Source organism: Phaenicophaeus curvirostris, chromosome 31 (assembly GCF_032191515.1).
Source record: "Phaenicophaeus curvirostris isolate KB17595 chromosome 31, BPBGC_Pcur_1.0, whole genome shotgun sequence".
Taxonomy (NCBI): Eukaryota; Metazoa; Chordata; class Aves; order Cuculiformes; family Cuculidae; genus Phaenicophaeus; species Phaenicophaeus curvirostris.
In genome coordinates this window covers 3655875-3727300 of record NC_091422.1, presented here as the reverse complement: position 1 = coordinate 3727300, position 71426 = coordinate 3655875, and the positions used below count along the sequence as shown (strand labels likewise).

The 71426-nt window shown below is 42.7% G+C and overlaps 1 protein-coding gene across 3 annotated transcripts; it reads left to right on the top strand.

Annotated features, from left to right (window-relative positions):
- Positions 1-18897: 18897 nt before the first annotated feature.
- LOC138732418 (3'-5' RNA helicase YTHDC2-like) lies at positions 18898-53441 on the top strand. Of its 3 annotated transcripts, XM_069879028.1 has the most exons (30): positions 18898-19071; positions 19623-19713; positions 20334-20530; positions 22202-22401; positions 22983-23149; positions 25009-25111; positions 26356-26512; positions 28781-28888; positions 32372-32520; positions 32922-33057; positions 33410-33536; positions 36116-36181; positions 37777-37955; positions 38130-38226; positions 38313-38400; positions 38497-38577; positions 39501-39583; positions 40602-40707; positions 40827-40946; positions 41300-41572; positions 42067-42193; positions 42634-42839; positions 44030-44225; positions 44655-44764; positions 47533-47819; positions 48239-48410; positions 49317-49520; positions 51479-51661; positions 52953-53056; positions 53211-53441. In XM_069879028.1, the coding sequence occupies exons 1-29, from the start codon at positions 18921-18923 to the stop codon at positions 53022-53024; spliced, it is 4236 nt and encodes a 1411-aa protein (XP_069735129.1). In that variant the 5' UTR covers positions 18898-18920; the 3' UTR covers positions 53025-53056; positions 53211-53441. The 3 variants fall into 3 exon arrangements, with proteins under 3 accessions (XP_069735129.1, XP_069735130.1, XP_069735131.1); XM_069879029.1 differs by lacking the exon at positions 40827-40946; XM_069879030.1 differs by lacking the exons at positions 52953-53056; positions 53211-53441 and having other exon boundaries at positions 49317-49413; positions 51479-51599.
- The last annotated feature ends 17985 nt before the right edge of the window (positions 53442-71426 follow it).

Here is a 71426-nt window from a genome sequence, read left to right as displayed (position 1 = left end):
GGGATGAACCCGCAACAATGTCTCTTACTTTCGTGCTTGTGGATGAAGTTGAACAGACAAGAAAGTGCTTCCAAAGCTGGATTTTCTTTCTTTTTCACAGAACCGGGGGAAACAAAGAGATGACCAAGTAGCTGGCCCAGGATGGGGATCTGCAGCCCTTCAAAGCAGACAGGGCTGTCTGTGGATCTTCACTCTTCATTTGGGACCTGCATGAAGGAGGCAGAAGAGCAGGAGGGTTGAGGGCTGCACCCCTGGAGAATCAAGGCTTTGCCGGGCGATGCTCTGGCTCTCAGAGCAGCCAACAGGGCAGGAGCTCTATGCAGGGAGACCTTTAGCCACTCTAGTGGAAAGGGAGGGGACATGGCCTGGCTGGAGGATTCCTCGCTCCTCACCTGCAGCGTGGGGTTGGTCAGCAGACGAATCAGCTTCCCAATCCTGCCCAGGACGCTCTTGCGCACAGTTGATCCCTCAGAGCTGGTGAAGTTCAGAAGGGTCTGGGAAGAGAGAAGGTCCTGGTGAGCCCTGGAAGCAGAGTCCTCCTCCACCAGAAGCAACACTGCTTAGCTCTTGCGCTGGACTCACCCAGGCCACGAAGGCTTCTTCTGCTCTCCAACAAAGGCTCCAGTGGGGGCCCTGTCCTAGGGAGACCTTGCAAACTTGGGCTGATGGTTGGATGGGATGAGTGTAGAGGTCTTCTCCAACCTTAACGATTGTATGCTGCTATGAGGGTCTGGTGGCCCTGGGTGGTGAGACAGACCCTGTGGGCGAAACTTGTGGCCAGGCACTAAGGCAGGTGCCACCTTCCTGTGCTCCTGAAGAGCCTGGTGGGCAGCCCCTGGTTCCCTGAGGAGCTGGGCACCCTCCTGGCAGCGCTCTCTCCACCCGGAACTGAGGTGGGGACCATCGACTTCAGAGTGGACACCCCCTTCTCCCAGGGCGAGGAGCAGCCCCTCAGAACCCAGCTTGTTGCGGACCTGGAAAATGTTTGTCAGCTCCTGATTGAGTCTAGTGACCGGAATGATGCCCACCAACTTCTCCATCATCACATCCAGGGCTTCCAGGGTCTGCAAAGAAGATAAAGAGTTGTGATAGGATTTCCTGCTGTCCCCCTCAGCACCAGGATCCCATCTCCCAGTGCCGGGGCAGGACTGCCACACATCCCAAAGTGCAGAGCATCCTGTGGAGGTGACCAGAACATGAGAAGAGGATGAAGGCACGAGAGTGGGCAAGCAAAGATGAGTCCCTGCCTTGGCCCTCTGGTGGTATCACAGCCAGGGAGCAGCTCAGAGGGCATGGGGGCTCCTGTAGCTCATTCAGCACTTACCGAGAGGTAGTGGTCATGGATGGATTCCATCTCTAAGAAGTTCTTGACTTTCAGAGAGATGGACAAGACTGTTGTCAGGCAGGTTTGGAGCAGGAGTGTCTCCATGCCCTAAAGCACTCTCTGCCAGGAGCTGCGGAGAGAGACAGGGGAACCAGTCAGGCACTGGTGCTGGGAGCGGTGCCTGGAGGCCTTGTACGTATAGACGTCGACCCCAGATGTGACCATGAGGGATGTTGAGGTAATTCAGTTCAGTGATGGCACACATGGCTTTCTGCCACAGCTCCATCTGGAGATGTTCGTCAGCACGTTTCTCTTTCATCAGCTCCTGCAAAGCCCAATTGATATGAGACCTGGCAACAAGCAGCATCCAGGGCTACTAGACCCTTGCCACCCAGGGACACAAGATACTCACCACTCAGGGACACCAGATCCTCACCACCCAGAGCCTCCAGACCCTCATAGCATCATACAATCATTAGGGGTGGAAAAGACCTCTAAGCTCATCCAGCCCAAATATCAGTCCAACCCCACCGTGCCTATGAAATTACCTCTTGAAGCGTTGTATCTCCACATGTTTTGAACCCCTCCATGGACGGAGACTCCATCACTTCCCTGGGAAACCTCTTCCAATGCTTCTCCACTCCTTGCATAACAACATCATTCCAATATCCAAACTAAACCTCCCCTGCTGCACCTTGAGGTCATTTTCCTTCGCCCTGCCCAAGTGTTGCCGTCTTCCTCTGAGCTCCTGGTTGACCTCTCACTTTGACCTTCTCCACCACATTGTAGCTGCAGCAGAACAGGTCCAGGCCTCTTGACAAGCAGTACTTCTTGGCGGCCTGGCACAGGGAACCAATGTAGTCAAGGAACTTCAGCTTCTCACTGTTTTCCTGGAGCGAAGACCAAATAGGGAGCGTGAGAGTGGGACACCCATAGCCAGCAGGACCGGAGCAGTGAGATGGAGACCTGGGAGAAGCAACTCTGCCCAGGCAGTGAGGGGCAGGGTTGCCTCCTCTGTGCATTTGATGAAGGCACAGATGAAGTCCCCTGTTTCCTTCACCTTTGCATAGATGGGCAACCAGCCGACTTCTAAGAGAGGAGGAGAGCAGGGAGGGCTGTGAGAGGGTGTGGTGGAAGGAGAAGGAGACTCTGCTGGGGACAAAACTGGCTGCCTGGTCGGGTCCTGCTCCCCAGTCAGCATAAGCTCCACGTGCAGTTGAGCTGCTGTGCTGGAGAGGACACATCTGGAAAAGCCCTTGTGACACCGGGTTGAGGGCAGAGGAGAACCCAGAGCAGGAGCCGGGTCCCCTCTGCTTGCTCCATCCTTGGGAGGAGTTGGAAGAGACCCACAAGGATTGTGGAGTCCTGTCCCTGCATAGGACAACCCCAAAATCATGGAATGATGGAACAGTTTGGGTTCCAATCCCCCACCATGGGAAGGGACACCTCCCAGTGGATCAGGTTGCACCATGTCCCATCCAACCTGGCCTTGAACACCCTCAGGGATGGGGCAGCAACAACATCTCCAGGCAGCCTGGGCCAGGTCCTCACCAACCTCACACGAGAACATTTATCCACAAGATCTCATCTCAGTCTCTCCTCTTTCAACTCCAAACCATTCCACCTCCTCCTGTCCCTGAACCCCCACATCAATAGTCCCTCCCCAGCTTTCCTGGAGCCCCTTTCCATATTGGAAGCTTCTCTTCTTCAGGATGGACAAGGCCAATTCTCATAGCCTGTCCTCACACAGGAGGTTCTCCAGCCCCCAGATTATCCTCATGGCCTCCTTTGGACTTGGTCTCACAGATCTGTGTCCTTCCTATGCTGAGACCTCCAGAGCTGGACATAGGACTCCAGATGAGATCTCACCAGAACAGAGGAACAGAACCACCTCCCTGACCCTGGTGTCCAGCCCTGCCCAGCCCACCAGGACTCTTCACTCACTGATCTCCAGCGGCAAGACCTCAGTCTCCTCATTGGGCTGTGGGGCAGATTTCCTCCTCTGGGGAGAGTCATTCTCATGCCAGGACAGCTTAGGTCTGAAAGGAGTTCTCTCTGTCATCGTTGTGGATGGAGGTAAAAGCATAAGCAACGAGAATGAAGAAGCTTCGGCAAACACCTCGGCACCACGGGGTAAGACGTGAGGTCTGCCGGGAGCTGTGAGCTATGATGTCTCTCCCATGACTGTCCTGAAGGACACTGAGAGCTTGGGGGCTGCGCCTTCCTCACCTCTCGAGGGTAATGGGGGATCCCACTGTGATAGTCCCACAACCTGGGCAGGGGCTGGGGGGAGCCTCAAAGGACAGGGGTGTGGCCAGCGCTCCTCCACCCCCCCACCTCCGCTTTTCCAGGGTTATCGATGGGGGTAGTGGCATTTATTCACAGAATCACTAGGTTGGAAAAGACCCACAGGATCATCGAGTCCAAACATTCCCATCAATCACTAAACCATGTCCCTCAGCACCTCATCCACCCATGCTTTAAACCCCTTCAAGGATGGTGACTCAGCCACCTCCCTGTTCCAGTGCCCAATGACCCGTTTTGTGAAATATTTTTTCCTGATGTCGAGCCTGAACTTCCCCTGGTAGAGCTTGAGGTCGTTCCTTCTTGTCCTGTCCCCTCTCACTTGGGAGAAGAGGCCAGCACCCTCCTCTCCACAACCTCCTTTCAGGTAGTTGTAGAGAGCAATGAGGTCTCCCCTCAGCCTCCTCTTCGCCAGGCTAAACAACTCCAGCTCTCTCAGCTGCTCCTCTTGTTCTCCAGCCCCTTCACCAGCTTCATTGCTCTTCTCTGGTCTCGCTCCAGAGCATCAACATCCTTCTTGTGGTGAGGGGCCCAGAACTAAACACAGAATGTGAGAAGCGCATCCAGAGTCCATGGGAGAATAACCTCCCTGGACCTGCTGGTCATGCCATTTCTGATCCAAGCCAAGATGCCACTGGCCTTCTTGGCCACCTGGGCCACTGCTGGCTCATGTTCAACCAACACCCCCAGGTTCTTCTCCTCCAGGCAGCTTTCTAGCCAGACTTCTCCTAGTCTGGAGCTGCTCAGGATTGTTGGTCCCCAAATGCATGACCCGGCATTTGTCCTTGATGAACCTCATGCCATTGGTCTCAGCCCAGCGGTCCAGCCTGTTCAGATCCCTTTGGAGCCTCCCTACCCTCCAGCAGATCCACGCTTCCACCCAACTTAGTGTCATCTGCAAACTTGCCACGGGTCCCTTCAATGTCTTCATCCAGGTCATCGATAAAGACATTGAACTGGGCTGGAGCCACCACTGAGCCCTGTGGACACCACTGGTGACCGACCTCCAGCTGGAGTTAGCTCCATTGCCCATGACTCTTGGATCTGAGGGGCTCATTTATTGATCCAATGGGGGAATTCACTGATTGTGGGCACAATGTATTGATCCAAATGGGCATTTATTGATCCCAGAGGGCATTTATTGATCAAAAGGCAGCATTTATAGGTCTCAGATGGCATTTATTGATCTGGGCGGGGAGCATTTATTGGCCCACAAACCACAACCCGAGGCAGAAAGGAACCAGCTTTATTGCCTGGGGGGTGGAGGGACACAGAGCCTGGGGGGGGCCAGACATCTCAGAACCTCCCTCTCCCAAGCAAGAAGCCCCCCCAAACCTCCCAATGAGGTGGGGACAGAGCGAGCTCCCTGTGCCGGGGTGCAGTGAACGGAGGCTCCGTGTGGCCCCAGCGTAGGGGTTTTGGGAAGAGGGGAGTGGTTTGCGCCCCCCCCCCCCCAATCCTATTTTCCCACGATGAGTGGGTTGTGGAGGACGACAATGACAGAGTCTCCACACAAGAACATCTTGGAGATGTAACGTTCCTCGTTCACAGGCTTTGATTTCTTCTTCCCCTTCCCACTCTTGGGCACCTACGTCCACATCTCCTTGACGTTCTCCAGGACCATGTTGCAGTGCCTGGGGGGGAAGGACGAGGGGTCGGGGAGGACACACAGCTTGGGGGACCCCCAATGTTTCCCCGTGGTCCCCAACATCCCTTTGGGTCACCTCAGGGCTCCCCACAGACCCCAGTGTCCCCCATGGCCACTCCTTGGGTACCCCTCTGTAGACCCCAATGTCCTCCTGATTTATTCTGGGTGACTCCCAATGTCCCCCCATGGTCCCTAATGTCCCCTTGGGCCACCCTGGAGTCCCCCCAAGGCTCCCATCCCCTTGTATCACCTCAGGGTTCCCCATGGCTCCTGGTGTCCTCCCAGTGGTCACAGGGGGCACCCTAGTGTCCCCTCAAGATCCCAAATGTCCCCCAGCATCCCCTTGGGTCACCCTGGGGTCCCCCCAGTGTCCCCTTGAGTCACTTCAGGGTTCCAGTATTACGTGTGTGCTGGGGCGAGTGGCTGATGCCTTGGTGTACCTGTGATATTAGCAGGAGGCACAGAACAAACGACTGATGTTCTCTTGCTTGTAGCTTGTTGAGACCTTGGAATCTTTTTTAAGAACCATGGGTTAATAGGAAAGGAATGCACTAGGCAGAAAACATGAAGATAAGGGGCACATCTGTGGAAAACAGGGGGTTGCACACTGTTGCTGACCTGTGGGATTCTCTTGCAGGTCTTATGAGGAACGGCTGAGAGAGCTGGGGTTGTTTAGCCTGGAGAAGAGGAGGCTGAGGGGAGACCTCATTGCTCTCTCCAACTACCTGAAAGGACGTTGTAGAGAGGAGGGTGCTGGCCTCTTCTCCCAAGTGACAGGGGACAGGACAAGAGGGAATGGCCTCAAGCTCTGCCAGGGGAGGTTTAGGCTGGACGTTAGGAAAAAATTTTTCACAGAAAGGGTCATTGGGTACTGGAACAGGCTGCCCAGGGAGGTGGTTGAGTCCCCTTCCCTGGAGGTGTTTAAGGCACGGGTGGACGAGGTGCTAAGGGACATGGTTTAGTGTTTGATAGGAACGGTTGGAGTCGATGATCCGGTGGGTCTCTTCCAACCTGGTTATTCTATGATTCTATGATTCTAGGTAGAAATATACTGGCATAGCTGTTACTGGATACAGAGGCACTATATAAAGTTTACATTCTCTAAATAAAGTTGATCTCGATTGTCGTCCCCATTGATGGGATCCATGCCTTAACTGCTACAAATGGCGCCCAACTTGAGAGGGACCCACACCTCTCAGGTTAAACCCTGACATTCAGGGTCAGAACTGCTGGAGAGAAGCGTCTGTAGCGACACCCAGTTGGAAAAAATTTGGCCAGTGTGGAGCACTGAAGCAGTCTGGACAAGTAAAATCCTCGAAAATGGTGAGCACCTGGGAGCTTGGGAATAATGGAGCCTTCAATGTCTGCAGAAGAGCAGACTACACTAGATATCTTAAAATCAAGAGTAAAGAAACAGGACGTTAACTATGCTGAGCGACAACTCAGGACTTTATTAAAATGGATACAGGGTTGGGATCCAGGTTTAGGTTTGACTCCTGCATATTATATAAACATCTGGGATGCCACGGGATTTAAATTATGGGATGCGGCTACCAGGGACAACCCTGGGGCGGTAAGCCTGTTATCTAACTGGAGATTAATGATCGAATTGCCAAAATACTCAAGACTGCGCAAAGATTTAGCGGAACCATGAAAAAAGCAAGAGGACAGTAATATTCAGTATTCGGAGGCTGGTGCAGGGCCATCTGCAACAGCTGATAATCCCTTTGATCCATGGCTAGGTAAACATTTTGCCAGTTGGTGTAGATCAAAATGGAATAAGAACAGGACAGTATTGTTGGAAAACCAGGAGCAAAACATGGTTCGGAGGCACATACCGACACAGATGCCTCCACGGCAAGCAGCAGCTCTCACCTCAGAGCAAGAGCCAGAGGCAGCACCGAGACAGACATGACTATCACCATTGCAGTAGTGCTGCAATCGTCCACACTTCACACAATACCACGGAATGTAAAAGGACCACTGGGGGGTGGCTTTACTTGTAATTAGAGTGATTATCAATAATTCAGTTGGGAATCTTTGTTTTACCTGAGGTCATAGATCCAGGCTTTACTGGAATAATTCAAGCAAGGGTATGGATGCCATCTCCACTAGTGTTATGGACAACATCTCCACTAGCATTAATACCAAAGGATAGCCGGATAGAAAAATTAATTTTGTTCAAAGCAGCTGTGTTCCAAGTTGACTCTCTAGAGCATGGCTCATGAGGTTTTGTGTCCACAAGAATCCCTGAAATACATTTGGTTTAGTCCCTACAAACTCCACATCTTATGTTGAAGTGCATATTAAGTTTTATTTTTTAAAAAAGAAGGCGAGGGGGGAAAGCCAGAACATATTAAAATGGCTGTAGTACCACCCTTTGTTGTGCACGTTCCACTAATCTTAGGGAGAGAGATGTGTTAAGTGCAATGGGAATAGGCATTGGAACCATGAACGAGTGAAAACTTGGGTGCATTGCAAAATTTAGTGGAGGAGCAAATAGATCAAGGGCACATAGTTCCAATTAATAGTCCTTGGAACACACCTGTATTTGTGATAAAAAGGAAATCTGGAAAATGGCATTTATTACATGACTTTTCTAGACAAACTACAAGAGGCCTTAAATAAGCAAGCAGGCAATATCACCATTAGAGAAGTTTTGCTTAAACAATTAGCCTTAGAGAATGCAGAAAACTGACTTAGTACACTGTTAATTGCATGATAACATGCTACAAAGATTGCTTGTTTTACCAGAATTGACTGATGCCAACTTTACGACAGCAATGCAAGTAATAGCTTGGATGTCTATGCCTCCTGGCTTTCTATCAAAGGGCACTAGAATTACTCAGCTGATTTGTTTTCCAGCAATTGTATCCCATGCAGGAAATTGACCAGTCCATGATTCTATGAACGCAGAAACTACAAAAATCGTAAACCTGCAAAGTACGACACTCACAAAGCAACAAAGAGCAGTGTTTTACTGGAACTGAAATACTTGTTCTGTTATTATCGACTAGTCATAATCAACATTATATGGATGCCTTGAGCTAGCTCTGAAATGAGTGGTTGTGTGTGTGTGTTTGAAGCACTTCAAACATTTGTAAGACTTACAAATTGGTTTTGACTAATCTTAGAAATACATCTCTGGGACCTTTCAATCTCAAATCTCCACTAAGCCGGCAAACAGGTAGATTTACCTGGGGATCTTTGGAATGAAAGGCTTCAGAGCGAAAATATTTAGAATATCCAGCAGGAAAAAAAAAAAAGAAAGAAAAAAAAAGAAAAAAAAAAACCAAAACAGATAAAGCCCAGCCTTGCAGCTCTGTGTGTGTGTGTGTGTGAGTGCCCCCACTTCTCCTAACACTTTCCCTGAATGTGTTCTTTTTCGCATTGCCGAAGTCCAGAGGAGTTAACGGTGTTTTTGTGAGAACACTCTGCATTCCAGGGTCCCTTATCAGATCAGCAACTGCTGGGCCCTAGTGCAGACAACCATTAGGGATATTAAGACAATGAATAGCAGAAAATTCAAGAGATTCATTACGAATTATTGAGTGGATATTTTACCACATCAACCTTAAAAACAAACAAACAAACAAACATAGTCACTAGATTTGAAATTATTACAATGATAATCACCAAGGGAAGAAAAAGAAGCATTCAGTTATTAGGCCAAGACTCGACAATCATTTATATCCCAATAACAAAAGAATATGCTAAGTGTTGCACGGCAAATATTTTGAATTAACAAGTAGCTCTAGCAGATTATCCAGGAATTACTGATATCCATTTACCAAGTCATAAATTGTTTTTCTCTTTACAAACATTACAAATAGAACAGAAGCCTTCATGTAGAGAGCAACTGATTGACGGCCCTACAATATTTACTGATGGCTCAGGAAAAACAGTTATTATGGGCAACGAGAATTCAAAACTAGAAACCAAAAATTTTGGTGCGAATGGTCTTGCGAGATCTGATAACCATGACTGAAAAAGGAGATGGGAAAGAAATAGAGATGTTGGTTGACACTGGAGTTGGTGTCACGGTGATAACAAAATCACATTAGCCTTCTGATTGGCCTCTATCGGCATCAGATGGAACACTGATAGGAGTTGGAGGCTTTACAGGTGAAACAAGGATGAGCCAAAAGACTGTGACTTTTGTGTTGCCTGATGGTGGGTGTTGTTTCACCAGACCTTATGTGGTAGCAACCCCCATGAACCTCATGGGGAGGGATCTGTTATCACAATTGAAATGTGTCATCAGTACGCCAGCAAAGGCTCCTTTTCAATAATGACCACTGGTCAGCAACCAACACTCAAGCTGAAGTGGAAAACGGATAAACCAGTTTGGGTAGATCAGTGGACACTATCAGAAGAAAAGGTCGCAATTTTACAACAGTTAATTTTAGAGCAATTGGAACTTGGACATGTTAAAGAATCTGTCAGTCCGTGGAATACACCAGTGTTTGTGATACTGAAGAAATAAAGGAAGTGAAGACTATTACACGACTTATGAAAGATCAATGAAGTAATGAAAGATATGGGAGCACTACAGCCAGGATTACCATCACCGACAATGATTCTGAGACATTGGAACATTTTGATCATAGATCTCATAAGATTCGTTTTTTACTACATCTATTTTTCCAGAGGACACTGACAAGTTTGCCTTTTCAGTGCCAGAAGTAAATAAGCAAGCACCTATGAAAAGATATCTATGGGTACTATTGCCACAAGGCATGAAGAACTCACCAAGAATTTGTCAACAATATGTGGCCAAGGCACTGGAACCTTTTCAACAACAACATCCACATTTGATAGTCTTTCATTATATGGATGACGTTTTGATAGTGGGACAGGATCAGCTTGAACAATGTCAAATAGAGCTTGTAAATGATTTACAACAATTAGGGTTATTCATAGCCCCAGAGAAGGTGCAGGTCCAACCACCATGTAAGTATTTGGGTTGGAAAATATTTGACTAAACTGTTGTTCCACAAAAGCTGACAGCATGGGTTGACAACAAAACACTAAACAATGTGCAAAAGATGTTGGGAAATATCAACAGGGTGCAATCATTACTGCAAATAGACAATTGGACGTTAAAACCTTTATTTAATTTATAGAAGGGCGATACAGATGTGAACACCCCATGAAAATTGACAAAAAGGGCAGAACGGGCATTAGAGCAAATTGAGAAGGCCGTTGACCAATGACAAGCACATCGAGTGGTGTTTGAACAGCCTGTGCATTTACTGTTAATTAACAATGAAGTTCAGCCTGTAGGAATTATAATGCAATGGCTGGAGGATAGAGCGGAAAATGATAAATTGGGAATTATAAAATGGTTGTTTCTTAAACATCAAATGAACAAAACAATAGTGACCAGACCTGAAGCTTTTGCCATGCTGATAATTAGAGGTAGAGAAAGAATTTCTGGAGTTGAGAGGGTATGAGCCAGACAGCATTTTATAATTCCCATGAAGGAAGAATCCTTACAGTGGTGTTCACAAAATAGTTTAGCATTGCAAGTGGCATTGAAAATTATACAGGACAATTAAAGACACATTATCCCAGCAGTAAGTTCATAACTTTTTTAGAGAATCAAGTTATTGAAGAGAAAACAAAATTAAGCCCAGACTGTTTTTACAGACGAAAGTGGAAGAAGGGGAAAAGCAGTAATTTTATGGATGGTGGGGAAAGACTGGAGAAATGTAACTTTTTTAATACAGGCATCTCCACAAATTGTAGAGTCAAAGGCGGTGGTCAAGGCTTTTAATAAATGGCCTGGCCAACCTTTGAACGTTATCACTGATTCAATCAATGTTGCAGGAATTGTGCAAAGAATGGGAAGATCAGTTCTGAAAGAGGTTTCAAATCAGCAGTTATTTGAGTTATTAAAACAACTGCTACAGTTGTTGAACCAGGGAAGGGCAATGTATTATGTACATCATCATAGGAGTCACACCAGTTTGCCAGGGATTTGAGCAGAAGGAAATGCTAGAGCGGACAAGTTAATGCAACCTGGTTTTTTTAGCATAGCAATCAAAGCCTGATTTGTGGCAGCAGGCACGAATTTCTCATGATTTTTTTCATCAGTCAGCAAATGTATTAAGGAGACAGTTCAATTTACCTATCGCAGAGACAAAAGCAATTGTGCAAGCCTGTTCGGATTGTCAACAAGTTACCAAAGGTCCGTTGTTTGTGGTGGTCCCACAAGGATTAAAGTCATTGCAGTTGTGAAAAACTGATATGACTCACATTGCAGAGTTTGGAAGATTGGAATATGTACATGTTTCTATGGACGCATACTCAATGGCAGTTGTATTGATGGCGCTATCAGGGGAAACATCACACCATGTACAGACACTCTTTAGGCAAGCTTTTGCCACTTTAGGAATTCTGCAGTTAATCAAGATGGATAATGGACCAGCATATGTTTCACAAAGTACGCAGGCCTTTTTAAGAAAGTGGGGTGTATCACATAAAACGGGAATCCTGCATTCCCCCGCTGGCCAAGCCATTATTGAACGTACCCATCAAGTGGTAAAAGCGTTGTTAGCAAAACAAAAAAAAAAGGAGGGAATCAGGAGAGACACCGCCAAACAGGCTGATGAAGGTGCAATGTGATGAATTTTTTGTAATTAGCAGGAGATGATCAAATTGTGCCGATATTGAAGCATATGCAAACCATGCCATCAAAAATAGAGCAAGTACAAGAAAATGTGAAAGCGCTGTTGAAAAACAGAGAAGGGCAACAGACAGGTCCGTAGAAGCTATTAGCATGGAGGCGAGGTTATACATTTGTTTCGACAGATATGGGACCGGTTTGGGCACCAGCGAGGTGGGTTAAGCCCGTGTTGCTGTGTGACGACTGTTAAGCCCCAACCACAAAAACAGCCAACAAGAACGAGGAGGATGTTAACATTATGGGTGCTCTTAATCCAATGGTGACAGTTGATGAAGGTCCCTGGGCAATCAATACTCGAAAGAATGTGTGGATAACATTTGCAAATGTGACAGGTCAAGACTCATTTTGTCTCTCTTTAGCCACTCCAGGAGATCCATTTAGAATGTGTTTGATAAGATTACCATTAACACAAAGAGATTATGTGAGTTTTAAGCCTTTCATAAACAATAATTCTACCCTCACAGTACGTAATGCCACAGATGTCAAAAACTTGATACTAAGTTTAAAGTACACTGGTTTGGAGCCTCAAAAGTTAGGACTGTCAGGATCACTGAAAAATGGGAGCTGCGTATTTTGGTATGGACAGGAAGACCCAGGAAGCTGGGTAGGATCTTCTAGCTACCGATTTGTTTATCCCGAAAGTAGGTGGTATAATGTATCATGGTGGTGTGAAGGAGGAAAAGAAACCATAGAAATTAATACAGCTTATAGTCGGAAGAAATTACCACCTGGTATTTTCCTGATATGTGGCGATCAAGCTTGGTGAGGAATCCCCTCAAGATCTAGAGGGGAACCCTGTATTCTAGGGCGGGTAACCATGTTTATGCCGTCTATGAAACAACTACTGCAGCAGCACAAAAGAAACAAAAATTGACCTAGACATAGTGTCACTTATAATGTAGATTGTAATAGTCAGGTGCAGAATTTGGATCGTACTTCCCGAATTTTAGCTGCTCTTTTTGCACCACGAGTAGGAATAGCCAAAGCATTGAGTACATTAGATAGATTGAGTTGTTGGTTTGCATAACAGGCGAATTTAACTTCAAAAGCATTGACAGCACTTACAGTAGATGTAGATTCTGTAAGAATCTACAAGCTACGCTTCAAAATTGAGCAGCAATAGATTTTTTATTATTAGCACAAGGCCACGGATGTGGAGAGTTAGAAGGAATGTGTTGTATGAATTTGTCAGACCATTCTCAGTCAATACATAAAGCCATAAAGAAATTACAAGGTATGACAAAACAATTGACACATGGACAAGGATTTTTAGCTAGCTAGCTAGCAGGATTTGGGATAACAGAATGGGTATGAGAAATATTGGTCAAAGGAGGAATGTCATTTTTAATGGTGTTAATTGTTTTAACAATTATCCCCCGAGTGTTACAGTGTGTACAATGTCAAGTCGATCGCATGTTCCGCCTAAATGCTTTAGTTGAAATACCAAAAGGGGGAATTGTGGAGACATTTTATAGGGAAGAAGGACTTGATGCTGTGGGCCTTGTTGACATCGAGCAACTCTGACAAGACCTTGAAACAGAGAGCTAGCTCAGTGGGAAAAAGAAGCAACGGAGAGAAAACCAAGACCTAGCTAGATGGGAAGAAGAAGCAACTGAGAGAAAAGCAAAAGAAGAAAAACATCAACATGGTTAATTTTAGTGTAACTTGTTTATTAGCATGCACAGTTGTTTAGCCAATAATATGTTAGTAATAGGCGCATGGACAAGCACCTTTAACCAATAATAAACTGTAGATAGGCGCCTGGACAGCTTATGCGCAGCTTGTTGTGTAACCCAAAAGGGTATATCAAGAAACAGCTAACACAATAAAGGGTCTTTGAGCCATCAGACTGAAGTCCATGTCTCAATCCCCTTGACACCTTTCTACAACTAACCTCTGCTTCAGACCTGCTACGCTGGTCGGCGACAGAAGCTGAAGCATTTATCAAGGTAAGCCTACAGCTCTGGCATGCTTCCACTGCAGATCCAGATGTGGAAGGGAATGGCTTTTATGTCGACATTTGTATTTGCAGCAAGATGACTTTTGGTGGAAGCCGCAGTGTATTAGAGATTGGCTTAAATGCTTGTCTTACTGAGCTCACTTTTCTAGTAACTTAGATACAGGCTGGTGTGTTCCCTTCACGTGCATTTCAAGTCAGAATCCTGCCTTTGTGTGTTTGTTACTTTCTTTGACTCATGGGAGCTTTCTGGTTTTGTTTGGACTGGAGGAAATCTGTTGCTCTGCAGGGCTGGCATTAGTGTCTTCCTCTGTCCAAATCCTTGCTACCTTTTTTTCCAGAGGAAAATGGGATTCAGACTGTCTGATGATTGACGGCATAGTTTCACACTTAGCAGATCAAGTTGCGAAGCTGTGGCAGAGAGAGGAAGGAGAAACTGGGAAATATCCCCCTCCCAGTTTACATGTGAGTGCCGTGTTCACTGGAAACACCACCCTCCCCCTTCCCAATCCAAAAGCCTATGATTTATGAATGACGGGAGTGTTTAAAGAACATTTAATTTTTCCTTTCAGGCACTGCTGGATCTCTATTTACTAGAAAACATTGAGGAAACCTACAAACATGCGATTGTATCCTTCCTGGTTACTTTTATTACACCCTCAGGATATGCACACATACATTCTTAAACATTTGTCACCTATTTGCTTAAGAACTGATTTTATTTTACTCCTCAAACACAAAGCTAGTGAAAACATTTAATTTAGAATTCAATCATAGACAGAAGGATCGTTTTAATTTTTTTTGTACTGTGGAATTTGTATGATTGTTTTTTCAGTGCTCTGTTGCAAGATCCTTTCTCCTATGAGAGAATGGATTTATTAAGAAATGTTAAAGGTACAAAGCCCCGCTAGTTTTTTTCATCAAAATTTAAACACACTTTTTAATTTTTAGGGCACCCGTACCTGTAACAAATGGCTTCTTACCAGAATAAGGCACTGAACCCTGCTGCTTCAGAGCAAAAGGATTTCTAACAGTGGCTTAGAGTAGACAATTTTTTCTGAAATCATCGCTTTTCCAGCACAGCCAACATTACTTGCTTTTGTTCTGTTGGAAGTGCGGGCACAGGGAATAATAAAAAGAGAGAAGAGGGAAGTCATGGGGCAGACACTTAATTTTTAAGCTGCTGAAATATCCAGAATTGCTCTTCTAAAAACCAGGGGTCAGAAAGTGGCACTAGCAGTGGTGGATCTGCTTGCTGGTTTAGATCCACATTTAATCATTTACGCTGTCTTTCTAAATGTAATGGGATAAGTTGCTGGTCTTACAAATTTGCTAGCCTTAATTATATATTTGATATCAGACAATTTACTTGCTGAGAGACGTGTTCAGTTGTTGGCCATATAAAACAGAAAAAATTGTCAAGTCTTTTGCCAACACATTTGCCTTGTGAAACTCATGGAAGGATTTGGCTGCTGGACCACAAGGATTACGAAGTAAGTATGTTCCCGTTCAGTTGGACATGCATTACTGCGCAAGGCAAGACTGTTATTTGTAAAACGAATTTTAAGAAATTGCTGCTTAGCTGATAACAGGGACTAAAATACAGTAGGCTTCTTTTGTAGTCCTGCTGCGACACCTTCAGCAATTAGTTATGATTTAAGATTCTGCTTCAATTACCTGGACAGGTAGTTGATAAAACTTACTCCCTTTGTTCTGTATGCCTAACGGAGTAGCTTTTCTGCAAATACCTAAGAAATCTCATTTACATGTCTGGTATCAACTATGTCATTAGTAACTCATGTAAGTTTGTTTAACAGAGTTCACCCTTACTTTAAGAAACTTTTGAGTATTTGTGTTGCAAGAATGTATGTATGTATCTTAGTAAGCCTGGTCTTCAACTTTTACAGAAATCACTTGCCCTGCTGTGTCACCCAGATACAATGGAAATAGCACCCCGGGTTAAAACTAGAATTGTTAAGTCATTCATCTGCAGAGGAGAGTGTAAAAAAAGCCCTGAAATACATCCAGGTAATGAAGCCATCAAAGTCTTGAACACAACTTTCTTTTCTAGATGAGAGCACTCGGGATGCCAGTCCCCAGGTAAAATGGTGGGTGGTCTGGGTGTTTTTATCTCCTCCTCTAGTTATAGCGTGCTCTGCAATTCCACAGCTTTCATTTTACCACTTTCATAAATAAAAAGAAATACATATCTAACTCCTGATAAGAACCAGATTAAATTTGGTGTTCTGTGAACTTTTGTTATGGATCTGTGAAGCAGTTGATGTTTTCTGGAACCACAGTTTTCTAGTGAATCAAACTTATAAGGTAATTTTGGAAGTTTTAGGTCCTGCCTTTGGAAACTCTCATCCAGCCAGTTGTGTGTAGGTAGCTTTTTTTTTTTTTCTTGTTTTAATAACCACAGCATTTTGTCTAACGCCATTTGCAGTTCTCTGTATAGTCAGTCATCTCAGACTTTGGTGTTTCAGGAAAAAACAAGGGAAAGCCTGTTATTTTGCAAGCCATTTGAAATCTGCAGGTGTATCAGAATGAGGTCCTGCAGAGTTATTTTAATTTAGTGAGTGAGCAGTTGCCAGAAATTCTGTATTTGATCCCCATGACAAAATCCTTCCTAAAGTTCAAAGGCACCTGGCAGTGGAGAGGGCCAAGCCATACCATTTACAGTCTTAATCAAAGGTAATATTTAGGGAGTGGGGTATAATGGATAGCTAAACATCTCTCTGATGACACAAGGCTGATATTTTTTCCCTTCTTGCTTTACAGTCTCAACACCAAAGGCAAAGTTTGAAATGTCGATGAAAATGTTCAATTTAGGGTAGAGTTATAGAATCAATAAAATGTTGTTGTTTCTCCTAGATGTGTGTCTGTGCTTTCTGTGCCTTTCAAGTGTTCCGCAACACTGCCAGTCACAGTCATATTGACAAACGCCACTCTTTGTGCTGCTAAGGCACTTGTTATCCAAGGCCTGCCTGCTTCTAACACCTGGGGAATGGGCTGAAGCGAGAAGGCTGTGGTTGTGAAGCACGTGCTGTGGTGGTTAATTAGTATCTTAGACGAAAGAAAATTCTAGAACCAGTAACCCATTAGTCACTCACTCAACATGACTGTGAACTAAAACTCAATCCTTTTCATGGGTGTGTACAGTATAGGAAAGGGTATTAGTATTTTTATCTCGATTCCTCTTCTGTTTCTGCTGCCAACAATAGCACAGTGAAATTATTTCATGATTAGGCTTTTACAGCCAATTAAGTTTTATTGGAGTTAGACCTAGGAAAGGTGTTCGTTCATACAGTTGTGTTGTAACTTTAGACCTTAGACTTGTGCATAACAGGGAACTCAACACCATATTTGTTGAGGAGATCAATCAGTTCTGTTTTAGAGAAGGCAGCTCCCGGAGCATACACCACCCCCACCCCCCCCTTAAAGAATATCAAAAGAGGAAACCAGTAGTAGCAGAGTGACCAAGACGGGTTTCCCTGCCTAAGAAAGAAAAAGCCACTTTGTCCCACAGAAGAGCACAGGAGGAATTTGGAAGGCTTCACATTATTGCTTCAAAGGTACATTGAAGCAATGGAGAGGTGTGTGTGCGCAGGAGATTAAAACCCTTTCCACTTCCACCCAAGCTGCTTGTAATGCATATGTCAGAATGCTAACTCTCAAGTATTTAAAGAGGCTTTTGAGAAAGGGGCTTAGTTCTGAGAAGCAAGGGGCCAGTTCCTTTCTACTCTCTTCTCCAACTGAGTGCAATGTTACCGTGGTGAACTGTTTACATTTTCTGTTATACTTGAACTATGAATGCAGCAATGACGTGGTGCTAGGGATGAAAGAAGACAAGATGCTTTTGTTGTTGTTGTTATGAAGAGTTTTTGAGGTTAACAAGTTTAGTACTGTAATCATTATCCAGATAAAATGTTATTCTGCGGGTGATGATATTGTTCCTATTTAATCCCTCGAAGTAACGGTTCTGCCGGTGGCAGAGAAACTCGCTTCCATTCCATGGGTGTTTTTAAACTGCAGGTTCACAGCTGTTCCACCTTTCTGACAGTGTGCATTAAGCCTTGTGCCAGAAGCTCTGGTCCCTCAAAGGCAGCAAAATGCCCTCCATCTGGCATGTAAGCGCAAGAGAGGATGTTCTTGAAGTCTCCTTTGCCCAGGCACATGGCGGATGTGCTGGCTCCTGAGGGAAAGCTGCCAAGCCCTGTGGGAACATACACTCCATCCCTAGAAGACTTAACTCAGTTAACTGCATCTCTGAAAGAAGTGCTGGAGGAAGGTCTATAGGAGCCTTCTGGCTGTGGTGACTGCCACAGGCAGCTGGAGAAGTTTCACTGCAGTGTTGGACATGGTTCTTGTCCCCATCTCTTGCATTCAGTCAGCAGAACTCATTGCTTCTCAGACACAGTTGATGTTTGTTCCATTCCATTTTTATAAAGGATAAGCAGTTAACAGGCTTTGTTCATAGTGGTATCGAGAAGGTTCATTACCCACAGGGTTTGCTTTGGTGGCTTGGATGTGTAAGCACCCAGACTACCACAGAAGTTCATATATGTCCTTCTGGATGAAAGGGTACGTATGTTGAGCATCTTCCCCAGTGAGACGGCCCGTGGTACATAAGCCTCAAGCATCACAGAAACGATCCTTCTCACACCTTGTCCGCTGACGAGGATGAGATTCAGATGCAGCCCCTCCAAGGATCTAAAATGAAGTTAATGAATAAATGGACGGCTAAATTGGCGATTTTCTGGAAAAGAAGTCTAACTGGAGCTGTGAGAGAAGTCTCTGAGACTTAAACCCCTTAGGGATCATCATACTTCAAAAAAAAAAAACCCACAAAACGACGCGAGTTAGAAACCGCGCGGCCGGCGCCGCCTCCCTCCACCGGCGCGCGGGAGGCGCGCTCAGGGCGGGCCGGGGCGGGCCGGGGGCGGGGCTGCCCTGGGCCGAGGCGCGCGGAGCCTCTCGCCGCTCTGCCGCCGCCATGTCGCGGCCGGGCCGCTCGGCGGGCTCGGGCGGCGCCGCCTCCTCCTCGAGCGGCCGGGGCGAGGGGCCGAGGGAGATCCGCGTGGACGAGGAGGTGGACATCGCGGTGCACCTCGCCCTGGATCGATTCGTCTGCGGAGAGGAGAAAGGTGCGGGGCTCGGGGCGGGGGCGGGGGCGGGGGGGGTCGAGGCCGAGTCTCCCGCCGGCTCCCGGGTCCGCTCTGCCCTTGGCGCTGCGGGGGGGGCGGGAACGACGGGAGGAGCTCGGGGAGCCGGGGCCGTTGCGTCCTGGGGAGGCCGAGGGCTGCCCTGAGCGCTGGCTGCGAAGGCCTGGAAGGAGGTGGTGGTGTGCGGGGGACGAGCGGGCCCTTCTTCTGAGGGACGAGCGATAGGATGAGAGAAAACGGCCGCAAGATGCACCGAGGGAGGTATAGATTGGATAGCAGGAAAAATTTCCTTATGAAAAGAGCGGTGAAGCATTGGAACAGGCTGTCCCAGGGAAGCGGTGGAGTCTCCTTCCCTGTAGGTGTTCAAAAACCGTGTAGATGTGGCCCCTGGGGATACGGTTCAGTGCACGGTGGTGCTGGGCCGATGATTGAACTTGATGATCTCAGCAGGCTTTTCCAACCTTAGTGATTCTGTGTTTCTAAGAACACCGTGTCTTGCGTGGTTCTATGTTCTTCTTTTATTATCTTTCTAGAAATGGAATTTCCTTCTTCTTTCACAAGTACAGAAAGAGCATTTGTTCACCGGCTTTGTCGGTCTCTTGGGCTGATATCTAAAAGCAAAGGGTAAGTTAGAGCCTCATTTTTATTTTATTTGTTTGGTGCAAATGTGGAATTTCGTGACTTAAAATTATCTCTGTTCCTAGTGTATATTGTGCACTGTTGCACAAAATAGTGCTAGAGAAAAAAGTTTAAGATAAAAACAAGTATCTTTGTACATGGTTAGTTTGAAGTGGCATGACCTTGTAACGTTTTCTGGATTTCGTGGATCAATACAAAGGACTTCTCATCGAGATCTGTTTTGTTTTCCACTCACTATTTCATGTTTAAGGGTTTTGCATAGTATCTCATACCTTGACAGATAAAACGTGACCTGGACTAGCACCTCCAAAAGAGTGCTTCTGTTGAGAAGTGATGGAGAAGAGCATCGGTATGCAGGCGTGATGGTGTTATTTTCTCTTACATAAAAGCTAGTGGAAATGGAAGGTTTCAGGGAAACCCCAAATAGATGGAGTTTTCCATATAGCATGTGTATTTGTGTACTGTTGTAAAACCATAGCAGCATTTGCTGACCTCTACCTTGAAAGAATTACCGTCAAAGATCATTACATAGATGTAAATAGGTTACTTATTCCTAAAATATAAATAGGTTACTTATTCCTAAAATATATTTTTTTTCCTTTCAGAAAAGGAGCAAATCGATACCTGACTGTAAGGAAGAAGGATGGATCAGAAGTGTCACGTGCAGTAATGACTTGTTGCTTGGCTTCTAGTACGAAACATACCATTCGGAGTTTAGTTGTGAGATTTCCCGTCATAAGTAAAGAACGATCAGAACTTCGGCCAAAGACAAAGCGAGGAAATGCATGTGCTGTTGAATCGGGTATGTTCAAGGTATCTTCTGATATAGACTGGCGATCGATATGGCTTAAAGAGTAAACCAACCTACAACCCAGCTGACACTCATCCCTAAAACAAACCCATTACTTTTATTGACTTTTTGTTGTTAGTACCGGGGACATTTAGAACTGGTGTTGAAAGGAACTTAGGCAGTTATGTTACCCACTTTCCAGTGTCTGCTTTGCGCTAATTTACTTTTGAATCTTTGAGCCAGTTCCAGCCAAATTTATTTGGAAGTATGTTTCTGAAATGTGAATTCCGTGAGCTGAGATTGAAGAAAGAAGTATTACCAGGACTGCTACAGAAGAACACCCTTATGAGAAAAGCTGTTCTGCTTATAGCAATCCACGTTCTTAATAAAATTAGTAGTTATTTTTTTGTTTTATCTTCTAAAATATATTTGGTCTCTGAGAGACCTAGGATTCTAGAATATGAAAGAGCTCACTGGAAGACAGATTTCTGATACACCATGGCTTTAAAAAAATACTTTTAATGAGATTGTTGCTTTAACTGTTATGAGTGTGAAAGAGCTATGTTGTGTTTCTGTGGGCAAAGCTGAGCGTGGAGGACAGAAAACACAGCAGTATGCCTTGTTTCATTGGATTTTTCTGCTTTATGATGCTTTATGCTTTATGTTCTTCCTTTGCTACTTTTCTTTTTCAGTTGTTTCATTTGTTTATTAGGGTTGCTTAATGAACAGAATTATAAGAGTACTGAAAAGCAGTTTCTTAGGAATGTAAGGCATAAACTAATGAATAGTGTAAAATTTATCTTCCTTTAATTTCTTTGGAAAACAGAATAGGTTTTGGCTTTTTCAATCTGTTAGTCTGTGATTGTCTTGGTAAGGCAGTGCTTGTAATTTAATATATCAATCTGTTAAACACATTAAATATATACAATTGAACTTAGAGCAAGCTTTTCCTTTTTCTGGAAAATAATTATTAAGGAGCTGCAGAATAGCATTTACAATACCGAGTTTGAAGTAGTCTTCTCTGAAGATGAGCAAGTTCTCTAGTTAGTTCTGCATTGGTTTCTAATGTATAACACTGTGCTCTGTGGATCCAGGGGTCTAGATATGCAGCATGTCTCACTTTGCATGATTTCAGATAAATCTTAGGGACTAGAGTATTGGTCTATGTAATACTAACTGGATAGAGGTCATAAAAGACCAGGGAGCGTGTGTAAGAAGGCATCTGAACCACGGCAAAGTTATCTTTTTCTCAGGAGACAACCTTGTTAGTTTGGAATAATTTAAAAGTTTAACTATACAGTGACTATTTATATGTGAACTGTGAAGGTGTGAATGTGTGAATATAACGAAGAAAATATGCCAGGCAGCTTGTTTTTTTGCATTTGTTTTCTATTTCTTTTTGCTCTTTATGACCTTTTTTGACACTGAGCAATGCACCAGCATAGATTGTTTTTGTTCAAAGTATCTAGGAAAGTAAGAACTCCTTTGAATAATATTTCTTTCAAGCATTGTAACAGGATGTGTTACTGTGAGTATGGCTTGTAAATGTGTGTTTGTCACTTGACACATCTATAGGGATGCATTCAAAGTTAGGAGTGTTCATTTTTATGTATGATTTTTAAGCAATATTTTAGTGACTTGCTTTTGCATCTGCCCAAGTGAAGTGTTAACTTCTCTTCACAGAAAACAGAGGAGTGAATAAGACAGGTGGACGACTCAGCAGTGGTATCCCCCAGGTTCCAGTGAAAAGAGGGGAATCGGAGTTTGATTCTTTCAGGCAATCGCTACCAGTTTTTGAAAAACAGGATGAAATTGTTAAACTAATAAAGGATAATAAAGTTGTTTTGATTGTAGGAGAAACTGGGTCCGGAAAAACTACACAGGTATGTTTCTTTAATGGAATAAAAACTATTTATAAAAAAACTAATGCATTTTTTAATATTTAGGTAATAAGGGATTGCTTTGTGCTGCTTTTAAGGCATTTGTTTTCCTATGCAGTTGAAAGTCTTGTATTCTGATTCACTTTCTTGCTTTTGAAATATTAAGCCAGTAGGTACTTAGTAAAAGCATAAATATTTCTGCACAGTTTTGTGATTGATAACCAGTTTTCATTACAGTGATATAAGATTTTGAAGGGAAAGTACTCATGACTTTCTGTAGCCCCCTTCCTTCTAAAGCTAGTTCTAGTAGAATATTTTTGTGTTTAAATGAAAGATTATCTACAAATATTTTATATAGATTTCTCTGAAGCAGGAGAGAGAAGCCTAAATTATTTCTTTTGAAACAAATTAAAGTCAGAAATTTGTTTGCTGTCTTTCTACCCTTTCAAGCACATTTGCAATGATAATCTTATGGTGAATTATCTTGCAACCTATGTAATATTGAGATGCACTTAAATGGTTTTCTGGTAAAAAAGCTATGACTTTATCAAATTGACAAGGAACTTTAAACCACTTCTTTGCAGATCTCACAGTTCCTTCTTGATGACTGTTACAAAACTGGGACTCCCTGTCGTATATTTTGCACTCAACCGAGACGTTTAGCAGCCGTTGCTGTGGCTGAAAGAGTGGCAGCAGAAAGAGGAGAAAAGATTGGCCAGACAATTGGTTATCAGACTCGATTAGAAAACAGGTACTTATGGCATTTCTTATTGCCAGTTGATTTTGTGTTGAAGTCTTTAGGTTTGTGTACATACGAACTACAATATATTTGGGATACAGCCTAGTATAAGCTTAGTATGTAAAGTATAGGTAGAGCGTGTTGTTGCTTGGGTAGTCGAATATTTAAGAGTGAAAAAGACAGTTTTCCTCCTGTATTTTTTGGTTTCGTGTAGTAAGTTGTCTTATGTGAGTGAATTGCAGGTATTTTCTCTTCGTTTCTGCTTGGGGGTGTGTGTGTGGAATTCAGATCAAGCCTACACTTTCCTCTTTTTTTTTTTTTTCTCCCTACTTTTAACGTGGTTAGATCCAAAAGTTCTGCAAGCTTTGGAGATAGGTAGGCAGAGCAGCACACTGTAACAGATGCTATAGTGAGAGTTGATAGGGGAAATAAAAGGAAACAGCACAAAAGTTTTAGAGAGATTAATGAGGTTGAGCATTACTTGGCGGTCTAGTGTGCATTAACTACTGTTTAAAGCGTGAAGTGACATGAAAGTAGAGAACTCTAGGTCAGCTGAGGAACTTATTCCTAAAGTAGAGTAGGGGTAGATGAAAGTCTGAAAGCTGTTGTGTGATTTCTAGATTCTTTGAACTCTCTAGATAGTGGGGTTTCCAGAAATGTGCAGGCGTTGGAGTGTGAATGAGAGGATGGCAAAATGTAGAGCTAGTTATGTTGCTACATGGATCAAGATGTTACATAGCTAATGAAACTTGAATACACTTGAAAAACAGTAAAATTAAAGAAGAATTTGAATATGTATATGGGAGTTCACAGTTCTGTTAAGGGCTTGAAAGAGCTAGTAAAGACAAATTTCAAATTTAATTGCATGATTGATATGTGGCCCTATTATGCTGGCTGAAGAAGAACTAAATGTAGCTCACATCAAAGTGGAGGAATTATTGCAAGCAATGCAGAAAATCCTGCTCCAGTGAAATCAATAAGTCCTCTCAAGAGAAAGAGCAAAAGAGAGAGGTGGCTATATTTCCAACTCCATAAAAGAAGATGTGGGATGGAGGTTTTTACAGTAACACAGGAGTCTTAACCTTTTAACTATTAGAGAGCAGTGATGATTTCTAGAAAGCTATTGAAGAAGAGAGAGTAGTAGAGATGGGTAAAGTACACGTTAAATGTGTTCCTTGAATCTAATAGGTAGGAGGATTTTTGAAAGGAGGGATGAATTCCGAACTTCGAAAGAAATGCAGTGAGTGAGCTCATTAATTTCAGAAGAGAACTGTACGGTGTAATACAAAGGAACTTCTGAGTACTTCAAATGACAATGCTGGGTAGTGTGGCAGTCACTGTTTTCACTTCCACAAATAACTCTGCCACAGGTACTAGAATATTAACTTTTAAAGATTTTGAAGTTTTTGAAGAGAAAAATTAAAGCACTTGAAACGGATCAACTCATTTCTTTGTGGTTCAGTCAGGTATAGGCAAATACGAAACTGTATCGAAGCATATACTGAAGAATTGGCACCTGTTTTTCCAAAGCAGTCCATGCTGAATTTTCCAGTAAATTAAACAACATGAAGTGATTCTCAAGGTTCTATTTTGCTTGGTTATTTATTTATTTATATAAATTTGAATCTCACTTTGTTAATTAATCCGTTGCCTGAAGGTTGGGAGCTTAAGCACTGAGATTCCTTAGGAATGCTCTGGGAATAGGCAATGTTTACAAACAAATAGGATGCGTGAATTCCTTGGGAGAACTATAATCTAATTCCATTTCTGGTGAGCAGTTGTTAATAATTTAATTTTCACTAAGTCTTGGAAAGCTAGTATGCATTTAAATGGTGCGAAAGACTGAAGTATCTTCATGAACTTTTCAATAGGGTTTCTCCAAAGACATTGTTAACATTTTGCACTAATGGCATCCTACTTCACACGCTGATGGCAGGAGACAGCACTCTGTCAACAGTGACACATGTTATTGTGGTAAGAATCCTAATGTATTTCATGTGAGGTTGAACAATGTGTATTACTTATAGATTGCCAGATAAGATCCTTGTTGTCTTTAATTTGCCGAGCATTTACGGTGTTTTTATGTAGTTAGAATCTGAATTACTGTTTAAGACTTACTGAGTCCTTATTATAGTGCATAGTTTGCTTTTTTTGCCTTTTTTAAAAATTTTGTAACAGTATCTTATTTTAGCTTCATACCAATAATTAGTTTTGGAATCTTTATGCAATTGTGGGGGACAGAGCTCTAAATTTCTCTGAACTTCCTCTGTCAGAAAGTAGAAGAGCCTTAAGGGGGCTTATGTATATATGGTTCAACACAAGTGTGTCAGAATTTTTTTGTATCATGAGCTTGTTTTAGCAGTACAAGATTTGTGGTCCTTCCGTGAGCCTAGATGTTTTCAAGATAATGACTAGTCTAATTTTCAGCAAATTACTTAGGCGTTCATTTCTGATGATGTGAGTATTCCTGTTGTGGAATTTGATGTCAGTGGAACCCGGAATTTTTTTTTCAAGATTGAGCTCTCCGTGGCTGAAGACAAATATTCGTGATAATTTTAGATGCCTGCCTGTTTATCAAAATAAAAAAAAAATGTGAGAACAATTTATACATTGTTGACTTCAGCCTAAAAATGTTGTATTTAAAAATATATTTGCGTCCCTGCTTCAACAGTCCATAATACAAAAACCAGAACAGAATGCACCAACAAAAGCAATTACTTTAGTCAGTCATGTGACTTAATTACGGATAAGATTTTTGTGTGACTTAAAGGATCTAAGCAATCTAACTTTTTTCATTGTGTGTTATCATACATTTCTTTAAACATTCGTCAATTGTGAAGTGAGAATATATTAATATATTTGTAGAATTGGCAGTTTGTCATTATCTTGAAAATTAATTCAAATATAAGAATTAAAAAGTTTCAGTTCGCTTTAACCTCTGAAATCAAGCTGTATGTGGTTAGCATCTTGACAGAGCAGTGTATAAAATTTCTTGATATATGTTTTTCTGAGATAGCTTTATTAAACTTTTTGAAATATTTGTTACTTTTGAATATTTAAAAAAAAATCCTGTCTTAAATTAGGTGAACACATTTCTATGTGTCTTCAATGTACTAGCAAATTATATCTTTCAGTTTCATATTTGTGGAAAGTTACAATCTTGAGTCCATGATGTTTATCTGTTGTTTGTTCCCTCTCCCCCACCCCGTTTGTTATAGGATGAAGTACATGAGAGGGATAGGTTCAGTGACTTCTTGTTAATAAAACTGAGAGATGTGTTGCAGAAACAGGATAATTTAAAACTAATTATTTCTAGTGCTGCTCTGGATGCAGATCTCTTTGTTAGATATTTTGGAAGTTGCCCAATAATGCGCAGTAAGTATTCGTGTAAAATCTTAAGTCTAGGTATACCTGCCGTAGCATTTATAGGTTAAACAATAGCAAACCGTGCTGAGTAATGGAACATGATAAATACACTAAGAGTTACAGCAATGCTTGCTCTTAGTTTGTTAATTTTGTGGGTTTTTTAGCTATTTGCATAGATCTGAGAGTTTTTATCGCAGGAAGTTCTGTAAGTGCAGGGATGTCCTGGCCCATGCTCTGATTAATTCAGGAAACAGGAAAAGGTTCTTAAAGTGCTGGTCTACATGATAGTGTAGACCCTAGGATCTGCAACAGTGTGATCGATTTTAATTCATTCCTGTGAATTCCAGTTCTTCAGGTCTCTCAGAGATTGCTGCTGGTTAGTGGATAAAACACAGATAACTGCAGCTGGTCACTGCAGAAGTACAGTCTTAGGTAAATTGGGTTTTCATATTTTAATCATATGATTCTTTATTTTAAATAAATTAGCTAATAGTCTAGGTAAACACTGAGAAAAAACATGGCAATTTCTGTTAATTTTGATTTGGACTTTGTAATCTGCAGTTAGATGACATTCAAATGCAAGGAAAAGTTATCGTTACTGCTGTTTTTATTTCATTTGACTCATCTTTAGTAGAGGTAAAACGTGTGGAAGATGCTTTGTATTTCTTTCTCTTCACCCTTCTGGCTTGCAAATTTTGCACATGGGTGACCTCCTGTGGCACCTCTAGATCTTCCTTTTTCAGCAACAGTGTCTAAGTACAACTTGTTCTCAGTAGGAGTGTTTCAAGAGAAACCTTGTATTTTCAAACCAACATAGTAGGCTTTCTGCATGTCAGCCTTTTTTTTTAAGAAGCTCAACAGTCCCAGGATATGAGTAGAATCACTTAACTGAGAATCTTATCTACAAATCATCGGTTTAATTTTTTGAATGTTCCTGAAAAAGAAAACTGTGTCGTTATAGATAGAAATATTTAATTGTCAATTCTCAATTTGTACCTAGTAAAATAAGGCTTGCAACTTGTTGGAGGCAGGAATCCGGAAATTACGCTATTTCAGTGATTTAGACTTATTTTTGGAGAAGGAAACCTCAGTTCTAATTATTTTATGGCTTTCCACAAGGCTCTCCTTGTGGCTTTCCTGTTCATTTAGATCAGTATGCTTATTCAGGAAATCCTGATGACAATCTTTTTCTCTGGTTAACCTGAGTGGCTGCACTGCTATCACTTACTTTAGTCTGCAAAACAGATGAGTTACAGTTGAAAAAAACCCTTTGCTTTTTCCAATTTTGAGAATTTAGGAAATAAAAGAAGAGGGTTTGCAGGCTTTCTCTGTTAATGTCATGAGAAAGATTTGATCCTCCTTCAATAATATAGCTGACAAAATCCTTAGCACAGAAACCACCAGTTTGTGGTTGTGCGTTCCTGTAGCACACACTTTGTGATCAATGCTGGAAGACTTTGTAATACCTTCTAAAAGTATGTGAGCTGTAGCTTGTTATTTCTGAACAAGAGAAAAGCCCTAAGTGATTTAAACTAAGGTATGGTAAACGTCTGCTAAGGTATGAGAAATTAAAATCTAGAGATTTTAATTCTTCCTGTGAGAGAGAATCCTTTAATGCCTTGTAAGTAAGGTCTAGGAGACAGTGATATTGAAACAGAAATCAGGGTAGATTGTTAGGAAATAAGGACCGTTGGATTGTCTTATTTGTCAGGAAGTACTCTGTAAAAAAGAGCCAAATTGGGCTGAAGCGATTGAGGAAATTGAGTGAAGTTTTTCTCATCATATACTTCTAAGGAGATAAAGTGGTTTAATATAAAGGTGATGGTCTGCTTGTGGGATCGTGCACTAAAACTGTATTAATTGCGGTTATAATTTTTAATCCATGTGTCTTACACAATTAACTGTTCTTTTGTAAACATAAACAAAAATGAGTCTTTTTTTTTTTCTCATTTTGATAAAATTGCCATTTATAACTGTCAATCTTCAGAGCATCTCTTGGTGTAACACTTAAAGAATTGAAGAGGTTAATGGGAAACAAGGTGCCCAGCTGACATTCCCCTTTTGAAATTTGTTTTGTTTTGTGGCCCGGTAATCTTAACAAAATGAACTCCACTGAAGATACTTCTACAGTTCTTTTCAAGGAAAAGAATAATTCCTTAAATCAGGCCCTAAGAATGTATAATTCACTTTTTGTATCTGCAAAACCCTTTTTTAAAATTCGGATTATAAATGAAGCTAGGGAATATCTAACACTTTATGAACTACTTTTACTTTCAGTACAAGGAAGACCTTTTGAAGTTAAGGAGATGTTTTTGGAGGATATTTTACGAAGCACTGGGTGTACAAACAAAGAGATGCTAAAGTACCAAAAAGAGAAGCAGCAAGGTTTGTGGACCTCTTAATTCTTCTTCTTAATTCCTCTTAATTGTTAGGGTTGGAAATGAGTCTCATTGACTGATAGATTGAACAGCTACATGGGATGATTCTCTGTTAAAATTCCAAAGTCAGAATATGAAATGAGGTGTGATTAGAAGACAGCAAGTATCTTTTAGATCTCAGTGTTTACATTATTGCAATAGATTATGGGACGAAGCAATCACGAGATGACAGGGTTTTCAGTTCTAGGTGGGGTGAAGAGGGAGGTTAGCAGGACAGTTGCATTAAACTTCCAGAGGGCAGATTTTGGACTGTTCAGAAGGCTGGTTGGCAAAGTCCCATGGGAGACAGTACTTAAGGGCAAGGGAGCCCACAAGGGCTGGGAGCTATTCAAAAAGGAAATCCTAGCAGCTCAGGAGAAAGCCATCCCCATGTTCCAGAAAAAGAGCCGGTGGGGGGGAAAAAAACAGCTTGGTTGAACAGGGAGATCCTGAGAGATATCAAAACGAAGAGAAAAATTTATGGGCTCTGGAAGAAGGGACAGGAATCTTGGGTGGACTACAGGAGGGAAGTGAGATTGTGTACAGAAAAAATCAGAAGGGCTAAGGCTCAGCTAGAAATCAGATTGGCAAAGGCTGTGAAAGATAACAAAAAATCTTTCTATAAATATATTAACAATAAAAGGAGGATTTAGGGAGACTATACAGTCCCTATTGGATGCAGAAGGAACAACAGTGACAGGGGATGAGGAAAAGGCTGAGGTACTTAATGCTTTCTTTGCCTCGGTCTTTAATTGTAAAAAAAATCATTCTGTCCGTGTACAAACCCAGGAGTTAGAGGAGCAAAATGAGGCTCCCATGATCCAAGAGGAGGTGGTCGGAGCCTTGCTTGCCCAACTAGACACCCACAAGTCTATGGGGCCAGATGGGATCCACCCAAGGGTGTTGAGGGAGCTGGTGGATGTGCTGGCCAAAGCCCTTTCCATCATCTTCCAACAGTCCTGGAAGACTGGGGAAGTCCCACGGGACTGGAGGCTGACTGATGTTGTGCCCATCTACAAGAAGGGTCGCAGGGAGGATCCAGGGAACTCCAGGCCTGTCAGTCTGACCTCAGTGCCAGGCAAAGTCGTGGAGCAGGTGATCTTGAGTGCTATCATGAAGCACATGCAAGAGAACCGGGTGATCAGGCCCAGTCAACATGGGTTCACAAAAGGCAGGTCTTGCCAAACAAACCTCATCGCCCTCTGTGATAAAGTGACTCAGCTACTGGATGAGGGAAAGGCTGTGGGTGTATGTTCCTGGACTTCAGGAAAGCCTTTGACACAGTTTCTCCCAGCATTCTGCTTGAGAAACTGTCAGACTCTGGCCTGGACAGGTGCACACTCTCCTGGGTGGAAAACTGGTTGGCTGGAGGGCCCAGAGAGTGGTGGGAAATGGAGTTAACTCCAGCTGGAGGCCAGTGACAAGTGGGGTTCCCCAGGTCTCATTGCTGGGTCCAGCCCTGTTCAATGTCTTTATCAATGACCTGGATGATGGCATCGAGTGCACCCTTAGCAAGTTTGTGGATGACATTAAGCTGGGTGGAAGTGTCGATCTGCTGAGGTTCTCCAAAGGGATCTGACCAATGACATCTTGGCTTGTATCAGAAATGGCGTGGCCAGCAGGTCCAGGGAGGTTATACTCCCTCTGTACTCTACACTGGTGAGACTGTTCCTCGAATCCTGTGTTCAGTTCTGGGCCCCTCACCACAAGAAGGATGTTGAGGCTCTGGAGAGAGTCCAGAGAAGAGCAACAAAGCTGGTGAAAGGGCTGGAGAACAGGCCTTATGAGGAACGGCTGAGAGAGCTGGGGTTGTTTAGCCTGGAGAAGAGGAGGCTGAGGGGAGACCTCATTGCTCTCTACAACTACCTGAAAGGAGGTTGTAGAGAGGTGGGAGCTGGCCTCTTCTCCCAAGTGACAGGGGACAGGATGAGAGGGAATGGCCTCAAGCTCTGCCGTGAGAGGTTTAGGCTGGACATTAGGAAAAACTTTTTCACAGAAAGGGTCATTGGGCAGTGGCAGAGGCTGCCCAGGGAGGTGGTTGATTCACCTTCCCTGGAGGTGTTTAAGGGACAAGTGGACGAGGTGCTGAGGGCATGGTTTAGTATTTGATAGGAATTGTTGGACTTGATGATCTGATGGATCTTTTCCAACCTGGTGATTCTATATAACTTCAAAGAAATTTCTTTTTATGGTTGTATGTTTGCTTTCAGTTGATAAATGATGTATTTTTTGTAATTATTATTGAGTAGAATTGCATATTTATGGGGGATTTTGGCACATGAAAACTATAGAAGCAGAAAATACTACGTGCTGACTTTTGGATGAAAATTGGAGTGTAGCTGTTAGAGGGCACGATTTTGTACATTTTGTGCAGAACACTTCCACTGCATTCTTCAGGCGTATGTGTATTCAATGCTATCGAATCATAAAATGGCTTGGGTTGGATGGGACCTTAAAGCCCAACCAGGTCCCACGCCCTTGTCATGGGCCAAGGACACCTCCCACCAGACTACACTGCTCAAGGCTCCATCCAACGTGGCCTTGAACCCTTTGAGGAAGGCAGCATCGACAACTTCCCCGTGCAGCCTGTTCCAGGGTCTCATCCCCTTCATTGTGAAGAATTTCTTCCTCATATCTAGTCTAAATCTTCTCCCTTCTAATTTAAAGCCATCCCCCATGTCCTTATCACTGCAATCCCTCCCCAGCTCTCTTGTAGATTCCCTTCAGGTACCAGAAGGCTGATGTAAGGTCTCTCCAGAGCCTTCTCTTCTCCAGGCTGAACAACCCTAACTCTCTCATCCTGTCCTCATAGCAGAGGAGCTCCAGCCCTCTGATGATCTTCATGGCCCTGCTCTAGACCCATTCATATGGTTCCATGTCCCCCTTATGCAGGGGATTCCAGTGCTGGACACAGTACTCCTGGCAATGGAAAGTAATGATCACAGAGGGTATGACCAAACAAGCCAACAATAATCAATAACCAGTGCAATAATATATGGTCCTACGTCTATGTTTATTGCATTGCTCAATTCTGGTCATTGTGGATAAAAGAGTTCAGTTAAGGCACTGCTGTTATCTACTGTTTCTTCTGCTTGTATAGAAAACCTAGTTGTTACATACGGGAGCTATATCACTTCTTATTTGGTATTTTACTTTCGGAGAAATATCTGGACTGAGAATTGCTTAGGAAGCTCATTGGAATGCAGTAAGTTGGAATATTGGAGAGACTGGGGGGTTAACCACCTAAATGATATTTTTTTACCTTATTCTTATAGCAATTGTTTACAGTGGTGCACTTTGGATGCCCTTAATCATGGAATTTATATGGGTTGGTAACAGCATTATAGATAAATAAAAGAGCTTGAATGGTATAACTATTTCTTGTAACTGGAAACAATGGATAATTAGGACAGATGTAAAACTCTTTTTGGAAATACTTTTTGCATCCTAGAAGAAAAACAGCAAAGCGCTCTTACTGAGTGGTGTTCTACTCAAGAACATAAGAGCAAACCAGGATCTCGGAGGCAAAGATCTGTCCGAAGTGCAAATGAAGAGAATAATCTCTTCAGTGACAGTGGTGACCCTGTATTTAATCAGCTGGTAAGTTTCTCCTTTATTTGAAAAAGTTTATTAAATCTGCTTTCTATGTTATCTTATTACTACCTGTTTAAAAGTGTTTTCTAAAGATATAACTCCTGTAGAGTTTTTAGAAGGATATTAACATATTTTAAAAGATATTTTTTAATTTTTTTTTTATTAACATGAACTACTCTAGCTGAAGTGTGCTTTCCAGTTGTGATGGTCGTGCATAACTTTTGTGCAAATGACCAGATTGACATTGTTTAAAGTACTTGCATATGAAACCATAAATGCTTGTCATCTGAATGCTGTATTTCTAGTTGTTACTTCAAAAACTGTTCAAATTCTTTGTCTCTCTTATACAAGAATAAGGACAACCCTTGAGAAGAGATTAATCTTTCAATACTTTATTTTCTCTTCAGACTGAAAAAGATGTGAATTGCCTTGAGCCATGGTTAATAAAAGAAATGGATTCCTGTCTTTCTGACATCTGGTTGCATCAAGATGTTGATTCCTTTGCTCAGGTGTTCCATCTCATCTTAACTGAAAACATCAGTGGTAAGTTTCTGTTATGCAGTAAGATGAGGAAAACAACTGCAAAATGTCTTGAATTTCTGTAGTACTTCATCTCCAATTTCAAACGTTGTTACCTTTGAGTTCTGCCTATTGAAAAAATGAATAGGGTTAGCAGAATTAAGTTTTGCAGTAATTTGTTGTTGTACTTGTTTTGAAGTATTGACAGATGTTCTAAGACATTTCTAAAATAGTGTTAAATTCACATGAACTGACTGGTGGGATGAAATGAGTAAACAAATTCTCTCTGTGCTTTGTTTTGGAAGTCATATCCTACATTTAGATGAAAAAATAACATTTGTATTTGTTTTGCTGACTTTTTTTTTGTACTTCTCAGTTGATTATAGGCACAGTGAAACTAGCGCAACTGCGCTAATGATTGCTTCAGGGAGAGGCTTTTTGAGTCAAGTAGAACAACTAATCAGTATGGGAGCAGATATCCACTGCAAATCATCCAATGGCTGGTAAAAACAAATGGATAAACTGAAAGATGTATTTGTCGATATACAAGTGAGAAGGAAATTTCTATAACATCTAAACTAATTTGCTAACTTATCAGACTACTGTAAACACTTAATAGGTTTTTACAGTTCTAAACAATTTCTAACTTCCAATTATCACATTGCTTTCTGTAAAATATAAATTGAATTCTTATTTAAATGGTGTCTAATATGGAATATATACTCTTGATTTCAATGTGTTTGATTTAACACACTGTTTGGAAGAAAAACTGGCATCTTTCTCACTAGATTGATTGAATTAGACCTAAAATGTTTTGTGTTTTTTATTTTAAGAGAGTGACCTATACAGGAATTAAAAATATGACATTACAGGTGCAAAGATCTTTGATGTGATGTATATATGTAAGTATTGGGAAGAGTATAGGGACACTGTGTGGTTGTGTAGGGATGGGGTCAGGAAGACCAAGGCGCAGCTGGAGCTGAAGTTGGCAAGGGAAGTGAAGACTAACAAGAAGGGCTTCTACAGGTACATCAATCAGAAGAGGAAGGTTAAAAAGAATGTACCCCCACTGATGCTTGAAAATAGTGACTGTGTATCAACAGGCGAGGAGAAGGCTGAGGTACATCAAGATGGGGACCAGGGAGGTAAAATCCTTCCCACTGTAGTGGAGGATCAGGTTTGTGACCACTTGAGGAACCCAAACATATTTAAGTCTATGGGATTTGATGAGATGCATGCCAGAGTCCTGAGGGAATTGGCTGATGTGGTTGCCAAGCTGCTCTCCATGGTACTTGAAAAGTCATGGCAGCCAGAAGTCCTTTACTCTAAATTGGGGAGGTATGGATTTGATAGATGGACGGTTCAGTGGATAAGAAGCTGTTTGCGTGGTCGTACTCAGAGAGTAGTGGTTGATGGTGTGAAGTCCAGGTAGAGATCTGTGACAAGTGGTGTCCCTTAGGGGTCTATACTGGCACCAGTGCTGTTTAATATCTTCATCAATGATATTGTCAGCGAGGTTGAGTGCACTTTCAGCAGTTTTGCAGATGACACCAAGCTGAGTGGTGCAGTTGCCATACCAGATGGACAAGATGTCATCCAGAGGGACCTGGACAGGCTGGAGAAGTGGGGCTGTGAGAACATCATGAGATTCAACAAGGACATTGCAAGGTCCTACACCAGGGTCGGGGCAATCCCTGGTTTTAGTATGGGACGGGAGATGATGTGATGTGAGAGCAGCCCTGCAGAGAAGGACTTGGGGGTGCTGATTGGTGAGAAGCTCGACAAAAGCCAGCAATGTGTGCTGGCAGCCCAGGAGGCCAACCGTATTCTGGGCTGCATCAAAGCATCGTGGCCAGTGGATCAAGGGGGGTGATTTTGCCCCTCTGTTTCACTCTTGCGAGACCTCACCTGGAGTATTGTGTCCAGTTCTGGAATCCTCAACATAAGAAGGATATGGAGCTGTTGGAACGGGTCCAGAGGAGGGCTGCAAAGATGATCAGAGGGCTGATGCATTTCTGCTATGAGGACAGGCTGAGGGAGTTGGGGTTGTTCAACCTGGAGAAGAGAAGGCTCTGAGGAGGACTTACAGCGACCTTCCAGTACCTGGAAGAAGTCTACAAGAAAGATGTGGAGGGTCTGTTTACGAGAGCTTGTAGTGATAGGACTAGGGGCAATGGGTATAAACTGGAGGGGGGCAGATTTAGACTAGACATAATGAGGAAATTTTTTTTCACAGTGAGGGTGGTGAGGCACTGGAACATGTTGCCCAGGGAATTTGTGCCCCCTCCCTGGAGCTGTTCCAGGCCAGGTTGGGTGGAGCCTTGAGCAGCCTGGCCTAGTGGGAGGTGTCCCTACCCATAGCAGAGAGGCTGAAATTAGGTGGTCTTTAATGTCCTTTCCAACTCAAACCATTTTATGATTCTGTATTGTGGAAATATTTGTGAATCTGTAAACATCAGATTTCTGTGGCTGTGAATTTTGTCTTTATATAAACAGGGAAATACAGTAAATAATTTTAATATAGGAAGACAAGTATTATGATTCCAGGAGTCCGGTGTTTGGTACTATCACTTGACAAACTTGGGAAGGATTGCAGTTTAGAAGGAGAGCAGAATGAACTGCATTATGGGGAAGGCAACTTCTGTAAGACATCGAAAAGCCAAATATTTTCACAGAGTTTGGAGAAAAATGTTTGGTGTATGTCTTCTCGGGATGATTTAAAGGAGCTAGTAAAGGGTACTACAAAAAGGCATGGTTTGTTTATCTCTGCGTGTTGGTGTGTGGGTTTTGAAGGAATGGCATATTCTTTGTCCTCATTTCCTTCTATAGGCTTGCATATACTTCTTTGTAAAACTGAGATTCTTCTTTGACAAAGAATTGCAGTTATCTCAAAATTATATTGCTATCACACCTGTTTATGCACGTCAAAGGAGGAAGCTGCTGATCCAGCAGTAACAGTGTTGATTAAAAATCATGCAGAAATTAATAGTAAAGTGTGGTGTCAGTTGTCTCCTCGTGTAATGTGCCATTCATATCTATCTTTTGAAGTGAGAAATTAAAGATTTCTATGCAACTCTTTCAGGATGGCTTTGGACTGGGCGAAGCACTTCGGACAGATGGAGGTTGTTGACCTGTTGGAGTCCTACGGGTAAGCTATAACTACTTTGCAGAAGCGATAGTGTAGCACGGTGAAGGGAAGTGTATGTTTTGTCTTCTTTTAATCAGAACAGGTTTTAGCTTTTTATACTCTAACATCTGGCCTAAATAGCAAGAATTATTTGAGAATAGGAATATTTTGAAAACATAGTTATATAAAAAAAAAATGTTGTATTCAGTATCACAGTAATTATTTGCTTGTAGGTTAATTATGGTTCTAGTTGTGTAGGGTTTCACAGAATCACTAGGTTGGAAAAGACCTCCAGGATCATTGAGTCCAACCATTCCTATAAACCACTAAACCATGCCTCTGAGCACCTCATCCATACCACATTTAAACACCCCCCTGGGCAGCCTGTTCCAGTGCCTAGTGGCCCTTTCCGTGAAAAGTATTTTTCTGATGTCTTACCTGAACCTCCCCTGGTGGAGCTTGAGGCCATTCCATCTTGTCTTGTCACCTCTCACTTGGGAGAAGAGGCCAGCTCCCATCTCTCTACAACCTCCTTTTAGGTAGTTGTAGAGAGCAATGAGGTCTCCCCTCAGCCTCTTCTCCAGGCTAAACAACCCCAATTCCCTCAGACGCTCCTTGTAAGGCTTGTTCTCCAGACTCCTCACCAGCTTCGTCGCTCTTCTCCGGACTCGCTCCAGAGCCTCAACATCCTTGTGGTGAGGGGCCCAGAACTGAACACAGGATTCAAGGAGCAGTCTCACCAGTGCCGAGACCAGAGGGAGAATAACCTCCCTGGACCTGCTGGCCACGCCGTTTCTGGTGCAAGCCAAGATGCCATTGGCCTTCTTGGCCACCTGGGCCACTGCTGGCTCATGTTAAGATGGCTGTTGATCAACACCCTCAGGTTCTTCTCCAGGCAGTTTTTCTAGTCTGTAGCACTGCATAGGGTTGTTGTGCCCCATTTCTTTTGTATTCTGAGGGTTTATCATCTTAGTATGGACATTACTATCACAATTATATATCTAGGCAGGTTGTGATTATAGTAACTTAAATATGCAAATTCTGTACCCTGTACCATTTTAATTTCAGATACTTATTTTGGAAGGAAGTCTGCTGTGTGTTTTTGTCTGTATATTGTTGATACATGATACTCATATTAAAGAAACTATGTGAGTAACGTGTCAGTAGGTCATCCAAGAATTTATTTTTTATAACTTGGTTATCATAGTTTACTTACAGTTTTGTAGAGACCTACATTATTATAGTTCCTCTTAGTGTAGTTTTTGTTAATGTAGTACCTGCTTAACTGTTGCGGTATGGAAGTTTTTGGAAAATACATTTATTTTAAAATTTTTCCTTTAACAGATAAAGAAATGGTATCTATACTTTGAGTTCTGACACATGTGCTTGTGGTTGTGTTATAAGTAGAGTTAATGCTGAAAATTGGAAGTTACATGTTTTGCTGGGTTAATACTTAAATCGGTAAACAGTAATCCTGTTGTGGCGAGGCTGTTCCACTGCACTTCTAGATTCAAGAGAACTAGTCTGGCTGGTCTTCATCTGAATCTGAGTTGATGGCTGAATGCAAAGCTGAAGCAAACAATCTTGACTCTGGCTTGTGTATTTGTGTGTTCTAGTGCTTCAGTGGAATCTGGAAATATGGATGAAAGTTCCCTGGTACAAAAAAGTGGTAGTGACCTTAGTGCAGAGGACAGAGAACTATTGAAAGCTTATCATCACAGTTTTGATGGTGAAAAAGTGGATCTGGACCTGATTATGCACATACTTTATAACATCTGTCACGGTTGTGGTGCCGGTAGGTGTATACACATACTCCCAATAAGTTACTGTGGATTTGGCTTCTGAGGAATTGTGCTTTTTTTTCAGTAATACCTATTAGGTTAAACCTTTGGAGTGCTAATATATGCAGTACTGTAATATATTTGAAGTGAATTTTCTATTTAACTGTGCAAACTAACTTCTCTTTTAGGAGCGATTTTAATATTTCTTCCTGGATATGATGAGATAGTTAGCCTGAGAGACCGTATTCTTTTTGATGACAAGAGATTTGCTGATGATGCTTACAGGTAAAGCCTCTAGTTTCTGTGGTTTTCTTGAGTCTCTATTGTTTCTTTTAAAGATCCTTAAAAATGCGCTCTTTGTTTTGCATTAGATACCAAGTTTTCATGCTTCATTCAGATTTGCAGACCTTGGATCAGAAGAGGGTCCTTCAAAGTCCACCTTCTGGCATCCGCAAAATAGTAAGTACCAGGGGACTTCATCAGATTTTGTCTTGACCTATTTTGTCTTTGCTTTTATACTTACCACAGTGTTTGGTTTCTTTTCTTTAATTGCAGATTCTTTCTACTAATATTGCAGAAACCAGCATAACAGTCAATGATGTTGTATTTGTTATTGACTCGGGCAAGATGAAAGAGGTACTATTGTCTTAAACTTTCTTTGGGATGTAAACTTCTTGGTGTTATTTTAAAATACATAATACGTAAATTTTGGAGACCTGTTTTTTAAGTAGGCTGAGCTAGTGCGTGTCAAGCAACAAAGCTCACCGAGAGGTTTGACATCCATTAGTTTTATGACAATTAGTGGTAATATCTAGCTGTTGAAAAACCCTGTAAAAGCTATGGCAGGTTGATATAGTTATGTATCCACAACTTCGGTGATTTTTTTTTTTCTTTTAATGTAGTATTTCTGTTTGATTTTTGACACAATTCCATGAGTTTAGACTGCCATTTTCCTGAGAATTGGAGAACACTGGGAGTTTCCTTTGTCCAACTATCGTGTCTAGCTGAAGGCTCATCAATTAAGTGCTTAAGCGTTGTTTTTGATGTGTTGAATATCCATTCCCTAATTACTTGTTCCAGTAAAGTGAGATAACTTAAGGCAGTTTAAGATCTAGACTATGACTAGATCACAGGAGATATGCATATCAAATTTCTGAAGTTCTCATGGTAATACAGCTTTTGTTGTAATTTTGCATCAAACGTGGGAAAATAAGGATGTAATTTCTAAGCGAGACAAAGAGGAAAACGTTATTCAATGTAATAACATATTTTTGCTTGGTTTGTGATACCACATAACGCAATCCATGTCTTTTATTGACTTCCAATTACCTATTGCCTAGAAAACTTTTAATTTAGGAAAATATGTAGCACAAGTAAACTGTGATGGGGGCAGTATGAATTCACTTGAAATGAAGTACCTTACAACACACCTTTGTGCCAGAAGCGGCTCGTGCTTATTTTTTTTAGAGAGATTCTGTTGATTGTCTAAAACACTAGTAGCTCCTATTTCCTGTACACTATTCAGAGATGTTTTTATGTTCCTTGCTTTGCTTTTATAGAAGTCTTTTGATGCACTGAGTTGTGTTACAATGCTAAAAACGGTGTGGATTTCTAAAGCCAGTGCTATCCAGAGGAAAGGCAGGTAAGAAACGCTTCATACGGGATTTCATTTTGCAGATATCTGCTGTCTTGTATGTTAAGGATAATGTAACCAGGGTAGTAGCAGCCGTACTGGGTAATGCTACTAGCCCAGTCCAATATTATGGTGGATCATGGCCAACGCGAATTCTCTGCAGAAGAGTAAGGGTCAACATGTATTTTCTTGGAGAAATTTCCCAAGCTGTATAAAAAGTGGCACTGGGGAATTTCTCAAAGCTTACCTTAGGTCTAGATTGTTTTCCCCCCATCAATTTGTTCCCCTTCTCTTTCTCCCATGTGGGCACCAGCAACCACAGTGTCCAATAAGGGATTTCACAACTTCTCTGTGACCAAAGGGCTGCCAATTGCTAGTTTTTAATCAGTTCATCTTCATCCTGATCTTAGAGGAGACGTTGAGCAGTGATTCCTTTTACACCTTCTCCAAACCATTCATGACTTAATAAGAGGAATCATATTCTTCCTAACATTGGGTGAGGGCTAAGAGGATGTATAGCAACAAATGTCTGTGTTTGCTAATATGATATTGGCCTTAACCTGCAAGAATTTGAGTGTGAATGTGAGCGTTTGCTGTCTCTGTCCTCTCACTCAAGCTGTTTGGTCTTCATTCTACCTCTTACTTCCGAGTGTCTGGGGGATGTGAAGTGGAAGCGAGGAAGTTTGACTTATATTCCTTACAGCAAAGGACAGTTCAGGTTTGGATTCGTCTTAGGTTAGCAGAAAACCCCACATCACTTTATTTTTAGATAGGCCTTATTTTTGTTTCTCCAGACCTTTAACTGTTGGGGTAAAATGACAATAAGATTTTCATGCTATCAAAAGTAATCTATGTACTGTAAAAGTCTCACATTGTCTGTGAGACTTAAACTTTACAACAAAATTACCTTTTCCTTAGACCTGCTTATGCGCTTCTTTTCTAAGTTTGTGTGTATGTGTTGTTGGGTTATTTTTTTTTTTTAAGAAGAAACTCTAATTTTAAGCAACTTCCATATTTTATTTTCAAGGGCTGGGCGCTGTCAGCCTGGAATCTGTTTTCGTCTCTTCAGCAGGCTCCGATTTCAGAATATGTTAGAATTTCAGACTCCAGAACTACTAAGAATGCCACTGCAGGTGAGCGTTTACTTTTTAAAAAATATCATCTGAACTATTTACACCAAAAAAGTGTTTAGTTTGATTTTTTTTCTCCCCCTAGTCTCAACAGTCTTTTTTTTTTTTTTTTTAACTTGCAGGAGCTTTGTTTGCACACAAAACTTCTGGCTCCGATTAATTGTCCAATTATTGACTTTCTTATGAAAGCTCCTGATCCTCCACCAGCTTTAACTGTGAGAAATGCGGTGCAAATGCTTAAGGTCAGCAGAGGAACAGGTTTAGATGGGAATTGTATTTGATTCTGTATTTGTGGTGTAGTGACATAGCTTACTGAGCTTTCTTTGTGCTGAGACTGTTGTGTAGTTACTGGAGGATGCTTTGAGTTGTCTGTTTTCATTTTGTGTGTGAATGTGGTATTTTTTTAAGGGAAGAGTCTGCTTAGAAGTTTCATCTCAAACTGTTAAGAGTGTAACTCACTTTTTTAGTGTTTGGGAACAAGTCAAGCCCAGTATTCACATCCTTTCTGGGTTTTTTTTGTAAATGAATTTTGTCAGCTTTCCCACCCCTTTCCTCCTTCCCATTGTTTTTTGATTTTATTTTTTTTTTAATATAGACAATAGATGCCATGGACCCTTGGGAAGATCTCACTGAACTTGGTTATCATCTCACAGAATTACCAGTAGAGCCGCACCTTGGTAAAATGGTGTTGTGCGCTGTTGTTTTGAGGTGCCTGGATCCCATTCTTACCATTGCTTGCACTCTTGCATATCGAGATCCTTTTATCCTACCTGCGCTGGCCTCTCAAAAGCGTGCATCCATGCTGTGTAGAAAATGTTTTGCTGCTGGAACATTTAGTGACCATATGGCACTTCTCAGGGCTTTCCAGGTATTGTTTCATCTTTGAAAAGAGTAGTAATCACAATAGATCACCTATCAAAGTGAATGATGTACCAGTCAAGTTGGGTGTGCCAGTCAAGTTGGACTAATTCTGTCCCTGGATAAGAAACTGTTTTTACCTAGTGGCTTTCCTGTATGTTGGACTTGTAAATTTGTGAGTGAACACTTTTTGTCAGATACTTTGTTTTTTTCAAACCTGGTTGAATTCTGAATGTTGCAACAAGATGCCACTTCGTATCCTATTACACTGATAACTGAATATGATGATCTTAAAATAACTTAACATACCAATCATTGTATTAACTTAGGGAATAGGTAATGAGAATCTAGTATTTAACAAAAAAAAAACAAGTCTCGTTTGGGACATTTTCTTTCTTTCAGAATGGTTTTTGCCTTCATTTTGTTGATATAATAAAAAAGATGCATTTTTAAATTTTAGCTAGTCAAATCAATACGCAAATGTAAAAACAATATTCTTTCCAGGCATGGCAGAAAGCACGCAGTGATGGCTGGGAGAGAGCCTTTTGTGAAAAGAACTTCCTGTGTCAAGCCACAATGGAAATCATCATAGGAAGGAGAACACAATTGCTTGGCCAGCTTAGAGCCTCAGGTAAATAGCTTTGAAAAAAAATTAATGTAGTTTTGGAGTCAAGTGTATACCTAGTATGAGTGCATACAAACTGTAAAAACAATAGTGTTCACTGATGTCGTTTTCCTTCTTTGATTTGCAATTGACCGGTACATGTTCATGCTGGGCATGGTGCAGATATTGTAGTGAGGTGTGGCCAGGAAGCAGCTAACATAACTGAAAGCATGTTCTAATAAATTATTTCCATAGGAAATGCTTTTGTGTTTTAAAAAGTAATTCTGTTCTATGTTTGTGTAAAACCCCTTATCAGGGAGGATTGTAAGCATAATAATTTTTTCTTGATCCTGTTATGGTTGGCAGTGGTGAAAAATGTACTTTTTTTTTTTTCAAATTCCTTTTGAGAAGCAAAAAGGTAGATCTTAAATACAAGCAAATATAGCACGTTTGCCCTCTTTCATCAGGTTTTGTTGGAGCCAGAGGAGGAGCCGATATGAAATATGTTAATACTAACTCTGAAAACTGGGCTGTAGTTAAAGCTGCCTTAGTGGCTGGGATGTATCCCAATCTAGTTCATGTAGACAGAGAAAGCATGATTTTAACGGGACCAAAGGCGAAGAAAGTGCGATTCCATCCTACCTCTGTTCTTAGTCAACCTCAGTATAAAAAGGTAAAATCACTTTGAATTTATAGTTGACAAAAAAGAGGATTACGCTCTATGAAATGTTACAGAAATGTGTCTTCATAGTTGTCAGTACTTTAATAGTAGCATTTGCATTAATCACTGTGTGTTTAGAAAATATTTTTCCTGGCACTTGATAAAATAATTTGATTCAGTTCATTTTTCCAATATTATTTCATCAAAAGGTAATTGAGTTAGTCCATCTTCTAGGCAGAATGAGACAAAATGGTAACCTTTCCTCCCAGTTATGAAACTGTTCTAAAGATATTTGGCTTGAAAGCTGCCTGGCAGAGAAGGACACAAACACAAGCCAGCAATGTGCCCAGGTGGCCAATAAGGCCAACAGCATCCTGGCTTGTATTAGAAATAGTGTGGCCAGCAGGAGTAGGGAAGGTATCATTCCCCTGTGCTCAGCAGTGGTGAGGCATTACCTCAGTTCAAGAAGGACGTTCAGATGCTGGAGTGTGTCCAAAGGAGGACACTGGAGCTGATGGAAAGTGTTGAGGATAAGCTGAGGGAACTGGATGTATTTGGCCTGGAGAAGGGAAGGCTGAGGGGAGACCTTATGGCTTTCTGCAACTGCCTGAAAGAAGGTTGTTGTGAGGTGGGTGTTGGTCTCTTCTGTGAAGTAACAAGTGAGGGGAAGAGAGGGAATGTGTTCATGTTGTGCCAGGGGAGTCTTATAGTAGGTATTAGGAAATACTTCTTTTCTGAGAAGAAGGTGGAGCATTGGAGCAGTCTACCCAGGGCAGTGGTGGAGTCTCCTTCCTCGGAGGTGTTCAGACAACATATAGATGTGCAACTTGGTAACATGGTTTAGTAGGCATGGTGGTGTCGGTCTGACAGTTGGACTGGATGATCTTAGAGGTATTTTACCAAACTTGATGATTCCATGATTCCATGATTCTGTATAACAATCCCTACTCATAATAGTTCTGCTCTAAAACTACTCTTTTCTTTTTTATTTTTTTTTAAGATCCTTCCTTTAAAGCAGAATATTTTGCTTCAGGATAGTAGGATAATTTGAGTCTGGGTGAATACGTCTTGCTTTTTTAATTTGTGTGTATTAATTTGACTACATAAATATATATTTATCTCTACATATATAAAATATGTTAAGGTTTATTTGAATTGCAACTAGAGGGTTAAATAGCCTAGTCTTATTTGCTCTTGCACAGATTCCCCCAGCAAATGGACAAACTGCAGCCATTCAGGCACTCCCTACAGACTGGCTTGTATATGATGAAATGATGAGAGCTCACAGGGTAGCAAGTATCCGATGCTGTTCTGTGGTAACATCTATCACTGTAGCACTCTTCTGTGGACCAGCTAGATTAGCAAGTGATGCTTTGCAGGAGCCGTCATTCGTTCAAGGTACAGTGGGGTTTGGATTTGGAATGTTTCCATTGCCATATGCATATAGATATACATACATACACACACACACACATATATATATATATATGCGCAGTGTGTGGTTTTGCAAACAGCTTTAGATATAAGTTTGGTAATGGCTTGTTGATATTGATAAAGGTACATGAGTGAGTTGGATCACATCAATACAGGTGCTTATATAGCAAGACCCTCAAAGGTTTGAATACTTGAGTTCCGCTAACTGAAGCGAAGAATTTGCACTAAGGTATGCTTGCAGAAAATTAAAGTGGTTTTTACAAGCGTTCACCTTGTAAAATCAAATGTAGAAGGAAAATGGCTTTTATCGCTGGTAGTACAGTAGTATTCAGGCTTTTATATATAAGTGGAAATAATATAGAAATATTCGTGTACCTTTTATATTTTATTCAGAGGGTGTGTTCTGTAATGATAACAGTGATAGCGAGAATGAGGACGAAACAACTGCTGAATTGGCAGTACTGGAGCTAAATGAATGGCTCCATGTCAAACTGGACCGTGAAGTAAGTACCTTGTGCTTGTTTCTTGTAGAAGGATGTTTATGTTGCAGCTTCTAGAAAGATTTCTGAAACATTTGGGTAAGCAAGAATTTTCTGTAAGAATGGCTGTCACAGTCCATTTGGGTCTCTCAGAGCTACAGGACAATGTACCTTATCATTTAACCTTTATTTCCTGAGCTCATTAAGAAATATAAATGGGGGCTCAATCCCCTTTTGCCCATACTAGCCTATTGCATGATTTCATTTATTCACCGTTCAGGTCATAAGGTTTCGTAACTTTTAACCTATAATTCAATTCATGCACCTATGACCAACAGAAAAATAGAACCAGTTTACCTAGCCGGCAGTGAGAGGAGGAGGGCTCCTTCTTCTTTCTCCGTCACTGTGTAAGTGACACAGTTTGACCCAATAGCACTGTTCCGAGCACATATTGGACCATAGCTTGTGCTGGGTTAGTCAAAAATCTGAGCGGTAGTCGAGTGAACAGTCATGATGGCTTACTGGGTATAAGAAGGATGTTGAGGCTCTGGAGCGAGTCCAGAGAAGAGTAACGAAGCTGGTGAAGGGCCTGGAGAACTGGATTTACAAGGAGTGGCACTGGCAGAGGCTGCCCAGGGAAGTGCTCAGGGATATGGTTTAGTGATTGATGGGAATGGTTGGACTCGATGATCCAGCGGGTCCTTTCCAACCTAGTGATTTTATAATTCCATGATGGTTGGTTTTGCCTTTGGAAGACTAACTGGGTCATTGTAAGAGTATTTCTGGAGACGGTGGGTACAGTGGAGCTGTGAGGCTTGTATTGCCTTTATATGATAGATGCAGGGCCCTGCCCATAAAGGAATGTGTTTCCTTGTCAAGGATTCCCTGGCCTGCCCCAGGTACCTCAAGGACAGAGCTGGCACAGAATGGGAGCAGAGGTGGGGTGTAATGTTTGGTTAACAAGCCCATATAATGCCTCTGCAGCTCAGTTATAAAAAAGACAGTCCAGCCAGGGAATTTGTGTTCCCCAAGGTCACTGGCTGGTCTGGGCTCTTTTGTCTGGAGAAGAGGACGTGCCCTGCTGCCTGCCTGCCAGCCACAGTCATATAAGTCTTTTCTTATATGAATACCTTTTCTTACACAGGAGCCTTGTGGTTGGTGTATACTACAGGCCACCTGATGGAGAGAGCCAACTCATGAAGCCTTCTTCCTCCAGCTACAGGAGGCTTTACACTTGCAGGTTGAAGTCCTGCTTGGGGACTTCAACTACCCTGACATATGCTGGAAAAGTAGCACAGCAAGCTGTAGGCAGTCCAGGAGACTCCTGGGGTGCATTGAAAATAATTTCTTAATCCAGCTAAGAGACCCCCAACCACAGGGGACGCAACGCTGGACCTCATGGTGACTAATATGAGTGAACTTATCAGTGACATTAGGATTGGAGGCAGCCTGGGCTGCAGTGATCAAGCACTGGGGACAGGCGAGGAGCACAATCAGGACCCTAAATTTCAGGAAAGCAGACTTCCAGCTCTTCGAAGAGTTGCTCAGTAGGACCCCCTGGGACATGATCCTCGGGGACAAGGGAGTGGAACAGAGCTGGCAAATATTTAGGAATGCTTTCCATGAAGCACAAGAGCACTCAGTCCCCACATGTAGGAAATGAGGCAGGAAGGGGAAGAGAGCAGCGTGGCTGAGTCAAGACCTGCTGGTCAAACTCAAGAACAAGAGGGAGCTGCAGAGGCTGGCAGTGAGAGGGGAGGGCGGCTACTTTCTCTGTCACGGTGTGGGTTTCCCCTCTATCACACCAGGAAGGTCTCAGCAGCCCAGCTACTGTTGGACCTGCTTCAAAAGCTTTTTGGGTAAGCTGCAGGTAATGGCTGCAGGAGGCAGCAAGCTGCGGGTGGTATTGGCTGCATGATGAACCTTCAGCTCTTTCTAACCATCTGTCCTGCTTATCTGATCATCTCAGTTTGACCCAATAGCACTGTTCTGAGCGCATATTGGACCGTAGCTTGTGCTGGGTTAGTCAAAAATCTGAGCGGTAGTCGAGTGAACAGTCGTGATGGCTTACTGGGTATTTGCTTCTCTGAGAGGATGACAAAAGTTGGATTGAAATGAAGTGCTTTAACTTGGAATTGCTGAAAGGAAGTTACTGCCAAGTTTTAGAAAAAAAGAAAAAAAAACAACTCGTGTTGAAGATAGTCTTGAGGTCATTGAGAAGCTCTGGCTGTGGTAGCAGGTAGGGTAGGTTCTGGGTTATGAAACAGATTTATTTGCTCTAGTAACATCTTGTAGAGGTGTTGAAAAGTGAGATTTTTTTAAAAAGGGAAGCATTACTGATAACATGAGAATTCAACTCTAGTAGTCTAAGTTCAGTCATTGTGTTTGAGCAGAAATATGCCTCAGAAAAATGTCACTTAATTCTTTTCCCTCAGGTGTGAAGAAAGAGTGCGTGAACACAGAGTGAATTGAGAGGAAGGGCATAAGGCATTAACAGTTGTTTGGTTTCTTTTAAATAGAAATGTAATGTGAAAAATGAGAATTCCTGTAGATTTACAATGTAATTTTAAGTTTAGTGCAGAGCTTATTGAAATAAAATGTTCTAAAAATGATCTTGCACCCAAGGAACGCAAAGAGAGCAGCTTGGGTTAAGTATTGGGTTTTCGCCCCATTGCTGGCATTTCAGCCCTGCTTTTCCGTCTGGACCCTGTTAATTTTAGAATGCCAGATGCTGCCTGATAGGAAAGGCATATTACCTGTCTTGCCTTTAACAGAATTGAAATTCATTACAGGCTTCTGCTTCACTGTTGCAACTGAGGCAGAATTGGCATCGCTTATTTCTGCGTCGTGCGCGAGCTGCTGCTAAACCATGGTCTCAAGTTGATGAAAGAGCTCTAAGAGCAATTGTAGCTGTTTTAAGTGTGGAAGAACAGGCTGCAGGTTTGCAGCAGCCTTCAGGAATCGGTCAGAGACCAAGACTTATGTCTCCTGAAGAACTTCTGCCATCTACATGGAGGCCAGGGAGGCCAGCCAACAGCTCCACAGATACTGAATTCTCTGACTCCTCTAATGCCCAAAAGTAAGTTTTTGAGATCTTCTAGAGACTGTAGGTTGTCATTTACAAAGCTGTGAAAGCATTACTTGAATTGCTGCTAGTAGTAAAAAGAAAGCAACCATAGAAATACAGTTGAAAGAATTGATACTGCCCTATGCTGCACTGTAGTTGTGATTTCTTTGAGAGGTATTTCATATGTTTGCCTACTGTTGGAGACAGAAATATTGTACGTGAATGGTGATAGCTGGGAAGAAGTAGCAGTAGAAGTTCAACTTTACCATTCAAAACCAGCAGATGGTCAGTACGTTCTGAGTTAGTGTTTAGTCTGGTTTTGGAATTACTGTAATATATTTAGTCTTGTAGTAGGCTGATACATAGATATAAATTGTTCTGTGACCACTTAGGAGAATCCTGGTATGTCGTGTATCTCCCTTACTTTTTAGAGTTTTCATGAAATCTGCGCCTCCTGCACTTCACCAGCCAAAGAAGTATGAAGAAAAAAACCTCTCCAAACGAACTTCAATTGACAGATCAGATCAGTCATCAGTGAAGTCTACAGACAGCAGTAGCTATCCTAGCCCCTGTGCCAGTCCTTGTTCTCCAGTATCTGGAAAGGTAGAGTTCTTGTAAATCACCCCACTCTTCAAAATTAATAGAATTTTAGAAATAAATTTGCTGATCTCTTTCAGCAACTATCAGCTATTGTATTGATAGATTAATAATTTAATTTAGGTTTTAATTTTTAACAGCTGTTATTTCTTTCTTGAACTTAAAATCTAGGCTGGGAGTCCTTGTTATGATAGTCCTTTTTTTTTTCTAAATTAGTACATGCACTTCTGAGTCCTTTGGATTCTGCCCTCCTCTGTTTCTGTAACAGCATTAATTGATAGCGATTCTCTAAGTTTTGTGTTGTCTGCCAAATTGTGACTGCTTGCTTTTTTATGTTAGTTATTTTAACAAAGCACATATTTTAATGCAGCTGTTGGCATAATTGTCCCTACGTACTTGAATAGAAAACTGCAGTAATATTAAGCAGATCACTGAGAGGAAAACCCATTGTTCCTCTAGGCAGACTCATTGAGGGATTTAATAATTCCTCCTAAGTATTTCCGTTTTTACATTCAGCTAATGTAAAAGGGAAAAAACTTACTTTTCCTGGAGGTGGAAATGTGAGTAGTGTGCTTCAGGCTACAGTCTAGAGATATTAATTTTTTGTCATCTGAAGGTGTGTCAGACTTCAAATTGTTAATCACTAGACTGTTTAGGCCTGTTCTGCTATACTTGTTTGCTACCCTTTATGAATGAAGAATTTTTTTGGAAAGTGCTTACAAACTGTAAAATAGATGTGAAATACATTTCAAAACCAACTCTGATGGTACCAGCTGATAGGTTCTGTGTTCCATGTAGGATTTAGAGGAGGGTAGGAGTACAGTCAAAAGATTTCTGTTTCCTTGTATGTAAAAGTTTAGAACTAAAGCCTGGCATATTTTATTGTAGCTTAATTTAATTTAATTTTTCCAGGGTTCCAAACCTTCTTCACCAAGATCAAACCTGCCAGTTCGGTACTTTATAATGAAAAGTAGCAACTTGCAAAACATTGATATTTCTCAACAGAAAGGTATATGGTCTGCTACTTCAAGTAGTGAACAAAAACTAAACAGAGCCTTTTGGGAGAGCAGTATGATTTATTTAATATTTTCTGCTCAAGGGTCTGGACACTTCCAGGTGAGTCTTTAGTTAATACTTAATAGTAGTTTTGGTTGATGGTTTAGGTCACCATAGCAAATGACCACATGTAGCATGGATGTTCCTGCTTGTGACTTCTAACCTTCTAATAAGTAGAGTAGCAAGCCTATGTATCCAGTTGCTGATGAAAGAATACATTGTTCTCTGAAATGTGCCCTTTTAGCTAACTCAGTTTGTCACTCAGAGGCTAAGACTGAATTGCCTTTAAACATCTTTAGTCAGAGTAATCATAGAATGGTAGTATAGTTTGGTTGGAAGGGACCTTAAAGATCATTAGTTCCAACCCTCCCTGCTGTGGGCAGGGATATCCCACTAGATGAGGTTACCTAAGGCCCCATCTCTTCTGTATGCCCACTTTCATCCTTTTAAAACAACAATAACAAAACAAAGCTCCCAAACAAAATGGAGGATTTGGACTATTCTTGGCATGCCAAAATAAATATTGTAAGTGAACAAGCAGTTATAATCAAGTCACAGCTCTCTAAAGAGAGGGAACTCAGAAATGTCTTTCTTAGAAATTTTAATAAAATCTGTTCTGCCTGAAATCTATTTTCTGAAAGTTAGGAAGCTGGAAAGTCATGACCACGATTCTTCCATAGCTATGTCTTGACTTTAAGTTTAGCAAGGTATTTGTCAATATTTGTTGACAAGTTTATAGCCAATCACTGACTTGACCTGGCAGTGCTCAGTTGCAGGTTAGGTGTGTTATGGAGAGGGCTAAACTCAGTTGTTCCAGGTAAACAAAGTACAGTGTACCTTCGTATATATAAGCTATTCGTGGAAGTCAGCTGAACTCAAAATGTGATGAGCTAGATGAAGTACTGCTGTCTTGCTGGTACCACTGAGGGTTTACAGCGAGATATACGTATGATGAGTTGGCAAATGCAGATATAATATCGGAAAGTAATTTTTAGCATGCTGTTTGTTACTGAGAATAGGCTGTTGTATTGAGGCTCTTACACAAGGAAACTATGAGGGAAAGATGTGCTGAAGTCAGGAGTGTAGGTGATAGATGTTGCCTTGCCCTTCTAGTTTTGATAGTGCACTGGACATTCATGGGAATGTGAGCATTATGTTCATGTTAATATTCTCTTCTACCAAGTGCCTCTTTACTTTCCACCTTTATTTTTCCTCTGTTCCTTTTATTAATTTCCATTTAAGTCTGGCTTGAGCTGTCTAGGGCCTCGCATCTTACAACAGTAGTGTGTGCTGCTGACTTACGTAGTGCACTGCATCTCTTGGGCTCCTGAAGTCTTAGCTGGCTTAAGCTTGCCTGAATAGTTGATAAGTTGGGGGTGTGGTGATAAGTGGGGGTCTTTTTCTGCTTTGTTTTGTTTGTCCTGTGTGTGAGTTGGAGCATCTGTAAAAAAACTTAGAAGCGATCTCAGATTTGGAGCTTCTTTCATTTTCTTTCTGAATACATGCCTGCTTGGAATTTCTTCCCACTCTGCTGAAAAAGGAAACAGAAGCGACTTCTTTCTTTGAAGAACAGCTATACTCTTAGTTCTGTGTGAAAGTTTGTTAACATGGAGGGAACATGGGAAGGATGGATTGATTTCTGCAGATAACTACACCTAGCAAGGAATAGCTAATGGACTGTTATGTAGTAGAACGTTGATTCTTTATACTTCAGATGTTTTTACAACACCTTTTCAACCTCTGTTACACAGTTTAAAAGTGTTTTGGATGGTAATTTTGAGAGATAAATTGAGAAACATTCTCTGTGGTCAAACTCTAGAAGGTGTGTTTGAAGTGGAAAAAAAATGATGCTTCTTTGAACTATCTAGATGTAAGTTATAAAAGATCCAACTTCATGGAAGAGAGCCTGTGCATTGCTTTGAAACTAATTTGAAAGTACTGTATGAAGTCCAGTCGCTTATTTCTAATGTAAGCAGATGTGCCGTAATTCCCTTTCCTATTTCAATTTTTTGCTCCAGGGATTTGCTAGAATGGCTTCAGAGATAGGGTGTGAGAAAAGTCAAGACTGGGGTTCTGCTGGTTTTGGAGGTGTATTTAAGGTGGAATGGATCCGAAAAGAGAGCATTCCTTTTCAGTTTGCACACCATTTGCTCAACCCTTGGAATGACAATAAGGAAGTACAGATGAGCAGAGATGGCCAGGTAAAGTTTTTCTTTTCTAAAGTCCTTGTTATGCAATACCTTGTTTGGCCTTGATGTTTGTCTCAGCTGTCCTCATGTATCTGTTAATCTGAATCTTGATTCATTGGTGTACGTTCTGCTAATGCATTACTGTGAAGTAATGGAGGCTTTTTGATAAAATAAAAGTGATTTCTTGCTTAATATGTGTTTTAAAATTATTTAAAGCTGGATGCTTCCAAAAATAAATGGTTTTGGAGTTTGTAATTTTGAATCTGAAGATTTATCTCTGTTCAGATTTGTTCCCTGAAGTAGTCTGTCAGACCCAAATAACTATTCATAATTATAGCTTTGAGTTTCCTGTAAAGTCTGAAGAGAATCTTGAGATTTGGGGTAGAATAAAGCTCCAGTCTTTTAAAACCAAATGCAACTTCAAAAAAGCTGGAAGAGAATTGACACAAGAGTTCTCTGTGGCAGTTTCTGTGTTTTCCCCAGTCTGCTCCCCAAGTATCTTCCCAATAAAAGAGTCTAGAGCTAAAATTTTTATGTCATCTTTTTCACTACTTCACTAAAATGTCTCCACTTGTAAGAATGAGGAAAGGAACATAGCACATAATGGACTTAACAGTGCTTCTCTTGTAAGTGGCTAGTAATACCCAAACAGTCTTGGCAATCTTACAAATGACTCTTTTCTATTAATGTCCATGATTCTACCAAGAGACACTGTATTACTGTGACTTGCATTTCAACATTCACCACTATGCTTGACTGAATTAAACTTAAAAGGATGTGGAGAACAATCTTTAGTTAATAAGTGATATGACCTGTGGAAGGTACAAAGTATATGATGCCTATGTTCTTGTATATGGTGGCAGCGTGTCTGCTCAGAATTCTTTTCTTATCATAGAATCATAGAATCACCAGGTTGGAAGAGACCCACCGGATCATCGAGTCCAACCATTCCCACCAATCTCTAAACCATGTCCATCAGTACCTCATCCACCCACACCTTAAACACCTCCAGGGAAGGCGAGTTAACCACCTCCCTGGGCAGACGGACATCTTACCATGAATGAAAAAAGCCCAAAACAACCTGTAGGCCAGTGTTGCTTATGAAAGTTCTTGTCTCCTTCCAAGCCCCAGTAAACAAACTTCCAGTATGTGAAGTTATTTTGGTATACCTGATAGCAAGAGAAATGAACTCTTTCAGAAAGACTGAAGGCAATCACCAGGAACTTGCTCTCACAATTTTGTTATAAATGGTTCTATATGATTAGTAGTAGCAGTGTAAATATTTTTTCCTGCTCATTTCTAGGAGCTGGAACCACAAGTTGGAGAGCAGTTGTTGCAGCTATGGGACCGTATTCCTTTGGCAGCGAAAAAATGAATTGATTGAGCATGTTGAGTAATGCGATAGAGGTATTTATTTCATGCATTACTTCATCTTTTTATGATGGAGGAAAAGCTACCTATATATGTCGTATCATTACAGTACTGGCTTTCCTTTGTAATTTGTGTAAGAATAGGTATGCTTAGTAATAAATATTCTCTTCCTTTGATTATTTTTTTTTAGCTGTGGTCATTGAAACATCAGCTATAACCACTTCAACCAGCAGAGTGCCTACGATATAAATACAAAGAAGAAGGTGGTGCAACAAACTCCTGAAGATGTTAGCGATGCTGTGCAGCAGAGGCCTGTTGCCAAATGGTACTCTAATGGTTCGTTAACTTGAGCATTGTTACAGGTTCTTTTTTTCTTTCAAGAAAAATAAAAATTGCCAGTGCAACTTCCATCATCTTTCAATGTAGTCTCCGTGCTTTCTTTCTCTACCTCTTCTTTCAATTTGTCTTTTCTCTGCTGTACCGTTGTTAAGTTCTATTAGGCTTCGTCTTAGTCACTGACTTAGTGTACTATAAGGCTGGTCTGAATTCAGTCTGCTCACTGTCAGCACTACTTTTGTGTGTGGGCTACAAGGGGGATCAGAGGGCTGGAGCAACTCCCATATGAGGACAGGCTGAGAGAGTTGTTCAGCCTGGAGAAGAGAAGGCTCCAAGGAGATCTTATAGCAACCTTCCAATACCTGAAGGGGCTACAAGAAAGCTGAGGACGGACTGTTTACAAAGGCTTGTGGTGAAAGAACATGGGACAACGGCTATAAACTGGAGAGGAGCAGGTGTAGACTAGACATAAGGAAGAACTTCTTCACAAAGAGAGTGGTGAGGCACTGGCACAGGTTGCCCAGGGAGGATGTGGATGCCCTATTCTGGAGATGTTCAAGGCCAGGTTGGATGGGGCCTTGGGCAGCCTGATCCAGTGGGACACGTCCTTGCCCATGGCAGGTAGGGTTGAAACTAGATGATCTTTAAGGTCCTTTCCAAACCAAACTATTCTGTGATTCTTAGATTAAAACGAGAGCTTTCTCTGCTTTTGAGCCTGTACTTAATGGCTTTCATGTCTGCTAAAAATAGTGGCACAGTTCACAGTACCCTCTGTGTTCATTATGGCATTCTGTGTAGAGGCTTCCACAACTCAGTGCCAGGGAAGGTCATGGAACAGGTGATCTTGACTGCTATCATGAAGCACATGCAAGAGAACTGGGTGATCAAGCCCAGTCAACACGAGTACACGAAAGGCAGGTCTTGCCAAACTAACCTGATCGCCTTCTATGACAAAGTGACTCGGCTGCTGGATGAGGCTGTGGATGTATCTTCCTGGACTTCAGGAAAGCCTTTGACACAGTTTCTCACAGCATTCTGCTTCGGAAACTGTCACCTCTGGCCTGGACAGGTGCACACTCTCCTGGGTGGAAAACTGGTTGGCTGGAGGGCCCAGAGAGTGGTGGTAAATGGAGTTAACTCCAGCTGGAGGCGAGTGACAAGTGGTGTCCCCAGGGCTCAGTGCTGGGTCCAGCCTTGTTCAATGTCTTTATCAGTGACCTGGATGAAGGCATCGAGTGCACCCTTAGCAAGTTTGCAGACGGCACCAAGCTGGGTGGAAGTGTCGATCTGCTGGAGGGTCGGGAGGCTCCAAAGGGATCTGAACGGGCTGGACCGCTGGGCTGAGACCAATGGGATGAGGTTTAACAAGGCCAAATGCTGGGTCCTACACTTGGGGACCAACAACCCTGTGCAGCTACAGACTAGGAGATGTCTGTCTAGAAAGCTGCCTGGAGGAGAGGGACCTGGGGGTGTTGGTTGACAGCGACGGAACATGAGCCAGCAGTGTGCCCAGGTGGCCAAGAAGGCCACTGGCATCTTGGCTTGGATCAGAAATGGCGTGGCCACCTGGTCCAGGAAGGTTATTCTCCCTCTCTATTCAGCACTGGTGAGACTGCTCCTTGAATCCTCTGTTCAGTTCTGGGCCCCTCGCCACAAGAAGGATGTTGAGGCTCTGGAGCGAGTCCAGAGAAGAGCAACGAAGCTGGTGAAGGGCCTGGAGAACTGGACTTACAAGGAGTGGCTGAGAGAACTGGGATTGTTTAGCCTGGAGAAGGGGAAGCTTAGGGGAGACCTCATTGCTCTCTACAACTACCTGAAAGGAGGTTGTGGAGAGAAGGATGCTGACAGGGGACAGGACAAGAGGGAATGGCCTCAAGCTCCACCAGGGGAGGTTCAGGCTTGACATCAGGAAAAAAATATTTCATGGAAACGGTTATTGGGCACTGGCAGAGGCTGCCCAGGGAGGTGCTCAGGGATATGGTTTAGTGATTGATGGGAATGGTTGGACTCGATGATCCAGCGGGTCCTTTCCAACCTAGTGATTTTATAATTCCATGATGGTTGGTTTTGCCTTTGGAAGACTAACTGGGTCATTGTAAGAGTATTTCTGGAGATGGTGGGTACAGTGGAGCTGTGAGGCTTGTATTGCCTTTATATGATAGATGCAGGGCCCTGCCCATAAAGGAATGTGTTTCCTTGTCAAGGATTCCCTGGCCTGCCCCAGGTACCTCAAGGACAGAGCTGGCACAGAATGGGAGCAGAGGTGGGGTGTAATGTTTGGTTAACAAGCCCATATAATGCCTCTGCAGCTCAGTTATAAAAAAGACAGTCCAGCCAGGGAATTTGTGTTCCCCAAGGTCACTGGCTGGTCTGGGCTCTTTTGTCTGGAGAAGAGGACGTGCCCTGCTGCCTGCCTGCCAGCCACAGTCATATAAGTCTTTTCTTATATGAATACCTTTTCTTACACAGGAGCCTTGTGGTTGGTGTATACTACAGGCCACCTGATGGAGAGAGCCAACTCATGAAGCCTTCTTCCTCCAGCTACAGGAGGCTTTACACTTGCAGGTTGAAGTCCTGCTTGGGGACTTCAACTACCCTGACATATGCTGGAAAAGTAGCACAGCAAGCTGTAGGCAGTCCAGGAGACTCCTGGGGTGCATTGAAAATAATTTCTTAATCCAGCAAAGAGACCCCCAACCAGAGGGGACACAATGCTGGACCTCATGGTGACTAATATGAGTGAACTTATCAGTGACATTAGGATTGGAGGCAGCCTGGGCTGCAGTGATCAAGCACTGGGGACAGGCGAGGAGCACAATCAGGACCCTAAATTTCAGGAAAGCAGACTTCCAGCTCTTCGAAGAGTTGCTCAGTAGGACCCCCTGGGACATGATCCTCGGGGACAAGGGAGTGGAACAGAGCTGGCAAATATTTAGGAATGCTTTCCATGAAGCACAAGAGCACTCAGTCCCCACATGTAGGAAATGAGGCAGGAAGGGGAAGAGAGCAGCGTGGCTGAGTCAAGACCTGCTGGTCAAACTCAAGAACAAGAGGGAGCTGCAGAGGCTGGCAGTGAGAGGGGAGGGCGGCTACTTTCTCTGTCACGGTGTGGGTTTCCCCTCTATCACACCAGGAAGGTCTCAGCAGCCCAGCTACTGTTGGACCTGCTTCAAAAGCTTTTTGGGTAAGCTGCAGGTAATGGCTGCAGGAGGCAGCAAGCTGCGGGTGGTATTGGCTGCATGATGAACCTTCAGCTCTTTCTAACCATCTGTCCTGCTTATCTGATCATCTCAGTTTGACCCAATAGCACTGTTCTGAGCACATATTGGACCGTAGCTTGTGCTGGGTTAGTCAAAAATCTGAGCGGTAGTCGAGTGAACAGTCGTGATGGCTTACTGGGTATTTGCTTCTCTGAGAGGATGACAAAAGTTGGATTGAAATGAAGTGCTTTAACTTGGAATTGCTGAAAGGAAGTTACTGCCAAGTTTTAGAAAAAAAGAAAAAAAAACAACTCGTGTTGAAGATAGTCTTGAGGTCATTGAGAAGCTCTGGCTGTGGTAGCAGGTAGGGTAGGTTCTGGGTTATGAAACAGATTTATTTGCTCTAGTAACATCTTGTAGAGGTGTTGAAAAGTGAGATTTTTTTAAAAAGGGAAGCATTACTGATAACATGAGAATTCAACTCTAGTAGTCTAAGTTCAGTCATTGTGTTTGAGCAGAAATATGCCTCAGAAAAATGTCACTTAATTCTTTTCCCTCAGGTGTGAAGAAAGAGTGCGTGAACACAGAGTGAATTGAGAGGAAGGGCATAAGGCATTAACAGTTGTTTGGTTTCTTTTAAATAGAAATGTAATGTGAAAAATGAGAATTCCTGTAGATTTACAATGTAATTTTAAGTTTAGTGCAGAGCTTATTGAAATAAAATGTTCTAAAAATGATCTTGCACCCAAGGAACGCAAAGAGAGCAGCTTGTGTTAAGTATTGGGTTTTCGCCCCATTGCTGGCATTTCAGCCCTGCTTTTCCGTCTGTTAATTTTAGAATGCCAGATGCTGCCTGATGCAAAAGGCATAGGGTACCTGCAGGGATTTCCAGAGCAAGCTCAAATATGTTGATGGAGCAAGAGTGTCTTTGGAAGAAGGCCCTTGTTAAGCTTGATGGAACAAAACTGTGGGATGAGGAGGCAAGAATTCCGTACACACAACCAAGTGCATAGAGAATTGTGACATTGTTTCAATAAGTGTTTCAAAATATTTAACCACTACCTTTTGCCTTGCCTGTTGATAGCAGCGGGAAAGTACCGAAACACTATGTTAGCAGTAAATAGGTGCATGATCTGTTGATTGGTTTATAGGTATACGCTAACAATTGCGATTGGACATAAGTTTTAGAGTTACTATATGATTTGTATTGAGAAAAATATAAAAGGAGTCGAGTTGAGAATAAAGTCTTGCTGCCCAGAATTAGTCCATGCAATTGCAATATGCAACAAATGGTGCCCTCTATGTGAGGCCCGTAGGCTGGCTGCTGATCCGGTTGCATTGTCCAGTTGAACTCTAGGGATTCACTGCTCAGAGGAAGCGGATTTTGTGCACGAACATCAATACCTTTTGAAAGTAGAGAGATAAGCAGCTGGGAACTATGGGGTCACATCTGACAAAGGAACAAAAAGGTGCCTTAGTAGTTTTTTTATAAAATCCTGAAACAACATAGGAAGAAAGTAGGTCAGGAAGACTTACAAAAAACTCTTGCCTGGGCACCTAGGAATGATCTGTCTATAAATATTAAAAATGCTTATGACCCAGAGAAGTGAGATCAAATAAGGGTCTGACTATGGGGAAGTGCTACTTGCAGTGACAATGCAGCTGCCAATTTATTGCCATGTTGGCAAGTCGTATTTGAGACTTTAAAATAGCACAAGGGACTGCAGGAAAATACAGAGGATGGGGCAATGGCTCCTACAGTCCCGTCAGCTCCTCTATTGACTCAGTTGCCCTTACTGAACTCTGTAGTGAAGCCAAAAGCACATCTTGCTCCTAATACCTCTGCAGTATTACAGCCCAATAATTTCGATGAGGATCTGGATGATCCTTTCGATCCAGGTCCTATTGATCCAGGAAAAGAACCTGATTTATATCTCCCAGACCTGCATGATAAACTGGCATTCATGAAGAAAGGTGCTAGACAAGCAGGAGACATAGGAATACTAAAAGTTTTTCCTGTGATTTATTTACACAATATTTATATTTACACAAACATTAAGCAGGCAGACGATACCACCGCTAGAGAAATTTTGCTTAAACAATTAGCCATACAGAATGCAAACGCAGACCGTCAGGAAGTTTGACTGTCTTTAAAGAATAGAAACCCATCACACTGCAATTCAGCTCATCCCTAGGGCAGCTGAGGGCGCCTTAGTAACTGAGACTCAGTGCACAGTTAATTGGATGATCATCAGACACAAAGCAAGGGTTGTTTGTTTTACCAGGATTGACTGCTGCAGAACAAAGGGAAACGGCACAAGAAGCCAAACATCAAATTGTGCAAGCAGCATCAGCTGCAGGATTAAAAATTGCAGAAGACAAAATACAAGAAACTTCACCTTGGAGATATTTAGGATGGAAAATCTCTGACCACCTGAATCAGTGACCACCACTGACTCTGCGAATGGACATAAAAACTTTCATCTTCAAAAACTTGTAGGGATCATCAACTAGGTTCACCTTTTCTCAGGGATATCTACAGAAGATTTACATCCCCTTTTTAAACTTTTAGAGGGGGATTACAGGCTTAACATCCCCAAGGACACTTACTCTTCCCACACAAGCTGCCCTTAAACAGTTGTTGAAAAATTAACCACTCAGGCTGTTCAAAGATGAAAATTGAATCATCCTATTAATCTTTTTGGTTTTTATTCAAGCTTTCAACTTTATTGCCTGTTAGCACAATGGATACCACAGGATGCAGATCCATTAGTAATTTTAGAATGGATATTTTTATCCTATAACTTTGGAAAAACTGTCACCACTGCTATTGATACAATTCCAGTGGTCATTCAAAAGGGGAGGAAATGCTTGGATGTTTTTAGATGGCACAGAGCCTGATTGACGGAGACCAGCTCACAGGGACGTCTTAGAGAGACTAGACGGACTACTGCTCTGGTGGCAAGTAGCAATTCTTTATTCCTCAACCAGAGTTTTTATACTCTCCTGGGAGAGCTTGTCAGTTCCTACCAAGCTTGAGTGCACTGTTTACATTACGGCTGTTCTTACCGTGAGAATACAAGTTCTGCAAGTTCTGCAAGTGAGGGACTACGTGTCTGTTCGAGGATTCACACATTCTTCTGTTTGTGGTGGTCTTATCTTAGACCTGCAGGTGTTCTTGAAATATATTTAACTCGGGCCCTGGAATGATGAGAAACTAAGCATGTTGCCAAGAGCCCTGATAGTCCACATCCTCCCTTTCAGGAGGAGCAGCTTTGTTGTTGGCATGATATTCTGTTCCTGACCCTTTCAGGCCAGACAGAATATTGCTCTCCAGGCTCTTGGCTTTCATTATTCTGTCTTTGACCCTTTCAGGCCCCCAGAATGTCTAATAGTTCTCCTCACTCCCACTGCAACAGATTTTTGGGGTATTGTAAAAGTGGAGGAGGTCAAATGAATGATGTGCAAGGTAAATTAAGTAAGCTCTCTTTTGGGTGAAGGCACGATGAAAAAAACTGAGAAGCCCAGCTTCTGAAAACTGATTTGTGACCAGTTTCTCTTTTGGCTTACCACCTTCATGATCACAGCCAAAGATGGCTTGGCATGGATACTGCTCTTCCTTCTATGGCAACACATCATCACACAGTGGAAAGAACTTGTGGATATTTAGCAGGGCCAAGGAACGGCTCCCAAAGTAACTAACTTTGTTTAGTAGATGCTCTTGTCTTGATGTTTTTGTTCTATTGTAACTTTCCAGAGGAAGAGGAGGAGAAGAGCTACTGAGTTTTCCTTGCATCCATGAAGAATTTAGGACTAAGAAATGCCTGCAAAAACCACAGCTCAGTGTCACACATTCTTCCTGCCAAGAGATATTAAGGATCTCGTTCTGAAAAAATGAAGTCTATTTACTTAAATGAGGGGGATCAGGAAGAACCTCCAGCACCTGCAGCTAAACAAGGATTCTACCACTTCCAGTTACTTCCCCAGAGAAGGCTCTTGGCTTTTCTGCTTCCATCACCTGGAATAACAAGTGGACCATGCCTCCCACACAGTTCCACGCTTCCTTGCCCAGCAGCAGGGGAGCAGCCTATGTGTGGCCTCTGAAGAGCCACCTGCCTCTGAGCACCTGTGAAACAGCATGGATCTGTGCCCAAGGCTCCTCCGATCCTGTGAGGGCAGTGGGCTGGTCTCACCCAGCCTCCGGTCCTGGTGGTGGAACTCCCTGGGGGTCTCGTTGTCAGATGGACTTGTGGCTGCTCTGCTCTGAAGACCTGGCACGGTCACACGATTTGGTGTTTTAGGAAGCTGGCAGCCTCCCTTTTTTTCAACCAGAAAGGCCTTAAGAACAAATTAACAAGCTAATTACTAACCTGCAACCGGCTTGGGGCAACCCTCAATATTGTTACAGGCTGGGGCTGAAGACTGAGAGCAGCCCAGTGGAGAAGGACCTGGGGGTCCTGGTGGATGAGAAGCCAGACATGAATTGGCAATGTGCACTTGCAGCCCCAAAGGCCGTCTCTGCCCTGGACTGCATCAAAACTAGTGTGGTCAGTGAGGCGAGGGAGGGGATTCTGCTCCTCTACTCTTCGCTAGTGGGAGCCCACCTGGAGTCCTGTGTCCAGCTCTGGAGCCCTCAGGATGGGAAAGACATGGAGTGAGTCCCAAGGAGACACTTCTCCTGTGACGAGAGTCAGAGAGTTGGGGTTGTTGAACTTGGAGAAGAGGAAACTTATTGTGGCCTTTCAGTACTTAAAGGGGGCTGATAAAAAGATGGGGAAAAGCTTTTTAGCAGGGTCTGTAACAATAGGACAAGAGGTAATGGGTTTAAACAAAAAGAGAAGTTTAGACTAGGTATAAGGACAATTGTGTGGATTTTGTTTTTTTTTTTTCACTGAGGGTGGTGAAACACTGGCACAGGTTGCCCAGAGAAGTGGTAGATGCCATGTCCCTGGAAACATTCAAGGCCAGGTTGAATGGGGCTCTGAGCAACCTGATCCAGTTGAAGATATCCCTGCTCGCTGCACGGGGTTCGGACTGGGTGACCTTCATAGTCCCTTCCAATCCAAACCATTCAATGATCTTTAAGGACCTAGTTTACTCTGAAACTTGCAACACTATAACAGCGCATAATTTCAGGCAGTTTCTCTGTTGGAGAGGAAATAGCTTCACTGTGTGGGGTTGCCCTACCCATTGCAAGGATGTCCTAAGCATTTAGGAAGTTTCAGACTGGCGGGGACAGCATCAGTCAGACAGGTTACAGTTGCTGTGTTTTCAAGCAAATATGTAACTGAAGTGAAAATCTGGCTTCTGAGGGAAGAGAGAAATGATCGGGAATGCCAAAATCTTTATTTCAAAAGCTGCTGTGTAGGAGGTGGCCCAATGTCGCATGAGCTACTGCAACAGGCAGTGAGAAGCACAGTGCCTCCGGCTGATCCTGGCCCACTGGAGCCTCTGCCTCAGCTGTGCAAGCAGCGTTTCACCTGCAAACGGTTTGGCTGATAGTAGAGTCTGTGGGGTACAGTGGTATGGTTCTGTTCCTGGGAAAAGCATTATCACAGAATCACAGAATAACCAGGTTGGAAGAGACCCACCGGATCATCGAGTCCAACCATTCCCATCAAACACTAAACCATATCCCTCAGCACCTCATCCACCTGTGCCTTAAACAACTCCAGGGAAGGTGACTCAACCACCTCCCTGGGCAGCCTCTGCCAGTGCCCAATGACCCTTTCTGTAAAGAATTTTTTCCTAATGTCTAGCCTAAACCTCCCCTGGCGGAGCTTGAGGCCATTCCCTCTTGTCCTGTCCCCTGTCCCTTGGGAGAAGAGGCCAGCACCCTCCTCTCTACAACGTCCTTTCAGGTAGTTGTAGAGAGCAATGAGGTCTCCCCTCAGCCTCCTCTTCGCCAGGCTAAACAACCCCAGCTCTCTCAGCCGCTCCTAATAAGGCCTGTTCTCCAGCCCCCTCACCAGCTTTGTTGCTCTTCTCTGGACTCGCTCCAGAGCCTCAACATCCTTCTTGTGGTGAGGGGCCCAGAACTGAACACAGTATTCGAGGAGCGGTCTCACCAGTGCCGAATACAGAGGGAGAAGAACCTCCCTGGACCTGCTGGCCATGCCGTTTCTGATACAAGCCAAGATGCCATTGGCCTTCTTGGCCACCTGGGCCACTGCTGGCTCATGTTCAGTCGCTGTCAACCAACACCCCCAGGTCTTTCTTCTCCAGGCAGCTTTCCAGCCAGACTTCTCCTAGTCTGGAGCTGCACAGGATTTTTGTGCCCCAAATGCAGGACCCGGCATTTGGCCTTGTTAAACCTCATGCCATTGGTCTCAGCCCAGCGGTCCAGCCTGTTCAGATCCCTTTGCAGAGCCTCCCGACCCTCCAGCAGATCAACACTTCCACCCAGCTTAGTGTCGTCCGCAAACTTGCTAAGGGTGCACTCGATGCCTTCATCCAGGTCATTGATAAAGACCTTGAACAGGGCTGGACCCAGCACTGAGCCCTGGGGAACCCCACTTGTCACTGGCCTCCAGCTGGAGTTAACTCCATTTACCACCACTCTCTGGGCCCTCCAGCCAACCAGTTTTCCACCCAGGAGAGCGTGAGCCTGTCCAGGCCAGAGGTGACAGTTTCTGAAACAGAATGCTGTGAGAAACTGTGTCAAAGGCTTTCCTGAAGTCCAGGAAGATCCATCCACAGCCTTTCCCTCATCCAGTAGCTGAGTCACTTTGTTATAGAAGGCGATCAGGTTAGTTTGGCAAGACCTGCCTTTTGTGAACCCATGTTGACTGGGCCTGATCACCCGGTTCTCTTGCATGTGCTTCATGATAGCACTCAAGATCACCTGCTCCATGACTTTCCCTGGCACTGAGGTCAGACTGACAGGCCTGTAGTTCCCTGGATCCTCCCTGCGACCCTTCTTGTAGATGGGCACAACATCAGCCTCCAGTCCAGTGGAACTTCCCAGTCTTCCAGGACTGTTGGAAGATGATGGAAAGGGATTTGGCCAGCACATCTGCCAGCTCCTTCAATACGCTTGGATGAATCCCATCCGGCCCCATAGACTTGTGGGTGTCTAGTTGGGCAAGCAAGGCTCTGACCACCTCCTCTTGGATCACAGGAGCCTCATTTTGCTCCTCTAACTCCTGGGTTGGTACACAGAGGGAACAACTTTCTTTACAATTAAAGACTGAGGCAAAGAAGGCGTTAAGTACCTCAGCCTTTTCCTCATCCCCTGTCACTGTTGTTCCTTCTGCGTCCAATAGGGACTGTATGGTCTCCCTACTCCCCTTTTATTATTTATATATTTATAGAAAGATTTTCTGTTGTCTTTCACAGACTTTGTCAATCTGAATTTAATGAATATCTTTCTGTTTCCCTCTTTCAGCCTGGCTGACTCCACTATCTGCATGGAAATTCACTAAGTTAGTTGTTAGAAGTAATAAATATTAGAGGAATTTGGGCCAAGTACTTGAATTCAAGAATATTTTGGTATGTGGTTATTTTGGTAAAGGGCACTGAAAACTCATTCACAGTTTCAAGTGTTTGAGATATGTATTTTGAAAAATAGGAAGGAAGGAAATACTGTTTCAATGAAGCGTGATATTCTTTTATAAACTGTGTCATAAATCAAAAAGCCTGTGAGATCTACGGTTTGATTTTATACAGATGGATTGATGGATTGATGGGTTGATTATACTTGTTTTACTTATAGGTATTATTGTCAGGCAATTTAATTTGGGAGTATTCTAGTGGGCATTTGTTATGAACAAATACCTATCTGGAATAGCTTGTGGTTCCAGAGTAGGGGTTCTATGTCTGATGGGGACTGGCAGGACCTTTCTCTGTGTGCTGCTATGCTCACCAGGTAGTGGGAGGCATCAGAGCCTTAGGTGCTCTGCAATGTAACAGAAACAAGGGCTTCCCAGTGGGCCAGCTCTTCAGGGCTGCCTGTTTGCAGCTGTGAGCAAACCTAATAACGTTGGAGATTGTGTGATATATTTGCTGTCATTTGCAAGTGTGGTTCCCGCAGGTGAGGTTTGCCTGCTGTACTGGTAGCTGTATCTGTGTACCGAACAAGTAGCGTTGTGCTTTGGGACTGTGCAAATGTGGACTAATCCTTGGCAGCTTGGAAATTAAGTCATTGTTATATTAGGATTTGCTGTTCTGTGGGTGTGTGTTTTCCTTGATCTGTGCAATTATGAAATAAACCAACAAGTTGATGTGTTTGATAATATCCTAGAATGGTTTGGGTTGGAAGGAACCAGAAGATCATCCAGTTCCACCTCCCACTTGGTGAGAGTGCTCAAAGCCCCATCCAACCTTTCCTTGAACACTTCCAGGGATGGGGCAGCCACCAGTTCTCTGGACAACCTGGGCCACTGCCTCACTGTCCTCACAGGAAAGCATTTCTTCCTAAAATCTCATCTCAATCTCCCCTCTTTCAGCTGAAAATATTCCCCCTCATCTTATCCCTGCACTCCCTCATCAAGAGCCCCTCACAGCTTTCCTGGAGCCCCTTTAAGTACTGGAGGCTGCTCTAAGGTCTCCCCATAGCCTTCTCCAGGCTGAACAAACCCAACTCTCTCAGCCTGTCCTAATTTGGAAGGTGATTCAGCCCTCAGATTGTCTTTGTGGCCTCCTCTGGACTTGCTCCAACAGATCCATGTCCTTCCTGTGCTGAGGACTCCAGAACTGGACGCAGGGCTCCAGGTGAGGTCTCACCAGAGTGGAGCAGAGAGGCAGAATCCCCTCCCTCACTCTGCTTGTCCCACTGCTTTGGATGCAGCCCAAGACATACAATTGGCTTTCTGGGCTGCAAGCACATGTTGCCGGCTCACGTTGATCTTCTTATCCACCAGCACCCCCAAGTCTTTCTCTTCAGAGACCTGCTCAGTAGGGTACCATGGGACAAAGCCCTGGAGGGCAGGGGAACCGAAAAATCTGGTTAATATTCAAGGATCACCTCTGTGAAGCTCAGGAGTGATGCACCTGAGTCAGGCAAAAATGCCAGGAGGTCTGAATGGATGAACAAGGAGTTCCTGGACGAACTTAAACTTCAAAAGGAAGCCCACAGTGTTGAAGCCAGGACAGGTAGCCTGAGAGTAATACAGAGAAAATGTCCGAGCAGCTAGGGATCAGGTTAGGAAAGCTAAAGCCCAGACAGAATTACATCTGGCCAAGGGTGTCAAGGAAAGCAAGAAAAGTTTCTATAGCTATGTCAGTGATAAAAGGAAGAGTAGGGAGAACGTGGGCCCTCTCCGGAAAGAAACAGGAGACCTGGTTGCCCAGGCTATGGAGGAGGGTGAGGTACTCAATGACTCAACCCTCCTCGTTGACGTAAGGATCTTGAGCTTCACCATTTCATGGTCTCTGCAGCCAAGGCTTTCCTTGAGCTTCAACAATCCCCATCAGTCCTTCCTTGTTGGTAAGAGCAACCTTGTTTGTTTAGTGACACAGAAAGTAACTGCCTATGTAATGTTCTTCAGTCTGAATTATTATAAGAGCTGTTGATATTTGGACATGGGTATTGTTTTGTTATAGTTCTCAATTCAGAACTATTTTTCTTGGTGCTGCTGTCTGTTTCTGGAAGCCCGCAATCCCACATTTGTAGGATTTATTCCCATTGTCAGTATCTGAGAGAAAGGAATTTTGGAAGGGAAAGAAATATGGAAGTTCTTAATCTTTGATTTAAGATATTTCAGTAGCTGGGTCAGACTGTCGAATTGCTTGGTGGATCCAGAACGAAGAGCAATGCTATGAAACTGTGAAAGACAAAAAAAGGTTAAAAGATTTTCTGGGGTCTCTGCAGGTTGAATAGTCATCAATTCCATTACCAGAATGGCTCCTGGAAGATGTCTGAAGATGCTAGGGAGACTGTGGTCTCCCTTCTAATTAAATTCTCATCTTTGCCCAAATGGTTGAAAGGGCAACTGTCTTAAACCTCTGAACTTTATTTGTAATATAAAAGCTTCAATTAGATAAAAGACAATAATTAGCAAATCTTTTATCTTTGGGCATAATTAAATCTTTAAGGAAGGACATCTTAATCAATTACTTGTAATGACAGGTTCATAAATAAATTAATTCTTCCAATGAGTATCTGCCAGAAATCAATAAGTGTTAATAGAGATTTGGCATGAGGGGACACTGCTACAGGAACACTCTAACTCAATTACACTAGGTTTAAAGGTTCTCATCTATAAAGTATCAGCTTGTTCAAGAGATGATGTATCATTTAAAGAGTGATCATTAAAATATTAATCCCCAATACTTTAGAGCCTTTTGGGGGACTTTCATCTTTACATGTATATGTCTTTCACAAGGGTTTATGATTAGCTATCTTTATAGGTTCTGTAGCAAAATATATTGTTGGTTTGATGCTGTCCTGGTTGAATACTGGGGTCTCATTGGATTCCTAAAACTCAACCTTGCCTAAGCAGACTTGGTGTGAGCAGCATTATTCCCTTCGCCAGCAACAATTCCCACCTGGGTGTAACTTGTACAGTTAAGCTCAACAAGCTTAAATATTCTTCCTCACTAAGTTCCTACATTTCTGTTCATTTAATGCTCTGTACTATAACAAAGCACATAACCATTAACTCGAGGGTTTTCTGTAGGTGTAGGAATGATGAAATGATGAAATAAAACAAAGTCATGATAGGATCTGGTCCTCTGTTTGTGAGAGCAATTATCCAGGTGTTCCTTGTGAGACGCTGAGCCCTGGAACAGGGTGCTTGTGACAGAGGAGCGAGTGGAAATCAGACCTTTTCGGTATTGCATACAGCAGTGTTGTTCCCAAATGGTGTTAGAAAATAGACTGGTTTGCCTCCTGTCTCCCACTTATTTTGACATTTTGGTTTTAACTGACTAAAAATGGCAGCAGCTTTGCACTGTTGTTCTTGTGTGATGCCCTTACCAAATCACAATTCTTTGTTTTCTTGTTTAAATATCACATAGCTGTTCGTGGATGCATTATTTTGTGGCAACATCGTGTACCTCCCTCTCTCCTTCCTCTATCCTAATGCTTTAAATTGAATTAAAAAAAATAAAATAAAGCAGCAAGTATTGCCAGTGGAAGTCCTGTTTGTGAAGATTTCCCTGGGTTTTGCAGCATTTGAAGTATCTCTGGAAAGAACTTCGTACATTCAGAATTTCAGTGTGTGTGTCTGAGGCGTGAGGATTTTGCTTGCTTTCCTTGTCTTTCCCTCTTTCTTTTCTACATTCTCTTTTCACAAGCTGATACATGTGAGAGTAGAACATGTGTTGTAGCTGTGACAGAGCATTCTCCCCACTGGGCAAGGGGCTGCATGCTGGCAGCCCAGTTGTGAATCACTGTGGCTAAATTTGGTTTCTTGAGGAGACAAGAATTATGCATGAGTACTCTCTGATGTATTTCTCTCCTCTGTCAGCCAGGCTCTCTGATTAACAAGGGCACACGATGGAAGCATACTGAGGGTCTCCCACAGGCCTGGCCTGACCATGGGCTGGGACCCATAGTTCTCCAATCTGGTTGGCAAAGATACAGCCGCTGGAAGGCTTGTCTGCTATTTGGTTTGACTGGCAACCATGAGGGAGAGCTGCCTGACCAGTCTGCTTTCGTAGGTGTGATCTGGTCCCAGCCAGCATTGTTCCTCTTGATCTGGGAGATCCAGCAAAACTCTGCTAAGCATGTGTAGGTACCATGGTGGAGACAAGTCAGAAAAAGAGGTGAGAGTGTTGCAGCAGAGCAGCATCCTGGACCTGCCAGAGCTTGAGGGTACAGAGACAAGGGAGTACGGCAGCCTAAGCAGAAACTGAGGAGGCTGCATCTAAACCAGAGTAGATAAAAGCATGGAAAACTGGGCTATGTTGGACTGTTGCTTTGATCTGTCTTCCAATCTAGGGAGCGAAAAACTTTGTTATTTCATACTGCCCGATGGTCTTAATTAAATAATTACAGTATCTCCTAGTGTATTAATAAGACACACTGCAAATTTATTTCAGTTTTGAGTGGTGAAAATATGCAGCTTCTCAAATGATCAGTTCTGTCTGTTGTGTGTGGGACATGAATATCAGATAAAGTTGAAAACTTAACGATTTCCAATATGAAACTCATTAAATAGCACATCAGATGGAAAGTTTTGTTCAGGTTATGAGCATCCAGATCTGGATCTGCCACTGATTAAGAGAAGGGCAGCCCATGCTGGTGGCTGGTATGGACAGATCTGTCTTTAGCACAGCAGGATGAGTTTCTCATCCTTGTAATCCAGGAGCCCTGCTGCTGACAGGGGATCTTCTGCTCCTCACACGTTGCAAAGATTGGTTCCCATCCATGTGAAACTGCAGTGTAGCTCAGGGCATCTGTAAGCAGATTTGTTCCCAACCTGGATGCTTGCTGTTCTTTAGCAGGGTGATAGGAATCTAAACCTCTTGCTTCGTTGGATATATTCTTCCTTTGGATCTGTCATCCAGGCTGTCAAACCTTATCCTTAGCAAGTTTCAGCTTTAAAGGTCCTCTCATCACCACCACCACATTCCTGTCCATCCCATAATGCCTTGTTGATTGGAGCCTTTGCATATTTCTTTGGAAGCAGCCTAGGAATTTTTTGCTACATTCCTTCAAAGGAATTTCAGTACTCCTGATGACGGTGTTACCTTACACGCTTTTACATGTTCCTCCAGCTGCTCGCTTCAGTGCAGGAGGAATTGTAAGCCTTTCTGAAGTAATCTTGGTGTTTGGGAGTTAAACATCAACAGATTTCTTCTCTCCCCGACAGCAGGCTTCTGCACCTGCTCAATTCCCTGCAGGCTTTGTTAGCAGCAAATGCTGTTTTCCTTTACAGTTCTCTCGGTTGTGTTGTCTGTATGTACTCTACATGCAGTCAGTTTGCAGGATACTATGACTGACGGACCTCTGTCCTCCTTGCAAACATGTTCTGGCCCAGTAGAGATCCTGGCTGGTGAAGGAGCTCCCAGCTGCAGAAGTGCACTCAACCTGAGCAGTGGTTGTGATGCAGATGGATTAATTCAGTGTGATGGCCTTTGCAGAGCTTCATTCTGTGTTGCTACTGTCTTGTTTTTCAGCATGCTGGTACTTTGAGTTATTCAAGAAGAGAGGAAAAAGCAAAGAAAAAGTAGAAATGGAAGCAGCAAGTTGGTCATATATGTGGGTTACATGTTGGAAGCAATGAAAGTGGTCAAGCCAATACAACAGCTGTATTCTGAGTGTCATTTAAAGACAAAGGTGGAGTGCCTCCCAAACATTTAGAAATTAATCTCAAATAGATTTTTATAATTCACAATGATTTCTGTCAGAAAGTAATAAAGATGTGATGCCTAGGGTACTGCAGTGTTCTGTGATGTATTCTGTAACAGCTATGTTCAGTGTAGGAAATACCGTCATAAGAATCCTTCACCTGTGTGCTGATCTTGTTGATTCCTATCATAGCATTCTCTGTAAAATAATAATTGCAAGACTCTTACCATCACCCTTCTGGTTCAGCATGTGCTGTTCTGCCTTTAGGCTGCAGTGCTCAACATCTTTTCTGCTCTCTCGTTCTCATGTCTCTCCCCCTTATTCCTGAATTCATGAGCTCATTAGATTTGTCTGCTCTCTTGTGTGGCTTCATTTGGGGTCTATCGCACGTACGGTGTTATCATACTTCCTTGTATTTGTACTTCCTTGGTGGATTTATTTCACCATACTTTTTTAAAAGCTCCAGTTCCACAGAATTCATAAAAATAATCCAGTCTCATCCTGAATGGAGCTGCTGTCTTTCAATTTTCTGGGATTTAGGAACATAAGACTTACTCCAACAAGAATTATATGTTCCTTTAACAGCCTGTCTTCCCTTCAGTAAGATTCCTCTTTGTCAGCCTTGTTATTCTTCAGATTTTTCCCTTTGATTTTTTTCTCTGATAATTTATATTTGTATATGTTGATTCTGCTTGTGCTGTATGGCTTTGATAGTGCTGTGTCATCTTCTTTCCCATTCTGTTTTCATTCAGTTTTTCTGAAGCAAGTGTCACATTTTTCCTTAAGGAAATCTACAATTCCAAGTCTCCACACTTTACATTCCCCTTCCCAAAGCTCCCAGTCCTTACCAGGATAGTCCCTAAAACTGGGATTTGACTGGCAGTGAGCTTTGTTTTTTCCCAGCAGAGCAGTACCCAGCTGTGTCACTCAGCTGTAAAAATGGACCTCTGTTTCCAAAACACACCAGGACACAGAGGCCAGATATAAAATATAGAATACTTGGTGAGGAGATTGACATTTCCTGTGTCAAAAGTAGGGTTTCTGAACAATTTCTCACCGATGACCTTTAAGATTCCTATCAGGCCATCAGCTGCTGCTGTTGTGCTGAGGTTTGGTCTCGTTACTGGCAGGTGAAGCTGCAGTTCCAGTTGGCTTCGATGGTGATGGGATCTGGATCCAAACCCAAAAAAGCCCGTTTCCTCTTCAGAAAATAGTATTCTGTAAATTCTGTTAATTTGTTTTTTCAAAAATTAGAACAGACCTTTTGCAGAGTTTTTTTGGTCTAAAATGTAGTAACAACTGTGGTGAGTTTTGACTGAGTGTCTTCATCCATCTCACCGAACTCTCTGAATTGATTTTCTTTTGGCCTTATAGTCTCTTTTCACTGTCTTTGATTCTCAGCCCTCTCCTCAGCCTTGACCGAGGTAAGTCTGAGGACGTACCTCAGTCATGAATAGCTTCTGGATACTTCGGGGTTGTGCGTGTTTGTAATGACTTTTAAGTTGTCAAACCAAGGACCCCCAGTCCTGCAGTCAGGTGGCTGGGATGGCTGAGCACTGAAAGTATTAAAGTGAATGGCACAGTCGCTGCACTGCCGGTTCGGCTCTGATGGATGTCAGGGGATTCTTTTCCT

What these genes read in the sequence shown, in the direction of transcription:
- LOC138732418 (XM_069879028.1), top strand. Translation starts at nt 18,921, where the DNA reads ATGTCGCGGCCGGGCCGCTCGGCGGGCTCGGGCGGCGCCGCCTCCTCC. An exon ending in GCTATCCAGAGGAAAGGCAG is followed by an intron (nt 39,584 to 40,601) that starts GTAAGAAACGCT and finishes TTTATTTTCAAG; the next exon opens with GGCTGGGCGCTGTCAGCCTG. An exon ending in AAGGGTCTGGACACTTCCAG is followed by an intron (nt 49,521 to 51,478) that starts GTGAGTCTTTAG and finishes TTTTTGCTCCAG; the next exon opens with GGATTTGCTAGAATGGCTTC.